At 28.5% G+C, this 62333-nt stretch overlaps 7 protein-coding genes across 9 annotated transcripts; 3 read left to right on the plus strand and 4 right to left on the minus strand.

The window, feature by feature from the left end:
- Positions 1-12430: 12430 nt before the first annotated feature.
- LOC111037687 (S phase cyclin A-associated protein in the endoplasmic reticulum) lies at positions 12431-19136 on the minus strand. The gene is made up of 15 exons (XM_022320390.1): positions 18530-19136; positions 18358-18461; positions 18113-18259; positions 16594-18051; positions 15860-16504; positions 15239-15504; positions 14977-15163; positions 14316-14431; positions 14063-14186; positions 13827-13984; positions 13620-13760; positions 13352-13562; positions 13096-13248; positions 12845-13015; positions 12431-12731 (listed from the first exon to the last, which is right to left on the minus strand). Exons 1-15 carry the CDS (start codon positions 18639-18641, stop codon positions 12666-12668), a joined length of 4059 nt encoding a protein of 1352 aa, XP_022176082.1. The 5' UTR covers positions 18642-19136; the 3' UTR covers positions 12431-12665.
- Positions 19137-20578: 1442 nt separating this feature from the next.
- On the minus strand, positions 20579-25636 carry LOC111037688 (tRNA selenocysteine 1-associated protein 1-like). The gene is made up of 6 exons (XM_022320391.1): positions 24640-25636; positions 24393-24581; positions 22668-22827; positions 22395-22560; positions 21186-21364; positions 20579-21086 (listed from the first exon to the last, which is right to left on the minus strand). Exons 1-6 carry the CDS (start codon positions 24859-24861, stop codon positions 20965-20967), a joined length of 1038 nt encoding a protein of 345 aa, XP_022176083.1. The 5' UTR covers positions 24862-25636; the 3' UTR covers positions 20579-20964.
- Positions 25637-26691: 1055 nt separating this feature from the next.
- LOC111037690 lies at positions 26692-29679 on the minus strand. 2 transcript variants are annotated; one of them, XM_022320393.1, is made up of 5 exons: positions 28895-29679; positions 27874-28002; positions 27713-27805; positions 27238-27550; positions 26692-27042 (listed from the first exon to the last, which is right to left on the minus strand). In XM_022320393.1, the coding sequence occupies exons 1-5, from the start codon at positions 29114-29116 to the stop codon at positions 26897-26899; spliced, it is 903 nt and encodes a 300-aa protein (XP_022176085.1). In that variant the 5' UTR covers positions 29117-29679; the 3' UTR covers positions 26692-26896. The 2 variants fall into 2 exon arrangements, with proteins under 2 accessions (XP_022176085.1, XP_022176084.1); XM_022320392.1 differs by having other exon boundaries at positions 26692-27060; positions 28895-29661.
- Positions 29680-38155: 8476 nt separating this feature from the next.
- Positions 38156-43312, plus strand: LOC111037735 (cytochrome P450 6k1-like). The gene is made up of 4 exons (XM_022320470.1): positions 38156-39175; positions 39267-39491; positions 40861-41112; positions 42986-43312. The coding sequence occupies exons 1-4, from the start codon at positions 38290-38292 to the stop codon at positions 43156-43158; spliced, it is 1536 nt and encodes a 511-aa protein (XP_022176162.1). The 5' UTR covers positions 38156-38289; the 3' UTR covers positions 43159-43312.
- Positions 43313-47119: 3807 nt separating this feature from the next.
- LOC111037737 (general transcription factor IIF subunit 2) lies at positions 47120-48441 on the plus strand. The gene is made up of 3 exons (XM_022320472.1): positions 47120-47459; positions 47545-47928; positions 47994-48441. The coding sequence occupies exons 2-3, from the start codon at positions 47545-47547 to the stop codon at positions 48378-48380; spliced, it is 771 nt and encodes a 256-aa protein (XP_022176164.1). The 5' UTR covers positions 47120-47459; the 3' UTR covers positions 48381-48441.
- Positions 48442-48936: 495 nt separating this feature from the next.
- LOC111037736 (UPF0160 protein MYG1, mitochondrial) lies at positions 48937-50138 on the minus strand. Its single transcript, XM_022320471.1, has one exon. It carries the CDS (start codon positions 49968-49970, stop codon positions 48972-48974), a length of 999 nt encoding a protein of 332 aa, XP_022176163.1. The 5' UTR covers positions 49971-50138; the 3' UTR covers positions 48937-48971.
- A 125-nt stretch (positions 50139-50263) lies between these two features.
- On the plus strand, positions 50264-57203 carry LOC111037734 (gastrula zinc finger protein XlCGF57.1-like). Of its 2 annotated transcripts, XM_022320468.1 has the most exons (11): positions 50265-50705; positions 51237-51350; positions 51413-51781; positions 51847-51967; positions 52061-52180; positions 53691-53837; positions 53997-54166; positions 55071-55258; positions 55340-55511; positions 56202-56320; positions 56431-57203. In XM_022320468.1, the coding sequence occupies exons 1-11, from the start codon at positions 50649-50651 to the stop codon at positions 56648-56650; spliced, it is 1797 nt and encodes a 598-aa protein (XP_022176160.1). In that variant the 5' UTR covers positions 50265-50648; the 3' UTR covers positions 56651-57203. The 2 variants fall into 2 exon arrangements, with proteins under 2 accessions (XP_022176161.1, XP_022176160.1); XM_022320469.1 differs by lacking the exons at positions 56202-56320; positions 56431-57203 and adding an exon at positions 55732-55909 and having other exon boundaries at positions 50264-50705.
- Positions 57204-62333: the final 5130 nt, after the last annotated feature.

A 62333-nucleotide genomic window follows, 5' to 3' on the forward strand; every position in this document is an offset into this window, starting at 1 on the left:
GGGGCAGATAAGAGTCATCTATATACTTGAGCGCACAAGTGTATAGTGTACACATTTTGGATCATGCACAAATGTATAGTATAATAATGACTGAGTGCGTACTACAATGAAAAACTACCATATCTGTTATCTAGTTGTATAAAAATAAGGACAATTTTTCATCACAGATATAGGTAATCCCTGTTATATTCTTTACTATAGATTAATATCAAAAAAACTCAACCGAAAAAGTAGACTTCTTTTCATTTTTCTTTGTACCTATTGTTTGAGATGATTAATTAACTTAAAACAGTTTCGCATGTAATACCTACCTTGATATAGTTTGAACTTACTTGAACTCACAATATACCTATTCTTTATAAAGGTTTATCAAGTTTCTGCGGTTGTTCCTTTTTAAAAAAAAACTATTTTGTTAACAATTACTGATTTTTTTTGCTGTTTTGTTAAAAGTTTTTTTCTGATTATTTAAAAAAATACTAGGAATATGACCCCCAAAGTACCGTCTAGGTTCACTTTGTTACCAGGAACCACCCTCAATTTTGCAAAGTTTAGATTCTAAGCCAATAATGATAAGTTTATTGGTTTTAAAATAAATAGATATTAAAAGTTTTGAAATTTTTTTCCTAAAATGTTGTTAAAAATATTTATAATTGGACAAAAAGCTTGAACACTTTTAATATAAGGTTCCTAATAAAATATTATAAGCTGTTTTCATTGAAATTTAAAAATATCAAAACTACATATGTATGTTTTTTTTATTGACATTTGAAGTTCTAATTTTAAGGAAGTTGGAAATTTAAACGATAAATTACGATTTTTTTCTCCGTAGCAATTTTAGATATTTTGTTGAATCTAATTCAGCAAAATATGAATTATAAAATTTTAAACTCCACACCGTAACGTATATTATTATTTTCCGTTCGTTATTTATTCTACATTTTTAAATATACTTAGACTAATTTAAAGCTACTTGTAACATGAATCTATTCACATCAATATGCTTGGTGACTGGTGAGTCAGTATTGATTTATAAGTTAGTTATATTCATATGATGTATTATAAATATTATAATATAATACCATGTTTTTGTCAACAATTCGTTTAAATTTCCTTATAACTTATAGAAAAATATATTACTTATAGCATTATGAATATATATTATAGAATACCCTTAGAAATAGAAGTGGACACCATCTCAGATTGAAATCGTTCGTATAGGCATAATGATTTATCATTGGATTCTAGTTTATTGCTCAAGTTACAATAACCTACTCAATACCGAGGTACACTCAACTAGAGAGAGTTTTCCAGTTTTTTTTTTTAACATTATTTTGTCAGAATGGCAGCTGTCATAGTCGTAAGTTTTATTATTTACTAATGTATTTGTTTTTGGGTTAAAAATTATAATATAAAATAAACTAAATATTATAAACAAGTAAAACTTGTATAATTATGTGTAAACTATAATAAGTATAGACTGTAGACTAATAATATTATATAGTTATATATTAATACGTCAATATAAAATAATATGAATGATAACACATTTGTTAAGTAATATTTACATTGTAAATACAGCAGATATAAATATAAGGTAGATACAGCCCGCAGGCAACATCTATTAATTATTATATTATTTAGAATTAATTACAATTTATATATAGGTACACCTTAAACACCAAATCCACTAACTAAATTATAATACAATGCAAACCAACACGTCATATAATACGTCGAACCCGCAAAACACTGTCGCCTGTCGGTTGAAAAACAATACTTGGAACTGGGAATTGGGATTCCCCTAAATGTCCACCGAATGAAATAATATCCTAGTGGTTGGAATACAACAATAATAAAAATGAAAAAAAAATATTTATTAATAATAATCGAAAGAACGGGACACGAACATAAGGGATGACAAGGCGGTTTCCGATGATTATTTCGACGATTGCATCGGTTTATTTGTGCAATAACTGCGGACAAACCCTCCTCCTACCCCTACAATGCTAATGAATATTTACCCGCGAAATCCACCCCACCAGAGTTTGTATTGCATATGTAATGTTATTTATATAATGTAATACCATATACGATATTCTTGAAAAATCCCTCCGAGAAGGTTATGCGTGCTTGCGCGTTTTTAATCATGATTGAAAACTGTACATATATGACTGCAAAACATTGCCGTCAATAGTGACCGTACGCTTACAGAGAAGTATAATAGTTTGTTCGTTTCTACTTCCCGCACTTCCATATAGGTAAACAGTATTTTCGTGTTTCAAGATTATTCGCGGATCGATAATATTTTATATAAATTTATTCTATACTTGGTGTGTGTCCATGCGCATCGAGTATTCCGTAATTTATATACTAATAGTGTCCACGATTCATAAACCATGTTTTGAAAACATATTTAATAATTTTGTATCAAAATAACCTGCTAGTAATATTTACTGTTTACAGTGCATAATTTATCAATTTACTTCGTATAGCTCCAGCCGTACATGTACCTATTAATTTAAAATTTATATTCTGGCATTTAATAGGATTAAGAGAAGGTTGTCCTTAAGACAACCGGTACTAATAATATCGAATCGTAGCTATACTTGATGGGGGAAAGACCGTTGCTACCAATATTTTTCACACAAACATTTTACCATTAAATTGTTATTTCTTCCTATTTTTTAAATGTATTTGTTTAATGCATACCATTTATATAGTTTCTTCATAAATAGGTAAATTTTTAAATTTTTAAAACCCATACCCTCACACACACACACACACACACACACACCTTGCAAATGTCGTACATAATCTTCTATCAACAATTTGATGAGAAAAAAATGTATCTATTAAAAGTTCTAATGTTGTTTGAATTTCCTTTTAACAATAACATGACTATTAGATTAATTCATTATTATTTATTTTGTTCGTTCAAACCAAACAAGAATTAATTAACACACAAGAATTACTTACACATCTACATTCAAACATTTTTTCGTGAACAATTTAAATATATCGAAATTAAAGAGCTTATATGTGACAGTGTTATTCGCCTTCCTAATACGAGCCGATTTCAATACTATATGTATACTGCAATAAAAAATACAAAATACAAAACAGTAGTCCCCCACGTGTCACTTGATGCTGATTATTATTTGCACGCTATCGTTTACGCCCTCTTACGTATAGTCTATGGATGAAGACAAATTAATAAAAGCGCACACTACAATAAACTTTATATAGTATATGTACTAGTTTTCAGTCCTCCCCGACACGGCGACACCCCTGTTTTATCAGTATTACACAAACGTTTACACAATGCTTAACTACTAACATACAATTTCTAATATTTCGAGTAAAATACAATGTACCTACAATTTATAATAGTTATTACCCGTTTATAATAGGTTATAGGTACGCTTTCATTCATTATAAAAGTCAAGAGTGTTCAGGCCTTAAATGTTGGGAAAATAAGGCAATTCAAAAAATAAAAGAGCTAGGTTAAGATTATGGCAAGTGTACTGTATAGTATTATTCCTAATAAAAATAATTTAAGTGATTCAAAACAACCATATTATTAAAATTAATTTAGACACAGGTAATTAATTTTAACTATGATAACCATTGTTTCAAAATAATATTTAATATAATATGAGGTGTTTAAAATAAAACTTAATACATATAGCTCCACAAATAAATGCATAGGTACGTAACAGAGAACAATATAATACTATTACCATTCAAAACATGTATTTGGAATGAAATGGAAACATAATTTATTCAATTATTCACTTAATCTATACAATTTCTTAATTGGTAGATTTGTTATTATTTAAAAGTATAAATCGAAACAAATATAGGGATAAAATATTATAATTTATATTACATAATTATATTTGTATCATTCCATTAAGGTTAATATTATAATATCACCTGTAATAAATTGTCTTTACTTAATTTGTTTGAATCAGTATGCAAGTGTCAATGTGTATTAATTCTATTCTCGTTAGTTTTTCCGATAAAGTGAAAAATTATTTAATTATTTCGAATTTTTACACCTGTAAAACCAGTAGAACAGAATCGGCGAAATACTAACTATTACAATAATAATATTCAATCATTTTTTGATTACAAACAGAGCAGTACTGTAAAATTAATATTTTTTCAATATTCATAGCTAACTTAGCGATATTATCTATATTTATAAGAATACAATAACTGAATAACATGAAAATAAATTGGTTAAAGACGAATAATTGTATCATAAATATATTTTTTAAAAAATAAAAAATGTTGGATCGTTTACCTCAAAATACAATTATTTACAATACACCAATTCACAATGATGGTTGGAAGAACGTTGTGAATAGTATTAACGGAAAGTATGAGATATGAAGAGCGAGTCAATCTCCCAGAGAGCCGCTAAGTATGGAAACATAAAATATTACAAAAGGCACTGAAAAATAGAGCAGGGACGACGGCAAACAAGAGAGGTGCGGCAAAGAGGGATAAAAAAGTGCAAAAATATACTGGGGACAAAAGATCCCCGCCGCAGTCCCCGTACTTTGGTACGCACACTTTGGCCTATTGTCACACTCGCGCGGCCGCGCCCGTCGTCTCTGCATTCTCTCCGGGATGTTGATTAAAGAAAATGAAGAACGTTTATGTTATTGTGCGACGGACGCAATTCCCTTTAATTTGCTCGACAATCGTTCCCCCATCAGTGTGATTGGTATGGACAAAAAAATTTATATTATGTCCCAGCGACAAAAATATTATTTTCTCTTTCACTCATTTTTAGTCGTTTTTTTTTATTTTTTATTATTTCACTGATGGGAGGTGAAGAAGTACAAATTAAAAGAGCAATACGGCAGTGCCATGTAATAATTTAGTAGAGAGTATTTAACAAAACTATGCACGATGTTATATGGGGTGTAATATACATATAAATAACAAAGGAGAACATTTTTATTATTTTTAAACTACTTCTAACGTGTTAAGAACGGCGAAAAGCAATAAAACACCAACAACTAAAAATAGTAGAATGGAATACAAAGATGATCGAATATTAAAATACCAGCAACACACTTATCTCGATTAAGAGTAGGTGAATATACCTATATTATTTATAAAAATAATATATATTTTTAATCACTTAAATTCAAAATTTAAACTCACTGTAAACTAAAATATATAATATTGTTGTACTACGCCATAGTAGACATAATTAGAAAAACTTTTATTATTTAGTATATGAATTAGTATTTATGACATTTTTGAGGTTTAAACTTCAAAACATAAAATAATTTAAAGTGAATTAGCAGATTACTATAAAATATTTAAATTAATAAACACAGTAATGTACTATTATACATTGCAGAGTTATTCACCAAGTGGCAAGTATTGCTCAGCCCTTCATGCTTTCTTTTCATAATTTATTTACTCACCTTTAGAACAGGGTCAATGTCCAAATGTTTCAATTAATAACATACCTATCCCGCCTCTGAATGCTGTTAAATATTTAGGATTAATCCTAGAATAAAAATTAACTTGGAACAAACATAATATAAAAACTAAAAGATTTATCCTTAACGCTCGATCAAGATCACTAAAAACACTAATATCAAAAATAAATTTACCAGCTTAAAAACCAAACTACTTGTATACAAAACTCTCCTTAAGCTAATGTGGACACACGGATTACAACCCTGAGGATTGGCTAAAAAATCGAATTTAAACAAAATTCAAGTCTTTCAGAATATTACTCTTGGAAAAATCACTAACGCTCCCTTCTTTGTCACTAATTTAACTCTCCACCAAGATCTAGGTATTCTACCTGTTGTAACTGAAATGAAACTTTTTTACAAACGTTTTTTTTTTTACAGACTTGAAAATCACCCTAACCCACTAATAAAAGAGCTACATACCTTCTCACTCCCTGGAAATCCACAACGTAAGGCACAAAAGGAAATGGTGTAATGACCGTTTAAATTAAATGTCCCTCCATAATTACTCTAAACATCACGTCAAGTAAGTGCCACTAATGGGTGGCTTCTTATTCAAGCTATCCATGTTTTAACTCTTATCCAATATGCGTATTGTACAAAATGTATAAACTGTGTATGTGCACTTGTAAAATAAAAAAAATATATTTATTTATTCAAAATTTGTTTTTTGGAATTTTTAAGTACCTTTATACTTTTCAAATACTTAAATTGTTTTATGCAATTTAAGGATTGTTCTATTACTCTTTTACCATTAAAAAAACTGTATTATTACTTAACGGTTATTATTTTCAAAATAGGTACCTAACTTATAAAGAAAAGTTTATTGTTAAAATATACCTATGTGCCTTAAATAAATTTTTTTTTTCAACACTCAAAATTCGAAAGACTAGCTTCGAAGTCAAAAAATAATAGTATAATTGTCATATTTAAAGTTACTCCCCTCGTAAGTCATAGACGTTATTTAATCACTATTTTCACCATAAATGGGAAATGGCTATATATAAACAGTCATATTTATTATATTATGTATATAAATATACATATAATGCAAACACAAAAATTTTAAATTCTGTGCAAATTTCCCTTATACCCTCCCCACTCCAACTACGAGGGCACTGTACTGCGCTGACAGTCCATCACAATAAATTTATAGTCCAATTCTATACTTACGACACATAACAGACATAAAAGAGATAAAATATAAATATAAGTAATATAAGCTTTGTTTGTGTATTAATCACAAAGTCCGGAAGTAATGCTAATGCCAGTTATTGCGTAGTAAAAGGCAGATTTATTTATAATAACAGGCCTCGGGCGAAACCTGACGCACATAGGGTGTTTTAAAGCGCTTTATTCGAACGTCACACGAACCCCAAAACAAAACTTACACCCCCTAGGGCAAAAAAAAATAGAGAGAAAAACGATAATGAAATAATCATTATACATACACTGTATAATATGTTGTATACACGAGCACTGCATAATGTGTCGGATTCGATTAATGCCGCAAAACATCGTATTGTGTTATTCGACGATAATCCCTGAATCGAATCAAATATTGTTTATTTTCCACGGTTTACAAAGGAAACACACGGATATGAAACCGGAACCCGTGTATAGAATCCCCGTTCATTTTAACACTATACCTATATAATACCTATATACATACAAATTGTATTTTTTACGTTTTAAAATTCCCCTTGACCACCTGTACATAGAGTATACCGCGTATTAAATATTATTCTGCAACCGCATATTATATAATTATAGTCGCCGTTAACAATTATTACTAAACTGAAATAGTAAAATATGTATTAAACTTATTTAGAAAAACTTATACTAATGTATAGGTTTGGCGATTATTGATATTGCAGGCACACCAGTTCCGATGAGGTATGAGAATTATATTTTTTTAACCGTGATTATCACTATTTTCTCAATTGTCATAAATAAAATAGTAATCATCTATGGTTAGGTATGGTTTAAATAAATAATGAACATTAAAAAAAAATATCTTAAAAGCAAATTATTACAAACAAGTAACAACTAATAAATTAATTCTAAGAAAATTGTAAGAAGTTATATAATAAAAAGCAAACACAATTTTACTTTATTAATATATTGTAAAAAATAAATTATTTCCTTGGCATATTTATTTATTTATTTATTTATTTATTTATTTATTTATTAAAATACGGGACGTGCCCAATTACAAGAATCAAAAATACATAACATAAAATAGGAAATTTACATAAATTACAAGAATACAAATACAATTAGGATAAAGAGCAAATAGACATAATAACATAATAACTATGAACGTTGCATAAATTACAAAATACAATTAAAATATTAAAAAAAAAAAATAGAACAACAGATACCAACAGATATTATAAGTAAAGTAATATTAGCTCACAAATTGTACAAATAGGATATGCTATATGCGATGTTTTTATTAGATCTATATTATATTCTTTATAAGTGAATAAAAAAAAAATTAATTGTAAGTAATGTGCTAGTTCATTTTTATTTTTGTTGTTCTTTAAATTAGGTATAAGGTAATTCCCACACTTCTAGTAGGTACCTAGAGTATACAAGAGGGGTGCCGGGATGGAGATCGTAAAGTACATAAATAGTGAAATTTTATCATATCGAGTTAATACCATACCTATGTATGATAAACGTTACTATTAGTGGCTCATACTATGTAAATCAATTAATTTCATATTAGTAATTGGGTACATTTTACATACAGGCATATGACAAAAAACAAATTGCATGTAGGTATATTAATACGTGCGGTTGTTCTCCATCTGCATAACTAATCAAACAACACACTTTAATTATTTTAAAACGTGTATAGTAATTTATTCTAAAGACTATAATAATTTCTCAATAATAATAAACTAAAACACGACCTGACCTCGCTAAAATAACAAATTAAAATAACTCTTGACCTGCACCTGTAACGTTTAAAAATCACACGCTCGAAAAACTGTCGTACCGGATACGACCCCAAACAAATAACACAACCGAATCAGGTGTGTATATATTATACATATTACGTGTGTATAATATAATAATATGTACCTACCTACCTACCCATATACCAGCTATATGGGTACGCACACATGAGTTGGAAAAGAGGAAATGTTTCGGGTACAAATTGTGCATGTTGCTCGATTAATAACAATGCGCACTACGACCGTCGAACATATTAATACACGTTACATGTATGGCATTTAACAGCCCCGAGGCCATAATAATAATAATATGATTGTCAATATAATATTATATACGGACGCTAATGATGTGTGAAACGTATTATGTACACCGTCTAGAGACACCTGTGCCGTTACCGCTGCTACCCTGTGGGAACTTGGCCGCCGGCGATTTACATTTTCCGTACTAGAGTATGCACTTTATTACATACTCCTGCACCTATCCGTACACACATATCGTTTCCGCTTTATTACCTTTACGCAGTCCGAATTCGTAATTTCGATGTTTCGCCTGATTTCAGATAGCCCCCATAGTATTTTAATTAGATTATCATGTGAACGTGGTGCGTGTAGGGGAAAACGGTATGCGATGTACCTACCCATGTACCTGTACTATAGATATTGTGCCTATACAATCCGCGTGATTGTGTGCAATGCACAGACATTTGATCGCAAAATATGTTCTTGAACTTTATGTAGATAGGTAAGTACCTACCTGCCTACGTAATTCGACCTTAACGGTTATAACTTATATTTTGAGAGGGCCTACCTGTACTCAAATTGTTGTAAATATTTCGACATTAAACCTATTATTAGATAGCTTCTTTGCGACCTTGTCACGTCCAACAATTCTTAAAGAACAATATTAATTGAAAATCACATTTAATAATACATTTTTAAATTTCGATAAAATTAAATAATTAAATGGAAAAAGGATAAATAATTATTGGTTCCAAAAAAATGAAAACTTATCTTAAGGGAGTTCAATATACAAATGTATAATAAAAACAGTAGGTACAACTTTTCGTTTTCATTTGCAATGAACATTTTTTTGTTTTACACCATTGTTATAGCACTCATTAGCATATATTTTTTTTTTTATCGAGGAAACAAAAACCAATCCTTTAAAAGTATTTTAACTAGATGTACTTATGTTTTCGAATACTAAAAGACAGAAACGAAAATAGTAGCAATATCTAGATACCCGTAATTGTAGACATTGTATGTGTCAACAGTCTATATTATTATTGCACTTCCTCATAATTTATATTTTGTACATGTTAAGCTGAATTATATTATGTTTATTCTATTCTAACTAAATTTATCACATCCATTACAATGACTGTAAAAAAGAAGTGCCGCCTGAGGAGATCACCCCCTTCCGCACCATTATAAACATATATTACTGTATTAGTTATTATTTATTACTTATTTCAAACACCTTTGGATCAGTATAACAGTAGTCAGTACCTACCAGATAGGTAGATACTTTAAAACGATATTACAACATTGTACGCAAAATATTTATATAAATATAGATTAACTTAATCAATTCATCTATTTTACATTTCAATAAAGTCTAAAATCTAAATAACAATAATGCTATATTGAATAATATAATATATAAGTAGACTGTTACAGTTTTATTTTTTTTGAAACTAGAATAAATTCAATCTTAAACTCTTCACTAAAGTTAGATACAAACTACAAAGTCACCCCTTAAATAGACCATATTTTTCAATTATGATCACGTGCGGAGTTTTTACGGATAAGAGAACTGGGAAGTGTGTAGAGTTTTGCTAAAATTTCGTTCGTATTTAATTATTTATGTGAGATAAGCGATTACAAGTTACAACACCTGAGTCCACTTAACACAATTGAATTTCACCTACTGAAAAAAATAGCCGAGTAGGTAGTTTGTGAAACAATGACTTTGTTGTTCAGAATAAAACTTTTATCTTGCCGTGTCGTTAATTTTCTTTTCATTTTTTTTTTCATTCAATTATAATAAATTAAACTAGTATAAAAAAAAATAATAATGTGGACATATTGTGCAGTAAATACTTACCTACTTACTATACCTACCTGTATAAATATTTTGTATATTATAATTTATAATAAACTTTCTTTAAATAAATTAATAATCAATTTACAAACATCATACTTTTTATATACCTATATGGCTATAGACTATACATCGCGTACCTATATAGATGAATATAATTGAAGAAAAAATACAATTACAACAAATTGTATTATTGAATTTTGTAAAACGCAATAATGAATAGCTTGTTTTGGCATTTACAGTGGACATTTTATTTTTCACATTTCACTTAAAATATGAAAAAATAAAAATAATCTGAGAATAGCAACTGCGTAGAACGGTTTTTTCTACACGATACCATTAGATTATAATTTATAATAATAAAAAAGTATTCAACTCAAACCATTTTACCCGCACACCATCCAAATAAAAACGGTTTTCTATAGCACATATTTTTTACCCAACCTTAACCTATCAAGAGAACCGCGGAATGACGTGGTCATTCAAAAGTTTTCTCATACCTATGTCCTAAGCTCTTTTTCAAATGAGAACGCACCGGGCAGTGGATGGACTTGGCTGGTTCCAGTTTCGGCATCTGCCCCGCTCGCTCCACAGACCATAACCGTTGATCTGAACAATAGTATAGATACTGGACAGGCTATATAGTACGAATTCGAATAAATTGCAAAACTTGTGATCTTTGGGCGAATACGCAGAGGAATGCGAAAGCGGCAGATATTTAACCAACATTTCACCAAATTGTATGATATTATATTATAATTTATAAGTTTATAACACTCACGAGGCGGTACTAAACGTTTCTAAATAATCGATTTTACAATAAATATTGTAAAAATATTTAATTTACAGTAGAACCTCATGAATTCGGACTAATTGGGGCTCTAGGTTGTCCGAAATAATGAAAGTCCGGATTAAAAAAAATAATCAAAAATCGTAAATTATAAATTCAAAAAAAAATGTATTGGATAAAATGCATCATCAAGGGATTGATCTAGTGGCAACCGCATTCTTTTTGCAACACTTGTTTCTTTTTCTACATTAAATTTCAAAACAAATTTTCTTACATCATCTTTTTATACTTCGTTTTCGTGTTTATTTTAATCTACGGCATAAACTAGCGTAATAATTTACGTATTATAAACGGCTGTCCGGATTAAACGATGTCCGGACTAATGAGGTTCGGATCAATGAGGTTTTACTGTACTATTAGATTAACTTCAGATTACTTAGGTACCTAGATGCGACATTATTAAATTAATTATCTTTTAGGTAGAATGTTATTTTAGTTTAAAGGTAGCTCAAAAGGTAAATTTTAGTTTTGGTAAAGTTATTTTTGTATTTGTATTGTAGGACAATAATATTTTTATATTTGGATGCTTTTTACTTTTAACCGAGATCGCGTCTTTTGAGTGCTAAACACTCCAACTAACATCCACGGTTTAATAAGTTTATGTTTAGAACTGAACTAAGCTGATGCCAAGGCGTCTTTGTTTCTACTTTCCACACTATCAAATTCAAAAAAAATATGTATGGACAAGTTTCTTTTAAACAATATAATTATTTCATCATACTTACTTCTTTTAGATTTTTGTAAAATACTTAGAAATTTAATAATAGATAATAATTTGCTATTTTTATTTTTAATTACATTTACTAAAATTATGATTGGTACATACTATTAAATAAATAAATTAAACTGTTTTAACCATGTAAGTAACCACTTTATTTTTCTAAAACACATTTAATATTTCTACAAATTGATAACATAATATATATTTCAATTAATTGCAATAATCCACTAAAATTTAAAAAAAAAATTAAAATTAATTTAGGAAAAAAAACATAATTCTATACTTTAATAGCCAATATTTATTAACTTATATTAGTATTATTTATAGCTTCACAATGAAATACTGAAGAAATACCAACAGAATAATAATTTGTTTATCACAAGGTTAACAGACTAGTATGTTAATTTCACTTGTTGGTGGACCCTTAAAAGTACTTTAACTTATAAACATGGTTTATTTAAGTATTAGATGAACATAACTAATTAGTTTTGAAAAAGATTTTAATGGTATAGACAAATTACTTAATCAATCTAATAATTTGAATGCTTTGATTTTGAATGGATTTTTGAAACTCTTCAAGTAGCTGTTAAAAAAATACAAAATCATAATCATGTCATTTGAATATTTAAGTGTACCAAGTTAATTATAACTGAGTAATATTTTAAAGTTAAATTCATAAATATTATAAACACATACATCAAAGCATATTTCTGATTCCACTAGTACTCTGTTGTGTGTATTATTTGAACAACATGCCAAAAGAGTAGGGTACAGTATTGAAGTCAAAGTGGGATTGCTGAAATACTGAAATGGTAACGTACAAAGTAATTGGAGTACTGTTGGGGACTGTCCAGATTGTAACATTGACTGAAAAATAGGAAAAACGTAAAGATTCAACTTTTAACTTATTTACCCCTGTATTGGAAGTATTTTATAAATATAATTACTTGATGCTGAGAACTGTTTAAAGTGAAATATCCAACGGCAATAATAACCTCATTTAAAATATCTTTGGTTTCTGGTTTTTCTGAACAAAACCATAGCAAATATCTAGCTATATGCCGAAATTGAACTGATAAACTTTCAGCTCTAAGCACTTCCTAAAATATAAAATTAGGTGTTACACATTGTGGACACTAAATGCATTATATTCTTCTAACACAATCAGTTATGTTACTATTCATTTTAGCAGTTTCATCTTACTTGGAATGTTTCTGGATCCATTTTAGCAATTGATGTCAGCATGCTAAACACAGCTTTGGTAACTTTTAATGCGGCAGCAGATATATCTGTTGGTCCGAGACCATTAGCACTGCAGTCATCACGTAACAACACACTGTATAAGACTGGCATTACACCTAATAACTCAGTGTTTTTAAGAATTTCCGTGAACTTTTTAACAGGCATGCCGATGCTAAAATGATAGAACTCAAATAAAATGAAGAAAATATTTCAATTATAATTTTTTTACTTGACTTCTGAAAGGCCGCCAATAAAGGATAAACAATGAACAACAAAATCAGTCACATGTCCATTGGTTTCAGGGTAACTATCTCTTACTAAAGTGAAAAATTGTACAATCTTGTCTATTATACCAATATAACATATATAACTGAAAAAAATAATAAAAAATATTTGATTAAAATAAATAATAATATAATATCTATTAGATCATTACCTGATAAGGTCATGAACATGTTCATTATCTTCTTCATCAATAATTTTAAATGATAAGAAAACAGTGGATAATAATTCCAATAGCTGTCCACTAATTTCACAAACAGTTTGAGCCTTCATCTTAAAATTATTTTCAACGCCAGTATCGGGTAAAATTTTCTACAGAAATAAAAATATTTAATGTACCTAAGTATATAATGTTATAATTAATTTATGAATTATTATAATAATAATTACATTTAATTCAGCTGTAAGTAAATCCAAAATAGTAAAGATATTTTCTGAAAATATTACATTCTTTGAGTTTGCATCACTACGATTGCATACTTTCAAAAATAGTTTAATTGCCTTTGTTACATGTCTGTGAACAAAGTTTTAAATGTTCTATTACAACAAACAATTAATTATTTAAATTAAATTATCAAGACAATTGTATAATGTATTTGAGGTATTTTAATATAACTATAAACAATTTTAGTTTCTGACATACTTCATCATAAAATCCGAAGTATTTGTGCTTTTATCTTCATTCAACCCAATCAATAGTATTTTATTTAAGATTGTCAAGCCGTCACTTCGTGAAACTAATGATTGAAAATCTTTTGCCTAGAATAAACAAAATAGCATAATAATTATTAGTCTGAACGTTTTATATTTATTTATCATTATTAATCTTTAGATTAGTTTGTTACAGATCTTCATGCCTCCCTACTCTAATTTAATTGATTCACATCCTTCTATTTTACTTTACTCGTATCCTTCAACAAGTTTCTTAATTGTTGTCTAATATACTTGCATGCCTTAAATGTGTCCTTAATTAATGTCACTATATTAGTCCGAAATTATATGCACTAAAAAAGTAACGATCACAAGTTTTGGTGTTGCTAAAAAAAATGTATGAAAATATACACCAGGATCCTGGTTATAAGTCTAAATTTCTTGTTTAAGTTTAATTTAAATAATACAGCAGCACGAGAAAAACATTAAATTAATCATTCATTATTAAATAATAAAGATATACAAATATTATTTATATACTGTAAGCATTTTAGTGTACAGTAATATCTATATAATAGTTTTAATATTATATTAAAAAGACAAATTGTTAAATCGGTAAAAACAATTTTAATATAAACAAATTTGAAACATACTGGAATTTCGTTTGATCGTTTTTCTAAGAATAGTAACTTTGTTTCCAAGTTTTTTAAAGCATTTTTGGACCACTGTTCATTTTTGAGTTCATTCAGATGTTTAATAATAGAATTTACACAAATTTCTATTGTTGTTTTGTCCACTGATGAATCTTGTTTTGGCGAATTATCTTCCACTTTTTTACTTCTATGGGATTATAAATTAGCTTTGTAAATAATCATACAAAATATAAAAATCATAAAAAAATAATATTAATACTACCTAGTCAAAATTCTGTGTCGTAATTTCATACATCGTTTTCTATTGTTCTTCATTTTCAATTTGTTATCATTATTTTCATCAGTTACATTTGTATCTAATGAAATGGTATCAAAAGATTTAACTCTTTTCAATTTCTTCTTCTTCACATCTTGACTGAACTTATCTATTACAGAATGTTCAACCTTTGTTTGTTTTCTAATTTTCTTTATCCGTTCTTTATGGGTTTTTGTCCGTAGGTGATGATGTAAAGCAATCACTGATTCAAACTACAAATTTTAAATGTTGAATAAATAAATAATAATACTGTCTTTTATTAAAACTTTGTTAAATTGTTGTATACATAATTTATTTCATTTTAAACTTTTTACTATTAGGATTTATTACAAAAATAAGTTTTATTAATTGGTACCTCCTTAAAACTGTAGTGTAATTAAGTAATTAATATTGAATTACAAAATTGTTTATTGTACAAAATATTCATACAATTTAAATTTGTTAATACAATACTGTAAATCTATGACCTTTTTTATGTACCTACAATCCCATTAACAAATCCTAAGTATTAAAATATTGATTAATTTTAATAATAAGGCATGAATAAATATTTTAAACTATACATACCAAGATTTCACAAGATGGGCAATATCTGTCCATGTCAATATCATTTTTCTGGACGCCTAACTCAAGAGCCCGTTGCCTAATATGCTCAATATTTTGTTCATGTCGCTTGGCTGATTCCTTTTGTTTTTGTTGGATTTTTTTTTGCAATTCTTCAGCACTAGCTGATTGTGCTGCATACAAAGCTGTTAATTTATTTTCTCTTTCCTTGGCTTTTTCTCTAGCTAGTTCAAGTCTTTCCTTTTCTTTTTCTTGTTGTTCTCGACCAATACGTTCTTCTTTTATTCGCCTTCTTTCTAATATTTGTTCTATACGTCCCTGGCGTTCAGCTTCTAATGCTTTCAAGCGTTCTTCAACTGCTGCTTCTTTAGCAGCTTTTCGCACTTGGTTACGTTTACGTTCTTCTAATATTGTTTGCAATCTATCTTCTTGTTCTTGCCAGAGTGTAAGAATATCATGTCGCCGATTTTGTGCCTCCAACTCATTAATAAAAGCTATTTCACGGAGTTTTTCTTCTTCATCGTGTGCTTTTTTTTGAATTTGTTGTAAGTGTAACTTACGATTTTCCTCAGCACGTTTAAGCTTTTTATCTATATTAATTCGTTTTTCATCAATAATTAGGGTCTGCAACATTTTTCTCTCCCCAACCTACAATAAGAAAAAAGTTCTTTAGGTAAATCACTATATTGTTTTTTTTTAATACAGTTATCTAACAAATTAAAAAATGTAAATATTACCTTCTTAAGCAGTTCACGAACTTTAGTTGATTTGTCTTGTAATAGTTGTTGACGTTTTTGATGTGCTTTAGCTTGTCTTGCACTATATGTTTGTTTAATGGATTCTGTAGATCTGCTTATATCCCATGATGGCATTGCAATAGAATCAATAGCACTCTCATTACCATATTGTATCAATGCTTTTATTTCATTTATCGTGTACATTCGTTCTGTTAATATCATGTTGTCTAAAAGATCTGAATAACGATCAGATTGTGTCATATCATCACTACAGCTACTTTCAGCATTTTCTAATTCCCGTATTTCTCTGGCCAACATCATCTCTTCGTCAAAAAATTGTCTATTACGCATCAATTCTTCATCGCACTTTCTACGTTCTTCAATTTCGTCTTTCAACATTTCTTTTCTCATCTGATCAATTATTTTATTTTTAGGAACAGGCGGCTTATCAAGCTTACGTTTCTTTTTTGGGAAAACTACTGCATTAGAAATAATAGGACGGTCATTTTTATCAGGCAAAATGCTAATAGTTTCTGGTTTATCTGGACTACATACTAAATCTAAAGCTAAGGTAGGCATGGAACTAGCAGAAGATGGTACTTGAAAACGTTTCTTTATATCAAATGGGGATTTGAGTTTTATACTACTTGAACTTTGCGTTAATGGATTACTACGGCGTGATCTAATAACAGTTTCCCATCCATCATTTCCTTTTACAATACCACGTTTTGATACTTTTGGAACTTTTATATCAATTGAAGTTTTAGAACGAGTTAATTTTTCTGTTTTCTCAACTGTGTTCACTGCAATTATAGATTCAACTGATTTCTTTTTAGATTTAACCAAATTGGATTTTTGATCAAATGTATTGTCTCTAGTGTTTGAATAATCAACAAAATCATTTTTAGTAGTATTTAATGTTTGCATGTTTGTTTTATCTTCTTTAATATTGACCACAATTTTATTCTCATTACATTTTTGCTTGTTTTCTTTAGAGATTATAGTCTTTGAATTATATTTAACATTTTCAATAGTCTTTGTGTTTGTAGGTTTTGTTAAGCGAGGAGTTGACGTAGAAGACACTTTTAGTAGATCTATTTTAGTCTTATCTTTTTCATCTACTTTTGATTTCAATACTTTTAAGGGTTTAGGAACAAGAACTGGAATTTGCTTCCTCTGACTGGAATCTGAAACCAAAGACTTAACAACTGGTTTTGTTATAGGTTTAAATACTTCTTTAGAAGTATCTAAGTCTGTATCTTTGACAATAGAATCAAAGTCAGTTTGACAACACTGATTAGTATATAATTTTTCAATTGAAATATTTTCTATAATAATATCTTCATTTTTTAATTGAGTAGAATTAATTGCACTTTTATCACTAGATATTGATTCAGACAATAGTTCCAATTTCCTTCGAGTTAATCCAGTTGAAATAATAGGAGGCTTTTGAATCATCTGAAAATGTAGTCAGTTAATAAAATATAGAATTAAAATAACACAGTAGTTATAAATTGACCTTTCTAGGAGAAGCGCCTCGGATTTCCCAAGCAAGGAAATTTGGTCTTTGAGGTGGATCAGTATGCTCGTATTCCCACTTCAATCGAAACCATTCAACCAAACTATGAAAATCATGTATATAATTTTGTAAGACCATAATTGCTTCCTAGAAAAAATGTAAATATGAATATACCTTTAAATATATGAGAGTCGAAAGAATGCCTATGGTAATATAAAATAAATATAATTATAAAGATTACTCACTTTACATTCATAAACATTTTCGTCAGACTCGCATATTTGGTATATTTCATCAATGTTACGACGTAAGTTGTCAAATAAAAATGCCCATGATCGATTTCGCAATTCTATTAATTTCCAGAAGTAAATAGGTTAAGAAATGAGATATAAAACATGACATTAAAATATAAACCACCTGAACGTTTATCTCTGCCTGCTGAAGCCGATCGTATGCGTAAACCAATCCTTTGGCGGTTTGGCCACATCCGCATTCGGTTTCCCATAGTACTGTGCATGCTGACATCCATTGTTTAGGTACTATTTAATTGCAAATCATAATAGGTTGGAATCTCTGGAACTAAACGTTTGACTTCCACTAAACTGGTAAAAACACTAAAAATTCTAACCTTGTACGAAATCTTAAATTTATAATATGCTCACATTAATGGAGATTTTCATCAAAAAAAAAGGAATGGATTTAAACTTCATTTACAGTGTCACACATAATGTGTATTGACGTTAATTAATGAAATTAAAAACGATTCATAACACGTAGGTTAGTAGTTAGTAGTAACTACAATAGTAAGTACGTACCGTTAAAAAAAATCAAAACCCCAACACCAACTGCTATAATACTGCAGTAGTGCATTCGGAATTGTGTAATAAATAATAAAGATTACTATAATTGTTGTTCGTTGTGTTTGTGTAATGATTTTTATCGTCACAGCTCACATTCGACTTTTCACTGCGTACTGATAAGGTTAACGATCAGGCGCGGACAAAGTGGTTTGCGCCGTTTGGCACACGTCACATGCTACAAACACACACGCACTGGCTAGGTATACTTCTCGTTCATTCCCACCACTACACCGACACCGATACCGCGAGTGGGATAGGCGAAGTAATAGTGGGAGGAATTTGAGCACGAAATCGCGGCGCTTAGTATTTAGTTCCGAAAAGGAGTAGCGTTCTTTCACTGTCCTCTGACCCCGCGGTATTGTGGGTGGTGGGCACGGCTAATTGAAATATTATAATCTAATACCCACAGTTAGATTAATGGAATTGGAATATAATATATTTATTGATATATAATATTAATATCTATTATCTATTAATCTTGGGTAGTGGGTACAGACAACAGACTACAGATAATTACTTAGTCATATTATGATTCTACAGTGTACTAGATTTACAACTTTGTTTGGAAAAAAATGGAGATGAAAAACATATGCCAGGTCAGTGGCATATATCATAAAAGAAATAGGTGTTGCTCAAATAATTTTAGGTGACCTACCCCTCATTAGACCTATAAAATGTCCTATTTTTCTTCTATTAATAACCACCCACCCATATTTAAGGTGTTGCCTGAGGCCCTGAGCAACACTTGGACCCTATGTTACATGCCACTGTGCCAGGTTGTACAAAAAAACTGATTAATTTAATGGTCCAATTAATGTAATGCACCAATCATGGGCCACTAAATCATGTTTAAGGAAACCTTAGCTTAGTAAGGATTCATTAAATGTTTAGTGATTTATTGTGCAATCTAACAAATTTGTAATTAAGAGGATGGTACACAGGCATTTGTTGTTTCCGTTTTACATGTGTGTAACATAGCAAATGTATGCTCACAGATCACATTTAGCTTCAATAATTTAAAAATTAGAGTGAATCGACCTATTATTAAATTTGTAGGTAAGAGCATTATCTGTTTGTTGATGGGTTTTTTTACGATAGTTCAATGTTTTCAGCAAGTCTTGTATATTTTATAATATAAAGTAAACTAAAAATGCTCATAAATCACTTAAAAACTGAATTTTCACAAAAAAATCACATACAAACTCAAACAATGTTCTTACTGTGAAGATTTCATAATACGTAAATTCCCTATAATTTTTAAACTAATGAAGCTAAATGTGATTTGCTGAGCATACATTTGGGATATTACTTGAAAGACAGAGATAACAAATGCCTGAATAGTTTCTTCTTAATTACTGTTACCTTTAATTAAAAAGTAAAAAATACAATAGTACAGACATAATATTGTTTAATATTTTAACATACATAAATTAAAATATTAAAGCCATTCAAGAGACCATTTAAATGAAATGACCTTTACTCATTTAAATATCAAAGACATAATAAAACAATAAGAAATTATTTTAGAAAATAATGGTTAGCTCATTGACTTTATACTAAGGTATAAGGAATAAGGTTAATTAAATAAAAATATAAAGGGAGAAAATTTTCTTAAAATTGTTTAATTGGTTAGCAGTGTTCGCACTAAATAAGGAACACTGACGAAATAAAAATGATTTGCAGTTAATTAATCTAAATATGAATTAACAGTATAGATATACATCACAATCCCGTATTAATAGAAAAACAACATAATATACAACAAATTGGTACTTAATAAACTTAATTGCCAATATACTTTAAGTTATAACATTTCAAATAAGTTATAATTATATCTATCTTTTTTATTTTTTAAGTTATATTTCTTAAGTTTATTTCTCTTAGTTATACAAAATTTATATATATAATTATTACGTAATGTACATACAAGAAATGTGGACTAGAAGAAAACCTTAACAGAATGTATTTGAATATTTGAATTATTATTAATATTTAAATAACTTCTATAGTGTAAAGTGGTAGCCATTTAGAACTTTCAAGCGCATCCCATAAATTGTAATCTTGTGAGACCAGGTCTTTGTTTAATGCATCTATGTCAATCGACTTTTTGTAATCTGAAAAAAATAATTCCATTTTAAACAAAATTATTTTTAAGCATAAAGGTTAGGTATAAAAACTAATCAGTTATATTTTTTTTAGACTTGATAACTTACCAACAAGAGTTAAATTGCCATTAGCTTTAACAACTGGAGTTTGAATAGTTGGTTCTGGCTTAAGCACACATTTCTGACTTTGAGGTTGATTCCACATTGAATATCGATGCCAATAGTTAGTTTCAAAATATTGTCCATAATCTTGACTAGCCTTGTACCCTTGAGAGTCATTTGAAGCACTAAAATAATAGATCAATTACTGTCCTGAATTATAATTACATTATTTAAAAAAAACCAATAATCACAAAATCAAAGCTAAAATTTTAATAAAATGATATCTAATAAATATATATTTTTTCAATAACAACCTAACCAATGAAATAAAATACTAAATTATTTTATACCATAAAAATAATAAATAATATTATATAATATTTAATGCAATTAATATTAAATTATTAAAGGGAATTAGATAAATAAAATACTTAAAACTCATTTAAGCTTTTATTTTTATTTAACATAGTTTTTTTTTTCATTTTTTATTCAACAGATGATTATTTTTCATTTTAAAAAATATAATTAAATCACAATTACTTAAGTACCAGTAGAATAAATAATTTTTTTAGAAGCAAAGGATATCATATATTTTCATTTAATCAAAATTATTTTTATCGTACCTAATGTACTTATTGCATAATATGTAAATATTCATTTTTTAATAAAATTTTAAAATTTGTTTAATTCATAGTTACACAAACTCATTTTGTCTAACTTATAAGCTATCTGGCATCTACAATCTGCCTATCTGAGATAAAGTGATTATTATAATTTAGTATGTCACCTATTAAAGTATTAAATTGAGGCATGTGTAAATTATTTAACATTATTAATTAACTTCCCTTGATTGTCTTTGTGTAAGTTGAGGGTTTGGAAAAAGATGGATGTTTTGTTTAGTTGGAGGGTTTTGATTTTATATAGTTACTGTTCGTCTAAAATTAGGTTCACTTTATGTTTTATAGTTTATACATCATATCAAAATACCAAATTAATTGTATTAGATTACATGAAGGTCCTAACTTAATAGATTAGTAAAACACATAAACTTAACAGTTTGCAAGTAATTAATCTATACATGCCTTTAAGGTGTTTATAGTTTCACAATAACAAATTGATATTGTTATTTGTAATATAAGTATTGAATACCTTATTTTTATACATTTAGAAGATGTATTGTGAAGTTATTTAAAAAATAGCAGAATATTATCTTACACTACAATATGACGTTCTGATTTTGGTATGACACTGCTAACCTTTATAGGTTTAGAACCAAGGCCTGGAAAACCATTCATATTGTTAAGACAGTGTTTTTGCTCTTCTTCACTGCCAAAACGAATAAAACCATATCCTTTACTGTAACCAGCACTGTCTAAGACCACTGAAAAGTTATAGCTACATATTAAACTACTATTATAGTAAAAATAGGATTTATCAAAACCATTTTTAATGATTGTGATGAAACTTATTTCAAATTATCATTATTACCTTTAGCTGTTCGTATAGATTGATAGCGACAAGCAAATGTTTTATATAACTGATAGTCATCTACATCTGAGCTAAGTTCACCTAACCACACAGAAAAATCTCTATCACTTGTAGTAATTTTTCCAGGATTTCCAGCATGATTGAGCTTAAACCTAACAGGCTGTAATCAAGTATCCAAAATTATTTAAGTAATTCTAAAACCTATAAACTCTATTTCAAAAAAAAATACCTAAGGACCTTATTTTAAAAAAATGATTGTAGGTACTATTTAATATTTAAATAATAAAAATTACTCATATTTAATATTATAGGTACATGATACAAAATGTAAAGTATAATGTTTAATCATACCAGTTAATTGTAGTGATATATAATTTATATTTAAGTGTCTATACTCATTATGTTGAAAAGTTTTGACTATTTTGAAATTTTTTTTATGCATAATTTCAAAACATTTCTGAAAAAAAATTTTTTTCTTATTTTTTTAAAAGTTTTTTACTTTTAAATAATAGTTATGCATTTCTAATTTCATACTCCAAAGCAGGAAATTTTTTGAAGTATTTCCATTTGATTTAAATCAAATTTCAAACAAGTACTTTATTGATTTAAAACTCTTAAGTATTTCAAGTTTGGATAAGCAGAGTAGTGGTGTTTAACTAATGAACACTTGTTTTAAATATGATTTTCAATTTTTTAGATTGAAATACTCCGAATAATATTCTACTTTGGAAAACAAAATGAAAAATGTAAAGAGTCATTTAAAAAAGTAAAAACTTAGAAAAAATAATTAAAGAATAATTATTTTTGGAATTTTGTTTTGAAACGACATCAAATTACAAAAATAAATATTTTCAAAAAAATTTGAAACTTTTTGAAATAATGAGTAAAGACACTAAATGTACGAGTTGCGGTACCTATAATATATTTTATATTAGATATTTATTAGTATTATTTCAAAAAATATACAATTTAAATTGACAATTCAGGTTTGTTTCAAAAGCTTTAGCTAATACTATACTATTTTAAAGTCATATTTAATATATTCACTAAAATACATAGCATGTATAGCAACAAACATGAATTATTTATTACTTATTAGGCAATACTATAATGTTTAGAGTGCAGGGCAGATAAAATAGCAGCAATTGTAACACATTGTTTTCTGTCAGAAGAATTAAAATATGCCATTTGAATAGCATAACATAACAAAACAGGAGGCTCAATATGGCACGAGGCAATTTTGTAATCTACAAGATAAAATAGTAAAGTAGGTTTAGTAGTGGAGCTGGAACTCAATCAAGGCCCTCCCATCGACTATTTAAATACTATATTATTTTATTACCTATTTAGGCTATAACCGTGATTAAAATATCACCAATACAAAATTTTAAGGAGAAGGCAACTACTTATTGTCCCCTACCAGCAGCTAGGCCTGTGTAGGTCTGCCCAACAAAACTAAAAGAGTAAAGCATAATATGCCAACAAACCACTTCCCACATTTACATGCTGTAACAAGTTTAAGCACCGAATTCCTTTTTTTTAAAGAATTGTGGGTGCATTAGGTACATTTCTAAAATATCTATCATTTATGTATGATTGGTTTGTAACCCATATACTCTTATAAATAAAACCCATATTTATGCTAGTTTTTGAATAATAAAATCATATTCAACAAGGTTCACCAAACACCAAACATGAAAACTAAAAATCAAAATGATAACTTACTGGATTAGTACCCGGTATATATTTTCCATTGAGTTTATGCATAACAGATACTGGATCATAGAAGTCAACAAATGCATAGCCAGCGGTTTCACCAGTATTTTTATTGCGCATCAACTTAACATTCTTTGGATATTCTCCCATCTTTTGAAATGCACCTGTGATGAAACTCTCAGTCATATAAGGCTCCAGCTAAAATAATACTTCATAATTAATTATTTAAAATAACAAATTATTTCACAAAACATACGCTTCCCATCCAGATACTTGACACATTTTGTCCAGAAGTAGACGCTTGTGGCTGTTGAACAGGTACGTTTGGGCTTATAAATGTTGCAGCTGTTTGCGTTGGCGGTGGAGTGTTATAAGCCGGTTGTTGGTTATAATTGTACATTTGATAGTAATTAGATGGATATTGCTGATATTGTTGATTATATTGGGAATACTGAGGAGTGTACTGATTTGTATACATGTTGATCAAAATTATACCAATAAAAGAACAGTAAGATGAATCTACTATTTGCAAGAACAAACCTCGACTATACGACTATACAAGTACTACCTATGATAAATAATTAATAAGATGAACAATTATTTAGTTTTCTGAGATTTTATATCCGACCGGCAATCAATAACCATCATAATATTCATAATATAATTTTGATCATTATGAGATTATTCACCATCACATGGAAATATGAATTATTGAGTGATAACCACTAAGGTGAGATAAACTTCGATTTGACCAATTTAACAGTTAACCGGCGAGTGTTTTGTTTTCACTGAGAACACTCGTGTCCACGTTTTCTGCACCACCGACTTTGTGAGTGCAATATGACGTGCATTTTCTAAAATAATATTATTCTGTGATAATATGAACCGTTTTTCAATTATGACGGGACACGTTATTAGCTAATTTGAACTTTCCGGTTTATCATATTTCTTATCATTATAATTATTTTATTATTTATATTTGATAATGATGTTTTTTTCTTATTAGAATTATTATTGAAAACAATGAAAACCATGAACCATGAACTAAGATATACCTTATCTTAGTTCATGTTGAAAACTAATGTTTTCAAATAATTAATCGTGTAGTCATAGATAAAAGATAGCGTGTAGTGTTAAATGCTATAGTGGAATTTCAGTGCACACTGCACGCTATTTTGTTAAACGTAGAGGCTATTTTCACGTCCGACGTGAAACTATGTATTTTCACGTCCTGTCACCTGATTGGACGTAATATTAATACTGATAGTATATCTGATATCAATTACCGTAATTGATAAGTGTTACACAAATCTATAATATAATGAATATATTATAGAATGAATATAATAATATTATAATTATTGTAAAATATTTAAATTTATGCGGGAAATATTCTTATATTATCATATTATATCTTTATCAGTTATCAGGGTTTAGTGACACTTATCAATTACGGTAATTGATATCAGATATACTATCAGTATTAATATTACGTCCAATCAGGTGACAGGACGTGAAAATACATAGTTTCTAGTGATGGGAATAATCGAATGATTTCGATAATCGAGTAATTAGTAATCGAGATATTACTATAATCGAGATATTCACTCGATTAAAATAATCGAAATATTATTTCGTCATGGTCGAGATATTCATTCGATTAAAATAATCAAAACATTAAACATTATTGATTAAAAATCAACCAATATTCAACTTATTAATACAAAATTAAAAACATGGTTAATACGAATTCATTATTACACTTATTTTTTTTTTTTTTTTATTGATCAAGAAAAAAAACTCGGCAGTTACATGGCCATTAGTTACAGTTATGGTATGGTTACAGGATTTAAGATTTTAACAGCATTTTTTCTTTTTTAAGATATTACAATATTAGAGATATTAATATGGTTTCTAAGCATTAACTGATGAGTAGAATAAAATAATACTCGAATTACTAGTATTTTATTAGTAACTAGTAACTACTAATAAATAGTAATTACTAATTAGTAATTACTGTTATCATTCGATTATTTTTCCTAATAATCGAGTTACTCGATAAATACCAATAATCGAGTTACTCGATTATTTTCTCTCGATTATTCCCATCACTAATAGTTTCACGTCGGACGTGAAAATAGCCACTACGTTTGTTAAATCGAAAAATCTCGTGATTTTATTTTTTTTTAATAGTACTATGTTAAAATAGATTCGAAGATTTGTGTTTGGGAATATGAACGATAACCTTTAATCAGTAACATAGGTACAAATTAATTTCATTCCGAGATTCAATAACCAAAATATAATATCACTGTAAACAATTATTAATTATTACTTATTAATTTTTTTAAATATGTAAACAGGTTACATTAAATGATGTATTAACAAGTTTTTTTTTATCATTAGGTATTTAAAACTTTTGTGTATTGACTATTGACACAATATCCTCACCATAAAATAATAAGATCCAAAAATAACTATTTCAATGTTACATGGTATATTATATGGAATCTTCATTTTGAAGTTTTCAACAATAATTTTTTCTCGTACCTTCTAAACATCACAAATAAATAGTTGCATTTCAGGCATCTTTTTTTTTTATTTGATGAGACTAATGCAGTGCACTTCTTATGACGCCACAATCCATAATTAAGTTCAGCTGTTGAAATATATACTCCTAGGTAAACCAAATTTAAGCCAAACCCAAAGAGTAAGAATTAAAATTAAATAAATATGTAATTATACAACATATTTAATGTTCTAATAAAATAAATAACATACAAGCATTGATTATAAATAGTACTATAATACTATTTATAATCAATGATACAAAGCAATACAATACATAAATTACCTGGAAACTCCGAAGCCATAGGTCCACCTTGACAAACTTGTTTGTAATTAAATGAATGAATTACTTCAGATAAATTTTTAAGATTCAAAGGGTTAGATAGCTGAATCAATCCTACACTTGCAGGCTCTATTATTTCATTATTTACATAACAATGTATACTTTTTTCATCAGTCACAACTATTTGTTTTTCAATGACAAGTTTATTATTTTTATATACTAAGTTATGAAAGACTACAGTTTTATCATTGTTATAAGTGGACCATCCATGTGGTAAAATTAATGAGTCAAGTGGTTCATTGACAAATACTTGTTTCTGTAAATTAAATTGCAATAAATCAGTAAATTAGTTACTTATTTAAAAAAATACTTATGTCCAATTTAAAATAAAAAACATATAATATGCAAATTAATTTTCACAGTAGGTAAATCAATCTGTAGTATTTATGTATTATTTATTTATTAATATAATTATTACTTGTACATCCACTAAACTAATTTGTTTGCCAGGTATATCTCTTACTGTAGCACTAACCGAATCAATGCTTTGTTTTAAGGTTATGGTGGAAGTCTTGAAGTATAAAAATATAATTGAATGTTTAATATATTGTAAAAATAAAAATAAAATATTAATATTACTTCTGCTGGAAAAAATTCTTTTTTTATTGTTTCAGCTGTTGGTAAAGGCCGGGAGATATTTCTTATATCAAAGATAGATGGTATAGCTCCTTTTTTCAATCTATATTTTGCTCTTGAATTATTAAACCCCTTAAAAAAAAGAAACTTAGACTTAATGTACGAACATTATAATTGGTATTTGAAATTTTAATATTGTATAAGTATCTCAATCAGTAGATATAGCCATTGATTATAAATAGTAGTATTTATAATTAATGATATAACTAATTTAGCTGTTAATTATTTTTTTATTTTAATATTTATCAAGTTTCAACAGTCAAGTCAACTAGAAAACGTAAAATTAATTTCATATAAGTTGTAACAAATTAACGAAGCCTACATAATTAAAGAAATTATACATGATATAATGTGCCTATAAATCATTAAATCATTGAGTAAAAACGTTGTGTTGGCTAAAAAAACTTAGCTATAAAAATTGAATATTTTATACATAATACTACAAATTTATAGTAGTTTTGTTAAAATTTTCACTTTAAATACTGATAAAAAGTAATTGTTCCTATGTACCGTTAATATTTTTAAATTGTTAAAATAAAAATTTATGAGGAACCTAGTTTAAAGTTTTTCGACAGAATGAATAATTTTTTATCAATGTGTTAAGCAAAAAAAACTAAAATTAATCAAAAACAATCTAAGCGAAGATGGTATAACCGAGTTAACCAAACAATTTTTTCATAACAGTAATACCTTTTTATTAGATTTTTAATTTTTTTAGCTATTTTATTAAGTAAGTATTGAGAATTTTCAATTTTAACCTTCCAAAAAAAAGAGAACTTTTTCTTTTAGAAGAGTTGAAGTCGTACAAACTCTTTCAAATAACTCACCACCTTAGCATCTTAAATTATTAGACTGGACCAAATAAAAAATCAATCAAATAAAATTGTAAATATTATTATTGTTTGGTTAACATAGGTACCTAACTAACAACTGTATGTTTATTATAATTTATATTTAAACTTACCTCAGGCATAACAACATCAGATGGTATTGATGAATATTGAGTTATAAGGTCCTCGGGTAAAAAGTGTTTAGAACAAATATACCTTAAAATCCGCTTGTTTGGAGAAGGTACTGCTGATTCCCAAGCTACTTTATTATTATCATACACTTTGAATAGTGTAACATTTTTATGATTTTCACAACTTTCACATCCGTCAATTGAACATTTACGAATATGTGGCATTTTGCAAGTATTGAAATATCACATAAGATTTAATAACCAAGGGAATTGAGATAAATTGTTGAAATTGGTAAATTATAAGAAAAATACATATTGCATTTGAATGTATGGAAATATCACATCTTTAAATTTAAATGCACATAAATATAACGCAGATTATGTTATCACGATTCACAGTCTTAATTCTGCTACATAATTTTGATTCTTGAATCTCTTAATTTCTATTTCCTATTCTCAATTTGCGTATAACCGTTTCGAGATGCAGGTGATGAATATCTTTATCTTATCAGCTATAATTTTTATCAAGGGAAGAACCACAGGGACAGGAGAAGGAGCAGTTTTCCGAAAAATGATAAGGAAGTTGATATCATGACTTATACCAGCCACGATCGGCGCAGTCCATGATCACGGATTAATTACATATCCCTATGTAGTATGTATATAAATAATGCAAAATATAAAGTTTTGTTTTCTTCTTCGACCATATAAGCTACTCTGACTACAAGTTCATATTTTATTTCCAAGGAGGCCCCCAATGGACACCCATGACCACCAGACCACCTAGGTTATGCAGAAAATTCGTAGTCTAGAATAACTTCCAGCAATTATAAGTCTTTAATCGAATATTAGTATTCGATTCAAAGTAGAGGTGTATTATAGACATAAATTATCCTATTAGAAAGATAGCAACTTTTGAGAAAACAAAATATTAGTATGAAACAACTGCATTATTTTGCAATAATAATTCCATTTATTTCTAATCCTTTTTCCAATAATTCACCATTTTCTCGAATACTGATAAAATTGAATATCCATAAAAATAATTTCTTATTATTTTCGTTATAAATTATTATTTAATAAAATCTAGTACTAGATTAATGTGTTTTCGGAAAAAAGCAAAATTGCAAGAATCTTACAGTGTTGTTTTGATCTTGGACTTGCAAACCTATAATATTGGTCTTGGTATTGTCAATGCCAATGCCATCTTGGTCGGGTCTTCGTCTTGTGGCAAGAGTCTTGCGAGACCACAAGACGAAGACCAATTTTGATCATCACTAATTTGGGTAAAATAATAATGATTTGGAAATATCAAGAGTTGCAAAAATGACACAGACCCGTGAAGGTTTTGCCCCCACACCACCAACATTATAAAAACAATAATAAATGTTTTAATATATACTTAATAGTGTATATTATTATATTATATTCACAATTGATATATTATAAAATAATACTACTGGACCAGGGTAGTAAAAAGTTTGAAAGCATGGTTCAAAATTGATTTGGGTTGAAAAATATATTTTTGGAATTGGTCTGATCCGGTTTAACAAATTGTCTTAAAGCAGCCGCTGTACTCTAATAGACAGCTTCTATAGTTGTACTGTACGTGTACCTACTAGTAGTGACACCTCAAAAAGTCACCCGACAGATAACCATCCGACACAAAACCACAGAATAACGACAAAAAGTTATTCGACAAAACACCATCATCATAATCCGACAAAATGCCACCCGCCAAAATACCATCGTACTACACTACCAACCGTATATCTGTGCACAATAATGTTAGGTACCTTCCATAATTAAATCGACAAAAAGTCAACTAAATTAATTAACAACTATCAAAGTGAATTAAGTTTCTGGCGGTAAATTTAAAATATCTATATGGGAAACTGAATCGTCCATAATATAATTTTGAATACGAAAATATGCACACGCATTAAACACACTGTTCTCAAGTAGTTTTTAATGCAATAATTAGTAGCCATTAATTGCAATGTTAACAAACAGTGTTAAGAGGACGCTATACCCTACGATTTAAGATAGTGTAAGATACTATCTTAAATCGTGCTATACCCGCATGTGTTGTCTCCGTCTTACAAGTGCGTAACATATCAAATTTTACGTTCAGCAGTTACTCTTTAAAATTAAAATATAATTAAAAACCCATGAGAAGCCCTCCGTAGTAATCTTACCTTTAATTTTAATAAGAGGTTAATTCACTCCAATTTTTAAGCTAAGCGTGATCTGCTGAACGTAAAATTTGATATGTTGCGCGCTTGTGAGACGGAGACAACACATGCGGATATAGCGTCCTCTTAAAGTTTAGTTATTAACATTTAATTTTGCTTCTAATATTAAAATTAAGACCCTGGATAATTCATATAATTCGAATCCAAAATAATAAAATAGTATAATATATCAAAACAAATTCCTTATTTTTTTAAGTACACCAACCCATAAGAGAAACTGGATATTTGTCTGGGAGGGCTAAAATATTGCATCAGCAGCACGGGCCAAAAAACTAAAATATGATTAAAAAAACTGGGAGGCCAAGCTCCATTTATCTATTTACCAATAAACAAATAACAAACTATAAACAATATATTAAGTACCTAGCTACATAGTATTGTTTTATGAGTTGCTAACTGAAGTACCTGCAGGAAATTATGCAATATAGTTAAATAGCGATATTTACGAAGTTTACAATGTTTCAAGTGGTTTTCTACTATTTGTGTTAACTGAATTTTCTATTGATCATCTTTAAAATATAAATACATACCTAACTAATATAATCAATTGACATTTTAAACCAAAAAAAAAAGGCCAATGTACCTATAGCCAAAATAATAAGAAACCTACAATATTTAATTTATTTAAATTCTACAGGTACCTATATACTTTTAATGAATGAATATTAGAAAGCTTCTTAAAGGTTTTTGTTCAACTGACCATGATCAATATGAACAAAATTAATAAATTTGTAAAAAAAATGTAAAATATGCCATATTTCTACTATAATTAAAATAGAAAATAGTGACATAGGTAGGTACCGTATATGTTACCAATGGCAACCATTTGAACAAACTAAAAAAAAAAAATCTTTTTTTGTGAGCTACCCTTTAGCTACTTAAAAAGGTAGCAGTCCATTTGTGCAAAATACAGAGGTTCTAAGGGTGCTTAACAACTCGAAACTCGTGATTATCTTAAACAATAATTGAAATTTAAAAATCTTGGATAATGGACACGTATCATCCACCACTATCATTGGTCGAGAATCTAGATAGATAGTCTATCAGCCTTATTATATAATTATCTACATAGAAAAAGACATGGTTAGGCATTAGCACGATTTAAGATAGTATGGTTGCCCGACGAATCATGTAAAGTGTCTACCGAAATCACTATTAAAAACAGCTGGAAAATTCACCACTAGCGCTTGAATGTAATAGTGGCAACAGCCTATAAGCTCAAATACCGGCATACCGCGCTGACGGTGGCGCGTAGACACTAGACATGTAGTATAATTATTATTTATTATACATTTATACTATATACGTCTATACTACTTTAATATAGTATTTTATATAATATGTATATATAATACCTATTAGTATTTTACTTCGTGATTTAAAAATACGCTATTTTATTTATTTTCTGTATTTTACATACGTGTAATACGTTAAAATTTGGATTATAACGAATTAAGTTTAAACAAATGACTTATGAAATAAATAAGTAATTAATAGGTAATAATTTTAATAAACTCAAATTAAAATACTTTAATTTCTTCTCTATGATTTAGTCTTTTGCAAATAATAAATCAAATAACTATTTAGAATTTATTTAACGAAAAAAAATTGATACAAATGTTATATAGGTACTTATATTATATGAAACAGAAATAAAAATAAAAAACTTAAAAATTCCATCTATCATGTACTAACCAATTTCGAAAGTTTTTTTTAAACTTTATTTTGTTTTGTATTGTTTTGGTTTAGTTGATAGCTGTACTGGCGCATTCTCATGATCAGATAGTATGTGCAGATATCTGTTATAATATCTGTTTGATGTTCAATGCATGGAAAATTAGTTTATGTTGTTATATTATTATTTAACTATTCATAATGAGTAAAGTTAAATTTTTTCAAAAAAATCGTTTATGGTGTTAAGTTATTTAACTATAAATTCTTACTAAAATTGTTGACTCATTATTGTTAAGAATATATAAATTCGCCGGTATAGCTCCATCTCTAAGTCTAGGTTTTTTTTGGACACACCTACAAATATATTTATATGTTATGTTTTACCTATAGTTGAATAGTTCATAAATACATTATATATCTATAAGTAAGGGTACTAACCGTGTATTTATTTATTCCATTTCCAGATACCCATGTGTCTATTACATCATGTGTCTTAAAATGGTTACGACAAACACGAGAATTATTAGTTAAGGAAATACCTAAGACATTTTCCCATTCAGACCGTAAGGCAATATTGATTGGAACTTTGAAAGAACTAATCTTTACATATTTGTCATGTGAAGGACAATTAGGTATACAACACGGCTTTTTAATTTTTAGCACAATTACACAATTTCAATACAATTCAGCATACAATTTTAAAACTATGAACAATTATTGTTTTATCTTCTGAGGATGTAAATTTGTATATATCATAGATGATAGAGCTATGGACTACGATAATAGGTAGATATTATAGTTGTATAGTGAAGTATTTATCAGGATTCAAATCGTGGTTTTTAATGTTTTTATAGAAATCTAAAATGTCATCTATTCTGTGGTAATATCACATTTTAATTGTGGGTAATATTCACGGTTTAAGATGGTATCTATCTTAAATCGTGGTAATATTAGGAAAATATTTGATACTAGTAAAGCGCGGGAAAAAAATAATAAGCTCGTAAATTCTGCTTCTATATCGGTACACATCATGTCGCAAGCGCTAGTGGTCAATGTTTCAGCTGTTCTAGTTATTTAATTTGGTTGCCAGTTTAAAACGATCTTATCATAGGTCGTCGGGCAACCATACTATCTTAAATCTTGGGCATTAGGTAAGTAAGTCGCTATATAGTCATGAACCATGATATTATATCATATCATGTATTAATACAAATATTGATGAGTACAAAACTAAAATTACTACCACGCAGTACGCACGATTAAAGACTTATAATTGCTGGAAGTTATTCCAGACTACGAATTTTCTGCATAACCTAGGTGGTCATGGGTGTCCATTTGGGGCCTCCTGGGAAATAAAATATGAACTTATAGTTCAATAAATATTACTATGATATTACCTAATTGCCAAAACAAATATGAATTGAGGATAAAATACACAATTTTTTTTTCCATACTTATTAAAATGTTTTTAAATTAACTTTATATATAACAATGCGTACATCACATGTATATTTACATTTTTGTGTGAAAATAACATTAAATCTGTATTATTTTACATTTGATAATTTTTATTTTGACCCTCGTTAAAATTTTACCTATGAGCGTCCATTCCTATAAGTATATGGCTATTAAGTGTGTCACAAAATTCTTGTATTGCCCTTGCTATATCCATAGCAAATTATGCAGTTTTTTTTACAGTATAATTTGTAAGTCAATTCTAATTGAGCATATACTACTGTACATAGCGAATAATTCACAGACACAACTAATCGTTAAAAACCCGTAGGATACTGGGATCTAACTTTGTAGAGTGCAGAAAAATATAATTACGATTATATAGATATTGTATAACATCAGACGATAAATAGTATTTGTGGATATCATAGACATTAGTATTTATTGCGTATAGATAGCATACGACACCGCTACCTCAATACCTATATGTAAATTAGGCAGTAAATTTATTTCAGCCCATGGGCGGCAAAAACCTTAATCCGGCCCTGGTACTGTAGATAAGTCAAATTGTTTTATGACTTCATTGGTATTAAATAGTAATATCTAACGATCTTTCACGTTCTATTTGTAAAACTCCTAGATGATTTAATTTAGGTTGAGCCACTTCTTAAGTAGTTTTTTAAACCTCGAAGATAAGAAAAGCTTCTTTCACATGATGCTGAACTTGATGGAATAGTTTGAAAGTTTATAAAATGTTGTCAATGTTGGAAACCCAACTGCATTGTCATCACCTGACCTCATATAATTGATTTTAGATTGTATATTATTTCCAGTATTCAAGCTTTTATACATCCTATTGAATATTTTTGTTGACTTGAGTTCACTTTCTTAAAAACCATACATTGCTCTAACATCTTGGAATGAAATGAACTTTATAACTTAATTTACTATTAATTCTTACATATAGTTTAAAATATGTTTATAATTTTCTTTAATCCTTTCTTTCATAGAATATATTATAGTATCAAAAACTTGAAAGCATGTGTTTATTTTATAATGGTCTATCACATTAAAATGTTAATTTCGTTTTAAGCCTCCACCAAGTATAACAGGAACTTTTTTTTCTAGCTAGTATCGGGGAACATATTTCGTTATTTTTGCTCAAAATAAAATCAAACATCAGTATCGAAAATGCATCAATAATGTAGTGAACGTTCAACATAGCATACAAATTACAAACCAAACGTACAGAAACCACAGAATAGATTAAACTACAGCATATCAAATACTAATATGTGATAACTTATCACTGATGATTGATAACAACATAATGACATAGAAGTTTTAATCTAAAAATAGATTCATTTTTATTTATTTATTGTTGTGAATATTGTAATCAGTTATATTTTCACTGATGAAGTATTGATAAAATATAATTTAAATTTTCTTATTCTCTAACTTAGCCTATTTTAATTTTTTACTTACAAAAAACCATAAATAATATGGAAATTTCAGGGGTTTTTCAAATTTTTACTTATGCGACCCCTTACCCCTGCATTAATTTGTGATCGCAAGTGCGACCCCCCCAAAGACGCCATTATCCATGCATTTGCATATTTTATATGATTAATTTTGTCATGTTTGAATGTGAGTAACACATTACAATTCACAACATTTGAGATCAAATACCTACTCAACATTTTAGTGCATATTTTGACAATTTTAGTTTTAACGATCGTAATACATTTTATCGTTGTGTGATTTAATTGTTAATATATTTTTCATTCAGTTAGGTGTTAAAAATGCTTATATTGTTCTAATCTGATACTTTTAATATTAGAGTAATTCTTCTTCAAGCGAAGAGAGAAAAACATTTTTTTGACTTAATGTTAAGATGGTATACCCTAGATCATCGACACTTAAGATTTAACCCCGTCAAGAAGCCTTATAGTGTATACCCACGAATATTTTCAGCAATACTTCACTGGAAATAACCTGCAAGTTGAAACCTAGTATATCAAGAATTGACTACAGCTCAACTGTTAAACCGTATCGGTTACCAGTTGTAACCATTTATTTATTTATTTTTATTTTATTTATTTATTTAATATTTTATTTATTTATTTAATATTTTTAATTTTATTCGATAGTTACCACGCCAACGACACTACACACATCGTAGCTGTGAATCCGAATTTATTGGTATACTCATTTGCAACTTAAATCCTTAACTTGCTAAAGATTCTAATTACATTTATCTAATCAAAGATAATTTCCAGGGGCTTAAGTATCCTGGGATTTTTTTCCGAATACCGAGGTCCATAGACTGATCAGTGATCACTGGACATTAATGTTTATAATAATTGCTTATCAACATTTAACGTTTGGCGTTTACTGGGATTTATCACAGACCATGATAGGCGTGTGCATCCCGTGACGGAATAGTGGATCAGTTATCAATAGAGTAAGCATTAGGGGCTAGGGCCACTCTATGGACCACGATCACGGTTATATCTACGGTTAGGTTATTCTCTTAATATGACCGTGGCCACAATGTAGATAAATCATGCGATTTGTGTTTTGCTAAGGTAGAACATAGCTATAAATAATTATACATAAAGTTTAAACCCTAATTTTAATTGTATAATCAATGCCGTTATTATTCTTACGAAGTCAACAACTTAATTTGTTCTAACTTCGTGGAGTTCACTTAATTTAAATTATTATTTTTTTAAACTGTTTTCAAAATCTACTCTAGAAAATTACTACCTAGTAAATGTAAATTTAATTAGTTCAATTGCATAAACATTTTGAATTTGAATTTCTATTCAATTTAAATGTCCATACTTAATACTGTAAAAAAAAAAATACATTTTTAATACATTGATTTCCCACTGTGATACTGCAGTGAGAGGTATTGGTCATTTGGTCCTATGGAATATACTGTGTAATATGCTCAATATAGTTCTGACTAATATGTCGCTTATGAGTAATGAATTATGAGTAACTTATACTTATACTTTTCAACTTATAACTTATTACTTGAACCACCTAGCTATTTGAGAAACGACGTAGGAAACTAGGAAAGTCACAAAATATTCCAAATTGAGATATTAAGTGGAATGTGTTATCAAATGATAGACGAATCATGTGTGAACATTTGCAAAAAAAAATATTTAGTTTTTCCACTGTAAATATGAAAGAGAAATAACCATATATCACTGCATGGTAGGGTAAAAACAGTTTTTTTCTTGTTTTCTCCGAATTACCTTTTAATTTTTATTGACTTACGTCGTATCTCAAATATAGGCGAGTCACTCATAAGTACGTTATTATTGTAAATTATAATTAATAATATACAATAATACCAATGAGTAATAACTAATAAGTGTTTTTTATTAAAATATGTCTTTTATATTTTTTTGAAAAATGTTATTCGTCCAAGCAAAATCCTAGATCCACCACTGATTAAAAGGTAAACAATTGAATTTGTAATTTAAAGATTTGGGTCTTGGATGTGCATTGTTTCCGATAAGTTTTTATTTTTTACTGAAAAAACAAAGGTTAAGTTAATGTAAACATCAAAACCTAAGATAAATACTAGACGTCGTTGGTAATTAAAAATATGTTTTATTGACGTATGTACAATATAAAATAGGTCGAAATGAAATAGGTATATATATATAGTTTACCGTCGGTGCTTATCTAATACGATAATTTTTAATAAGCAACTTTAAAGTAAACAAATTATAATGATACTTATATATACAATACTGCAATACATACATATATATATATATATATATATATATACATACTATATAATATTCACTTTAGTACACTGTATTGATAATCGTAAAATATGAGTTATTTAAGTGTTTGGTAAGTAAATATAAAATATGTAAGAGGAAGACTTTAATAAATGACAGTCATTATTTAAAATGTATGCAAGAATACACTGGTGATCTATTTAGTATTTTCTTTTATACCAGTAATAAAAAGAAAATCTGAACGATGTTAATCTTTGCCAACTTTTGGATGGACTTTATTTTACTTGTCACAATATTATTCTCAGTTATTTATTACTATTGTACTTTGACATTCAATACATGGAAAAAACTCAATGTGCCTTACGTTCGTCCAATTCCTCTGTTTGGCAACTACCTGAAGGTAGCACTGGGCATAGAGAATCCAATGCAAGCGTACAAGAAAGTTTATCATGAACTAGCTGGATTCAAGTACGGAGGTATGTTTCAGATGCGGACACCGTACTTAATGATCCGCGATCCTGAAATCATCAACACCATACTGATAAAGGACTTTTCGTATTTTACCGATCGTGGTATTTACATGGATCCTTCAGCTGAACCTCTATCAGAAGTACTGTTTCTTATGGAAAACCCTCGATGGAAAAAACTTAGAACTAAATTGAGCCCAGCATTCACATCGGGAAAACTTAAACAGATGTATAGTCAAATTGAAGAGTGTGGCCAAGAGATGATGGTTAATATTTTTGCTGAGTTAAAGAAAAATCCCAAAGAAATCGATGTACGAGATATTTTGGGACAATATGCAACTGATGTTATCGCCACTTGTGCTTTTGGACTGAAGTTAAATGTAGGAAGAGATGATACTTCTTTATTTCGTAGTTATGGAAAAACCGCATTCAAACCATCTATATTTTTTTTGATAAGAGAGATATGTCTAATGATTTCACCGGCTATTCTGAAAATTGCAAAACTTACTTTTTTCCCAAATAGCACAACTGCGTTTTTCGGATCAATATTTAAAGAAACAACGACGTACAGAGAAAAAAATAGTATAATAAGGAATGATATTGTTCAGGCTTTAATGCAAGCACATCAAGATCTGGTCGTCAATAACAGTTCATCTGAAGATGGTAAAAATGTTGTTTGAAATTTAAAATAATAAAACTTTATAACAATTAACCATACCTGACTACTTCCTGACATAATATTTATTTTTTTTAGAAAGATTAACGGAATCTCAAATTTTATCAAATGCATTTGGTTTTTTTGCTGCTGGGTTCGAAACTACATCCACTTCTATTTCTTATTGTTTGTATGAACTTGCACTGAAAAAAAACATTCAAGACCGAGTACGCGAAGAGATAAGATTGACAAAATCTAAATACAATGGAGTAATTAATAGTGATTTTTTGAATGATCTCGGATATTTAGATATGGTTATAGCAGGTAATTTATATTTTTTCACATATTTGAAAATTGAAATGCATTCTTATTATATTACGACATTATGCAAAAAAACCATAATTTAAAATATTTTTAATTTTTCTTAGTAGCTTTTATATTTTTTTTTTTTTTTTTTATTGATCTTAAGCTTCGGCAACTGAGGCCATTAGCTGTAGTAGAATTTGTATTGTAGGTTTGTATTGTATATTTTTTGGGACGGTAGGGGGGAACACGTGTGTGTTTGTTTTTGGCAGAATTTCGAATGGGGCACCCGTAGGTTTCTGCCATGCCCCGGGGGTGGGGGATGGCAGCACTTGTTCTCCGGTCACCGCGACTTGTCCGGAGAAAAATGCCGCCCGGTAGCCGAGGATCGAACCGCGACCGGCTGCGTCGCAGCGGACGCGTCAGACCACTCGGTCACCTCATCCCCAGCTTTTATATTGTATAGGCATTTAATTTTTCCATTTTATAACAGCCAACAGATAAGATGATTAATGAGACTATATAGCATGTTAATTTAAGGAACAACACGATTTAAAAGAGTTTGGGTATTGTGTGTATCATCATTCCACGGTTCTACCTACTAGACAATTTTATATCATAATTCATAAGGCATACATCATAAACATTTTAATAAGAATATAAATCATAGCATATTTTGAATATAGGTATGACGTTATTAAAAAAATATATAAATAATAAAATATATGAATGTAAATGTAAGAATACCAGTGAAACCTAGAATACACAAAATATCTTTATTTTATGATATTATTAATATTGCATGGGTAGAGTTATTTATATTACCATTAAATAGGGTAATATAGTATTGTTTATTTAATTTTTGCTAAAAACATTGCATTTAAAAAATATGTCACTGTAGGTGTATATGAAATTTAATAATATGGTTTCAGAGTTTTAAGTAGGTACCAACGAATAATATTTTTAAATCACAACAAAATAATTAAAATCGTTATTTTTGTTACAATATTTAAATATTTTATTAAAATTTCCCCGGAGGGAAAATTTCACTTTTTGGTAAAATTGAGATTATTTGGCATGCTAACATAATTTGTTGTTGTATTTTTCATTAGTTTGTATAAGGGCCACTGTATCTGAGTATTCTGAACTTATGTGTCCATCAACAGATACAACATTGGCCAATTAAATTGAGTAATACCAACTACCTAGTAATTTATATTATTTTTAAAAAATATCAATACATACTTTTTGATATTGGTTCATTATCTTTGCACCAGCCACAGATCCACAATGTCCACATATATTATTTAGTTCCTTTTGAAGTTTAAAATTAAGTGAAGATTGATCTTAAATTACTATAAAAATACTTAAAATTACTGAATGCTTTCAGAAACACTCAGAAAATATCCTTTACTATTTGCTCTGTTCAGAGTGGCTACGAAAACCTATCATGTGCCAAACGATTCATTAATAATTCAGAAGGGGCAGAAAATAATGATTCCAATTTTTTCACTTCATTTTGATCCTAGATATTTTAGTGATCCCGAAACATTTAATCCTGAAAGATTTTCTGCGGAAGAAAAGGCAATGCGACCTAACGGCGTGTACCTTCCATTCGGCGATGGACCCAGGATTTGTATTGGTATGTATATAGTTTAAACTGTGGTTTATCGTGGGGTAGAGGGGGCGATATACAGGTATACGGCTAATTATATGCCCATATGGGTAATACGGGGCGCAATAAGTGAGTTGATTCCCGAGACCTTTCTCGTGTATTAGTTGATTCCCGGGTCATTAAGAGTTACGTACGAGTTGATTCCCGGGTCATTAAGAAGTACGTACGAGTTGATTCCCGGGTCATTATATATTTTATTCAATATTTAGTAAAATATTCAGCCTATTAACATAACCCAAGAAACACCACGAGGAGGTTGGCTGACAAGTTTCTCAAAAATGTTGTTTTTTTTAGTTTTTTCATATTTTAAAAATCATTCAATTTTTATTTATTAATTATTTATTGAATTATTTTATTATTAAAAACATTTAGTAGTAACTACGTACAAAAATATAAAAAAATTTAGTAATTTGGTAAAAATTTGTAACACATTGTTTTTATAAATTGGTATCTGGTAATGAGATTACCAGTATACCGTGACATCTCTTCTCTTAAATTTTTTTTTTTTGGTATCGGTGGATATAAGAGCGAGTTGTGTGTGACGGTCAAACTCTTTACTCTTGCAATCTATTGATAATTTATATACAACAATAGGGAATCAACTCGTACGTACCCTCTAATGACCCGGGAATCAACTCAACGGTGTCGGTGCAGGTAAACAGGTACCCGGGAATCAACTCGTACGCAGCCATACGGAGATATACAGGCATACAGCTTACTGCTTACATACTTTCTTCACTAGTTTTTTCTGGAGTATTATATTATAGTATTAAAGTTAGTACTATATTAGATTATTAGTATTATAGTATTATATAGTATTATAGTTTCTAAATGAACGATATGACGCCGTGTATATAACAACCGTATGGCCTACACCTATTAAAATTTTCAGTGACAAACACAAAATATTGTATAATTATTTGTAATTTTCAATTTTCATATGGTATTTTGTATAGATACCAGGTGATTATCAACAAATATTTTGAGAGCCAAATACTTTTTATTTATCTTATACCCTTTAGAAGGATGAGGTACAACATATTAAATATGTTCATTAGAAGACATAAGAAATAAAACGAGATCAAAAAAAAAATTATCGTATTGTACAAAAGTGCCAAATTCCAGATACTTATGATGTATTTCAATACTGAGATTATATTTAGAACTAGGAATATCGTTATAAATTCCAAACGTTTATGTACAACTTATTACAACGAATTACATTATTTTGTCAGTATACCTACATTGTTAGCAATCCTGTGAGCTATACCGTATAGTAAACAGTTAATTTTACAAAAATAGTTACATATAATGGAGTTTATAATCTCATAGATTATTATAGATCAAGGACTATTCTTAATATTTTGAAATATGGGTAAAAACAGGGTATAAACTGTAGTTTATTATACTTAATATAATATTAATATTGGTACAAATGATATTTCTTTTTTTACAACTTTCGCGCTTATATGTATTAGGTAGGTACTAATTTGGCACAAATGACATGATTTTTTTATATCTTTGGTGCTTATAAAGTTATATCATATAGTCGAAATTTATGTCATTTTTCTGAATTGAAGTTTCCAAGAATAAAAAGTTTCATCATTGTGTGGTTTTCTTTCTTTCGTGTTTTTCATTGAATTTTCATAATTTTTCTTTGGAAAAGTACCAACCATACAGTACCTACCTACAAATTACAATTATAAATATTCACAAAAGACTATCTTAAAGTACCTACGACCTACCAACTTGTATCTAATAGTCATATATTAAGAGCTTTATTGTCATGTAACTAATTAAAGATACATACGTTTATTAAAATTTAATTTTTTTGATATAGGAAAACGTTTTGCCGAGATGGAAATGAAGTTAGCGTTGGTTGAAATTTTATCCAAATTCGAAGTGGAACCATGTGAAAAAACCCAGATCCCAATACAGTTTAGTAAATTATCTGTGGTAGTAATTCCGGAAGATGAAAAACTTTGGTTGAAACTAAATCCACTCTCTGAATAAACATTTAACCATTAGATACATCAGAAATGAATTAAAGTAATTTAAATATTAAATTATTAACAAGTGCATTGTAAACAAGTCTAATAGCACATAGATTAAATGTAATTGAATTGCAACTCAATAAATTGACTACCTACAAAAAACAAAATACAAATATTAGTCTTGTATAATATTATCATCAGCACCTTTATAATATAAAACTATACTTCCACAAACCAAAGGTAAACATGTGATACAGTAGGCACATTCACTGAAGATTGCAGTCTACAAACTCCAAATTTTCAAACCAAAAACAATACTCTCGATAATAAAATAAAATAAATTACAAATAACTAACGAGAGGCATGTTCCGCCTGTATAGCTATAGTCAAAGTTTAAACAATATTTTATACAAAATTAAAATTTTATAATCAATAGGTTGTAAAAATTATGTATACTTATCAAAAACAACTTACAATTTCAAGTAAAATTAAATAATTAGGTAAAAAAATAAAATATATGGTAAACGGTTACTTTTTACGATCCATTGTTTAAAATGCATAACGCGGACACTTTGTACTATTATATACATAAGCCGTCATAAGGTATATATTGTAAATATAAGTGGTTTACTTAAGGTAAATAATACTATATATCATATATGAAAAATTGTATTAAAACTGTTGTAAATATTATTTGGTAATTCTGGGGGATCATGGATACTGGGTACATATACATCGATAATAGTTTATCATTATGTATATTTCATAATCGAAATATCTACGTTAAATACTTTTCATTTGCGTTTATCGTTGAAATGCATTTCACTAAGACACTGCCACAACCGACATCGTCAAGATGCATGGCAACAACAAGTTCAACTAAATTAATATCAAAACTCGTTAAAGATAGAAGTTGAAAATGCTCAGTCACCACGTGTGTAGGAAAAATTTCTACAAATCTTATAGAACCAGTATAAGTACTTGAAAGTTAATATATTAATATTTTATTTTTATTTCTTAACCGTGTATATTTTAATTATAGTAGGTATATATTGACATATTGTTATACAAACATATTTATTTTCTTTATAGGGATAAAGTTTGTTCTTATGTACTACTTAGGTATATAACTTATATATTTTATAATATATACTTTATATATATAATAGTACAAAGTGTACCTACGCGTTCTGCAATGCACCATTTTACCAGACCGTACAAAGTGACCTAGAGGCTAGAGCCATAATGTATACTTATAAAATTCATTATTTTTATATTATAATTCATAGCTTGGGACGTGGGTACTGTATAGTAAATAATAACATATAACTGATGACGAATAAGGACAAAAGGACGACGGTTGACTGACTGACGAAATAAATGCCTGGTCTGATGGCAAGATACGTGGATAGTAAATTATACATCGAAAACAATATTTAATTGTATATTATGATGATACAGATTACAACTCGGGAATATACAATAGATGTACATTTATGTAGATTCCTATACGGAGGTAGTCGAGATAACCCAGACGGCCAGACAATTCCAACAGGTAGTCTTGACTCTTGGAAATATTTTGGTAATCGAGGTAACACGGAAGTACATATAATATATTTCTTTTTAAATTGAAAAAGGGAACATGAGTGCCTGCAGGCAATTATTTTTTAAGAAGCAAAAAAATAATAATACTGGGTCAACAAAGCTGAAAACTAAAAACTTAAGTCAATTTTGAATTACAAACCAAATTGTATATTGTAGGTATACATTTAAATAAATGAAAATAATATAAGTAATCAGGGGTCAATATATATCTTCGTAAATCGTAGCGTCAATGTATTGGAAAATGTAATAACTATAACTCATTGAAATTTATTAAGGATTCAAAAAAATAAATGTGTAGAGTCCCATAGGCAATAACTACTAACTGCATTTTATGAAGCAAAAAAACTTAAAAATAAAATTTAATTCAAAATAATATTGCAATATTTTCAGGCGAAAACTGATTTCAATTTTATGAATTACAAATCAAAAAAAAATAATTACAAATAAAAGCAATAAGCAATAACAAAAATGATCAGAGACACGCGCGCAAATTGGAGGGGGGCTAGACAGGGCACTTGCCCCCCCCCCCTGAAAAAAAATATTATGAACTTGTAGCTCAATAAATATTACCACAATATTACCTTATTACCGAAATTTTTTATTTTGACCCCTCCCCCTAAAATGTTACCTATGGGTGCCCATGATCAGAGATTATTGGTTTGAGATAGCAAGTAGCAGTTAAAACTATGAAAACAGATACTTATATAATGAACTTAAAAATGATACTAATAAAAATAATAATGTCATGTACCCATGTTTTAATTAATTTTAAAAAGGAAAAGAAGTTTCAAATAAATTGTACTGAAATCTGGAAAATGTCGTCCATTTTGAAAAACAAACCAAAAAGATTTTATAAAAAAAACTTATGATTTTGTACATTTTCTATTTACGATGACGGATGACTTATATAATCGTATAAACATTGAACACCTTATAAAAACCTTACACACTGTTAACCCTAATTATTTTATATACTACCTGAATATCTCGGCTTCATCCGTGTTCAGTTTCTTTTTTTGGCAAGTTCTATATTGTATATAGTGCTACATACGCTATATATGTGTATCTCGGTTTAAGCGAATTTCAGTTTAGTGCAGGGATTGGAATCTTAGTGAAAAGAACCGGTTCTGAAAGCAACTGTTATATTATATACAGCTTAACAACTAATCTGTCTATTGATTCGAAATTTGTTCATTGAAATTATTACAATTGTTAATCGTCTCCGATGAATGGCGATAATTGGCAATTTCCATAGATGTCAGATATTACAATAATATGACAAATCTATGGATCTTATACTCAGATGTCAGATGTAATCATATGTTTTTTTTTATAGCTCCATTGTATTTATAAAATAGTGAATAATAATAAATAAGAAGTAAATAATATAATAATATAGTAAATAATAATATACACAAGCTACTATCGCCTTGCCCCTAGACTTGACTCTGTCATTACAACATTTAAAGTACTGCATTCCAGGTATTACAAATACTGTTACACTGACTTTGGTGAGTGCTTTATTTTGTACATTGTAAGTCAAGATGTGCGACACATGCTACATACAATATGACTATTTCAACAACTTTTTTTGTTTATGTACGATATTTAATTTTTGTTTGCTGCTAAAATATTTAAATTTTTTTATATTACCTTAATAAAGTTCTGTTCGAGGCGCTTAATAAAATGGCAGCGGCAAACTCAATTAAAATGTCCTCTCTAATCCATAGGTACATATTATAACCACAGAACAATAATATAACATATGATATTTCATAGTTAACTTTAGTTAATAGGTCTATGCCTAGATATTATAATTTAGCAATCGAATTGATGAACGTTGTTGTTCCCGATCACAGGCCATAGCCTTTAGAAGATAAGGTCCAGACACTTCTCCATATTTTAACCATAGACCTTATACAGTTATACTAACCAGTAACCACCTTAGTATAAGCTGGTCTATGCCCCATTGCCCCTACGCAACAATATTAGATAGTCGTCTTCGAATCATTGAAGTCGGCCGCCATTTACAAAGCAGGCAATGTTTACAAAACAATATTATCAGTATTCAGTTATCACACTATCATAGTATATTAATCAAATAAATATCATACAGCCAATTCAAAATATTATTTAATATTATAATATTGTATTTTATTACGTATATAACCTATGTAATATTACCTTATTGATTTATAGCAGCTTGAAGAATAAATATGGATATTATTGCTGGAATTAATTAGGTACTTATTTGTTTTCACCACCGTCCACCGGAAACAAATTTATTGTTTTATATATATTCTACTATGGTCTTTTATAGGTCTATGGTCGCACCAATTCCGTCGAAATATCGAATGACGAAAAATGATAAGTTATCACTGATAACAAATATCGACTTAACTTAGAACTACGGATTAATCCGTGCTTAGAACTTATTAGTTATTCTTATTACTATAATAATTAATATTTAATATCGTTCTGTGAGTGCTGAGTTGTGACATTTTAGTACATTACCATTTAGTCTTAAGTACTTTTGGGATTTGGCACTAAATAGTTATGTGTTTTCTACAATTTTAATTTTTTCTATGATCTCGGTTTGTAAAGTTGTAGTCTATAGTTAAACAAATTACAATTTTCAAAAACTAATTTATATTTTTTGCAAAATATATTTTGTAATTTTTAACTTAAAACATTTTAGCAGTATTATAACTTAAGGTAATACACAGCATGCAATATGAAATACCCGATGAATTGCTCTATATATAACCAATATAATTTTTGTTTTATTATTATTGTTTAGATGAGTGGTGGATCTTTGGATGTTTCAAAAGCAGGAAACGCTTTGTGGCTTGTTAAAGTACCCAAATATGTTGCAGATAAATGGGACAATGCCCCTGGTAGCTTAGATGTAGGTAAAATTAAGGTTGCAAATACACCAGGAAAACGACCAGATATTTCTCTTCATCTGTCCGAAGCTGTTTTATGCTTAGAAGGTGAAAAAAACAACGAGCCAATACCTAAATCATTTAAATTAGATGTGTCACACTTTACTAGCCAAACAATGGTTGCATTATCTGAACATAGAATGTCTTATAATCCTGATGCGGTTGTTCAAGAAGCAGATAGGTTAGCTATTCTTGGAAAAATAAGTCAGAAACTAGAATGTCGGCCAATTGGAGATCAGGTAATTGGTGTTATAACTTTAATTTCATGTTTTTGTGATTATGATACCTTGATGATTTTATTCAGGTTTATATGGATTTAAAAAAACAAGCTATTCGGAAAGCACATATTCCAACTAGACAAGTTCAAAAGTTAGACAAAGTTGTGCAAAATTTCAAGCCAATTTCAGATCATAAACACAATATTGAATATAATGAAAAGAAGAAGTCTGAAGGCAAAAAGGCACGTGATGATAAAGATGCCGTCATGGCTATGTTGTTTAAGGCATTTGAGAAACATCAGTACTATAACATTAAAGATTTGGTTACATTAACTAAGCAGCCAGTAGTATATTTAAAAGAAATCCTAAAAGAAGTTTGTAATTATAATCTAAAACATCCTCATAAAAATATGTGGGAGTTAAAACCTGAGTATAGACATTACAAAGAACAAGAAGATAATGAAGCAAATTAGTAATGATTATAATTTATATTAAACTTAACTATGAATAATAAACCACATATTTTGAACCTTTTGTGAGTTTAATGAATTTTGATAGATTCAAAATTTTTTATTATTGGTTATGTTGTAGCTTTAAAAATCAATTACCTTTTACTTAAATATTAATAAAAATATAAAGTAAATGTGCTATATGTATCTGATTAGCTATTAGTACAATGTAAATTGGTAATAATTTATTCGATATAATCCTAAAAGACAAGATAAAACAGTCTTAACATTGAAGAAAGATGCATAGTGTAACAAGTGTTAGATATTTAAACAATGATTAATTCATTAAATTAATCAATAACAAATATTGTTATATATTATGCATTTTTTTTCTATATTTAAATATGAGATTATAAGTATTAAATTATTTTATTATATGACTTTATACTGCATTTGTTTGAATTAGCATCAGCTTACAACAATTCTTTGTTTCTCCGATTACATACATGAGGATACGAAAAACATAATTTATCTCATGAAATTAGCTACACATTTAAATGAAAAAAAAAAACAGTACAAATAAATATATTTATTGTTTATTATAAAGAAAAAAGATCATTCCATGGCTTTTTCACACATTTCTAGTACTCCTTTTTTAGTCTTGTTACCACCAATGAATCCATTGGCATGACAAAAAACACAATCTTCTACTCCAGTAATCTTACTTAATTCATCATCTCTAATACCACGCCAACTTTTTGGCAATGGTCTTCGAAGTGTAAACGAATGTGGAGTTATGGGTATACATTGTATTCTCCATGTTTCATTGGAGCTATCTTCAAAAATAACGTAGTCAATTTTTGGTAAAAGGTCATCACCCAGTTCTTCTTCTAATACAAAATAATGTTCTTTCCAAGGACATGGTTTACTGAACTCTATGACACACCCAGACTTGTGTGTTTGGTATCGTTTGTCGAGTGCATCCATTACCAATGACCTGGCAGGTAACCATGTTTGATATGCATACAGTACAGTTTCTTCAAATTCACATTTAATCAATTGCATTGCCTGTTTGAAAGCTTCCATATCGTCAAATTTTCCAACATGGTTCCATTTTTTGTTAAAGTTACCTACTCGACTACTCAAATCTGAGTGTATAGTATAATTTGGCATACCTTCACATATTGGGACACCATTATCGATAGCATCTACTTCTTGTACAAAGCTTTCATATACTTTAGAATAAATAGTATTCAATTTATCTTCTGGTACATCGGATGCTAAAATTGTTTTCAAAACATCATGGCCGTAATGTAAGTATACCAAACCTGCACTACTCAATTTTGTTGTCCATTTGGCATTGGGAACTAGTGTGCTCATTGAATGATCAAAACTTCTTTGATGATGGTCATAACGGCGTTTACTGTGATCATACACACCACCGACGTCGATCACAATGTCGCACTCAGCTAACAGTTTTTCATCTCGTGTACGAATTATTTCTAAGTTGGGAAATAATAATTGTAGCATATATGAACCGAAAGCTTCATCGCAGTGGAATATGCCGCTGTGTGTACCCAATTTTTTTGGAGAAAATTTAGTGGTTAAATTCATTTTTAAGGTAATTAATAATTACGAATCACAATTAACTTTTAAGTTATAACGGAAAACCGAAAAACTAAAAATTTTAATAGTAATGATATATAAACACAATGCTTCAATATTTAATCTATATTCTACGCCGATGCCTGACAATGTTAACAAGTTTGAAGTTGCTGCTACAAAATAACTAATAAGCACCGGTTCAGCGTTGCCAACATGTTTTGATAGTCATGTAATCAATTTTAATTCAAATAAACGAGCTGATAAAATAAAAAAAATATTTTGTTCTGGGAGAAAATCATGATTACAGATTATCACGAATATCTTTAAACGTGCAGATAATCTAAAAAATAATATTTACAAATTAGTAATTACCACAGAGTATAGAGTACAGGCACAGACACGGATAAAAAATATGTATCTGTCATCTGTGCAATTACCAAATAACAGATGAAATAATGGATCAGCATAGATTTGTTCATCAATTCTATCTATCTGACTTAACAGTTTGGAAACTTGTTTATAATATTTGGCTATATGCTAATAAAAGACGTTCAAATTGCAACTATCGAATATCAAACAGTTAATAATTACCTAATAAATATTGTTTATTTATAACAATAATATTATACTGTTATAATTTTACTGTACATTAATTATTGGCGGAGGATCGATCATATTAATATCATAATGTATGTGGAAATGATTTCAGATCTACTTGATTTGTTCAATAAACTATTAAACTTCGTAAGTGTAGTTAACTTAAATTATTTTTTTTTGAATTGTATCACTTTTATATAGTTAAAAGTAGTTAAAGAAACTTTTAAGTATCTTCATATTTTGTACTGTATAATATTTTATTTTGGTTTCTGGTATAGTAAAAAACTTAAACTTATACATATTTTACGTTTACATACTTAATATATTCATATAGTGGTTTTTTCTCATTTAAGAGTATATTAACCATGTGATTATAATTTTGTGGGTCACTTTAGATTATGTAGCTACAAATTGTATTACTTTTTAATTTTGTGCTTGTTTTATTATTAGTATTAATAGTAAACAATTTTTTATTTGTCCTAATATTGGTTCATAAGTAGGTCTTTAACAATTTTAATAGTTTATTAGGCCATTTATTAGTGCATAAATACATGCATAATATTTATTCTATTTAAGTACATAACTATATGAGTCTTAGTTATTATAGAATTTATAATATAGATCATGGCTGAAACCATTTTTATGTATGATTTAAAATTATTTTTTTTATTATTATAGATGACTGAAGTTGGAGTTTTAGATTCTTTTACATTTGTGCATTCTGCTATAAATCTCAACTCACAGCATGAACAGTTCCTTAAAAGAATCCAATCATCAATTGATGAATTGAAGGTATTATTTTATATATTTGGTTTTTCAAAATAAAATATTGGTTTTATATGCTTATTTTATAGAAATGGTTACAAAATGTATGTACCGAATGGAAAGCAGAAGATTTAGCATCTCTTGGCAATGTAATAGAGCCACCAATGACACCTAATAATATAGATCTCAACATGAATGGCACTGATTATATCACTCCACTTATTAAAGAAAAAATAGATTCTGTACTAGGTTTTAGAAACCCAGTTAGTCCAATCTTATGGAGTGTTGGATTAAGACCCATACAAGATAGTAATTCTAAAGACGGATTTGAAATAGATGATGATCAAAGGCTGCAAACAGATTTTGTTGCTCCATCTTTTGGAGATTACGGAAGCCCCTCATCAGAACCTTGGAATGTTTTTCAAGAATCTAATTATGATCTGGATCACACAAACATGGTGACACATAATATTTTGTATACAATTAATGCGTTTGAAATTGACAGCTAAATACATTTTTTAAGGATGAAAAAGGTCCTCAAACACCAAATATAAAATTATATAGAAAGGAAGAGGAACCAGATATTGATATTATACAAGATATGAGTTCAAATTCATCATGTTTTCCCAATGAGATTGAGCAAAGTAAGGTATATTATGTCATGTATACTTTATTATAATTATTCCATGATTTTTTAAAAAATATTAATTTATGTGAATGTATAAAATGATTTCTAGTTGAAAATGTATTTCCATGCCAAAAATGTAAACACCAACTTGGGTCCTTTGAAGAGTTAGAAGAACATTTAAAAACACATCAATTCAAATCGAAATTCACAAACATGCATTTAACCTGTGGTAATTATATATTTTACTTTTTAATGAGTTAATTATCTTTATAAATTTATTAATATTAGGGATCACATGAGTGTTGGACATTAAATGTATCGTCTATTCTAGCGTGTACGGACGTAGGTGATATCAAACGGACTTTAAGTGTGTGACTGTTGGCATTAGTAATTGTTTTATAGTAGACAAAATGCAACTTAGGAGGTGGTTTGAAGTAACCAAATGGTTCTTGTTGGTACTGTAATTCAAAAATGAAAATTCTCAGTATTATTCAAAATTATCCTAAAAATTCAGTTATTGATTAAACCAATTTTACTTTTTGTCTAGGAAATTCATAAATAGAAGCCCATAGAGCCTTTAAGCATTTACTATAGCCATAAAATCATTTTGAAAATATTCTGGCTCTTATCTTATGCTATTTATAGATATTCAATTTTTTTAGTTTTTTTTGATTCTAAATAACATTTTTGGTTTTGGACAAAAAAAACTTGAAAATATAGTATACATTTTTTCACAAATTGTTTTTATCACATTTAAAAAATATTGTAAGAACATTGTCATAATTTTTATTGGTAAGTGCTTAAACTTCAAATTTGTACGTAATTCAACAAAATCCTTAACGCTGAGAAATTAAAATTTGATATAAGATTCCATACAAGTTTATAGGAAATTTAAAAATGTATAACATAATTTTTTTATTTTATTTAGTTCATATTATTTAGTTATTACTCAGAAAATATTGTTTGTAGATGTTTGAAACCTTCTATTACTAAAATTATCGATTTCTATGTTCAATGAGATAAAAATTAGACAAATTATATGCTAATTATAGGCAGAATTTAGTTTTATTTATTTTTGTTTTTTTTTTATTGTTGATAAAATGGTATGGACTCAGTAAAAAAAGATGTAACATAGTTGTTGTGACTTGTGATATAACATACTGTATTATATACTATTGTTTTTTAAATACTAAACTTAATAGTCCATTGTTGTTGCCGTAATTTCAATGGTTCAAAATGTAAAAAAAATAAAAATGTAGATTTTTTAAAATGAATCAATAAATAGTTTTTATCAGCAAAAATTATGGTGTGTGTACAATAGCGTGTGTATTGCGTGACAAGAAGTTGCTCTGGTCTCTGTGGCTATGATACATCTGGTTAGGCTGCACTACGGATTCCCTTATATGTGGTGTAGGCTCCTTTAACTTAGCGACTCGTGCGCTTTGCAGGTGTGGTCTTGTTTTTGGTTGTTTTTGCTAATTCATAGAAGAACAACTAGCTTACACAATTTCTAAGTTGTGCACCTGGCTGTTATGCCTGAGGAAAAATTATATAATAAATTAACACCAAGTATCTGGTATGATAATTTTCATGATCAGTAATGTTCTTATTTTAAATATTTTATTCATTGTTTATATGGTACTTTGTTCTGCATTTGTAACAATATGTATAAATTATATTTAATTAGTGATAGACTTTTCTTTTGTAAATGTAATCCAAACATTGTTTTATTTTTTTAGCATACTGTAATAAAACATTCTATCAAAAAAGTAATTTACGTCTACATATGTTGATCCATGAAAACATCAAACCTTATTCATGTTCGTACTGTGATCGACAATTTACCCAGAAAGCGACAAGAGATATACACTTAACTAAACATACTGGTTGTTTTTCATATAATTTATGCAGCTTTTATTATTTACAATTTTTACTTATTGCAATAATAATTTAAAATTCTTTTACATTTTTATTGGTAAAAAATGCATCTCTTTTAAGACTGTGATTTTGTATTGTATGATTACTAATTTATTTATAATTTCCAGGGGACTATTTATATTTGTGTTATGTTTGCAATAAGAAATATGCTACTAAAGGAAAATTAGACTTCCATATGAAAACTCATCAAGAAGCACAATATGAATGTACACTGTGCAGTAAAAGATTTTCTACTCAGCAATATTTAAATTATCATATGAAAGTACATCCTGATCAGGTATCTGTACTAACTGGATGCAGTACAATATTGCTGTACATAACCGTATTGATATCTGAAAGTATTAAGTACATTTGGTTACATAAATATAGTGACTTATACCACAAAATAGATTAAATGCTTATACCATGTTTAACATATACTCTATTCGGAATGAGATTGTACATCGGCGGCGACCAGTTTTTGTCCGCAACGGTCAAACGCTTCCCTCACTTAGAAAGCTTGTGAGACTAGCACTGCAAAACGAAGCCACGCCCATGCGCAGAAGTCGGCCACCGGGGTACTATCACATTCCAAATAGAGTATAGAATAAAACATTTCTATTTTAAATCTAATGGGAAACTTGTAAACTTTATAAAAATTAATTTAGACTAGAAAAGTATCTAAAATGTAATAGTAACACAGTAAAATGCAGGATAAATTTTATTTAAGTTAAAGCTTGGTTTTGTTGTATTTAATGTATTAAATAGCCAATAGTTATAACACAGAAAAAGTTTATAAACTCAAATTGTTATCAAATGATTTCAGTGTGCTTAATTGTTTCAATATAGTAAATTATTTTGGTCTTTTCATCTTATAGCTGCTGCAACCTCATTAAGTCAAAGATCTCACAAATTATTATAATAATTAGAAAGAGTAGTCAATTATTATATCACTTTTTATTAGAAAAACAATCATTAGGTTTGATACTGACAAATAGGTCTCCCGAGACATTAACAATATTGTATAAGCCTGTCACCATTTTACCTACTTGTAAATAATCAATGTTTTATTAAAATTAAAAAAAATGTATTAAATAATATATGTTAATAATATGTTGTATCAACCAGATGTAAAATCTATTACAATTTAAAACTGTACAAAATATTTGATAAAACTAATACATTTTAATTCATATGTTTAGAATACAAGTGGATTCAGTTGTGATGTATGTCAAACAGAGTTTAAGAAACAAAGATCTTTACTTGCACATAGAAAACAAGAGCATCCATTTTGTATGTTTAAATGTCCAACTTTTGAATGTGATAAGGAATTTTCTACTATCCAATTGTTAAATAGGCATATTAAACGATTACATGAAGCTAAAGAAAGGTAAATCACAATTTAAATCTTATCTTTAATTTGATGTAGTCTATGTTATTACAAAACTAAAATACTTAATTTATATGGTAGAAGTGTGATTTGTTCAGAATGTGGAAAATCATTTGATTTTCCTAATTACTTGCAAAAACACATTGTTCGAGTTCATGGGCCTAAACGTTTACCAAAATTTAAATGCCGACAGTGTCCATTGCGTTTTGATAATGATGTAATGTTACATGCACACATGCAATCACATCCAAAGGTATGAAATATTTCTCTATAAGTAAAATTATTTAAGCATTTTTTAGAAGAACAATTTTTTTTTATTTTGACATATTAGATGTTATAAATAATTTAATAATTTAAAAATTAGTAACATTATAAACTTAAATCTATTTATATTTTTTTAATTGAATATTTATCAAAATTATATATTTATATGTAGCTGTGAGAGGTTTTTTTTAACTCTTATTATTTTATAGCTTTTAAAGAAAAAACAATCAAAATATCTGGTAAGCGTATATATATTGAAAACATTTGAAAAAACAATTTTTTTAATGCATTAGTTCTTGAACCCTGAAACTTTTTCTGAAAGTGATGATATCTCTAAAATGTAAAATGATAATACAACACTGTTGAGTGCAAAGTAAGAAAAATGTGGTGAGTAATTAAAACCTCGAGGCTCTGTATAAAATGCTTAACTGTTGTAAGTTGTTATTTGTATTACTATACATAATTTAATTATTAACAAAAACTTTGATAAATATTATTATATTATACTCATAATATACGTTTATAAAAGTATAATTTAATTTTTCTGAAACCATTATATTGTTACATAGTTAATACCTATGTTGAACCAAATTTGTATTTTAAAATAATAGGGTTTATGCTCTATAATTGTACATATGGTTTTTTTAAACTTAAATATTTAAATTTCTTTTTTTTGCAGAATAATAAAAAAAAAGAAATCAAACGTGTGAGTTGTCCTCGAGATTCTTGTAATTTATCATTTTACAACCGCGTTAGTCTCCGATATCACATTGCAGAAAAACATGATAATATTTATCGGTAAGTTTATTCATCTAATTAAAACTATACAATTAATTAAATGTTTGTGAAGTGTGGTTGTAAAGTATTTTTTTTAAACATGTTAATTTTCAATATTTTTTTATTTTAAGGTATGAATGTGAAATATGTCAAAAAAAATTTGTTCGTAAGAATCATTATGAATTACATAAGGCTATTCACTTGAAACCAAATTTTACTTGCAATATGTGTTTTAAACGATTTCGTAAGAAAAATCGCTTAGCTGCTCATTGGAAAAGGACCCATCAACAAGAGACATTTGATTTTGGAATGCTTTTTAGTGTAGATACAGTTCACAGATTAAATCTATAATATTATGATTTGTTAAATAAATTATTGGTCAGCTATAGTTAAAAGTTGACTAATTTTATAATAAAATGCAGTGTAAACTGATCAGAAAATTTCTGAGGGAAAAAATGTAGAATCTTTCCCATTTAAAGTTTCTAGTATTTATCCGTACTCGAACCTAGTAATAAGAACATGTTATGGTGCTTTTATAGTTAGCTATTAATATGTATAAATCTTATCTGATTGTTTGTTATTTAATGTTTTCATAAATATCACATTAAAAAAAATTATAAATGTACAAAAATGTATTTGATTTATTATGATTTATGACTTAAGTATTAAATGTAGGATAATTATGTAATTATGTTGTGTTGCTACATAGGGAGGTACGTACCTATAAATATGATCATTTTTATAACCTAGCGTTGCCTAAGTGATAAGGACGCAAAAACTATTTACGTAAGTATTTAAGTATGTAAATAGAGTACTTAGATGGGTAAATACTTGTATCAGTTATTATTTTATAATTAGTATATGTTAGCGCATTATAAAATATATAAAGTGGTTGACACAGTTAGTTTGTGGTTGTAAATAGATTTAATTTTTATAGTGATAGATACAGTCCATCTTGGCACCATATTAATATGAAAGTATTGATATAAATATTGTTTTTTTGCTAAGACTAACTCAAAAATGAATAACTCTTTACTGCAGATATATGTACTTGACATTGTCACAAAATGTTTGAATTTATTATTATTATTTATGCTTAGGTATGTTAAAATGTTCAAAATGTTTTGAAGCTTTTTGAGTTATTATTTCGAGACATATGACATTTTCGATATTTTTTTATGTTTGCTTTAAATTTTGATAAAACATTTTTTATTCAATCAAAAATGTATAAAACTTAAAACTTATAACAAGGTTCCTCATAAATTGTTTATTTATAATTTAAAAAACTTTATTTTTAACATTGGATATTCAATTCCGTTATTAATTATCATGGCTCCTCAATGTTTTTTGGATATTTTGTTGTTAGGTACTCAAAAATGAAAAATCGTAGATACTTGAAATTCTTACCAAATGTTAAATTTATCAATTTCTGGATAATATACATTTTTCAAAATATTTTGACTCTTAAGCTATTTATAACATATTTGAAATTTCCAATTTTTTAGTTGCATTTTAAAAACATTGATAACATTTTTTTATTCATAAAAACTTGAAAATCTTCTGTATGGTTCCTCGTAAGTTGTTATTAAAGCAACTCAAAATTGTTGAGTACACAGGTACGATTTTATAAGAATTAGTTAACATTTTGATAAAATTTGTTAGAATTACGAACTTTTGCAAATTATTTTGTAGTAAAGAATTTGTAAAATCCTCTATTTTTATAGCTATGGCAGATAAAAAAGGCTTGAAAATTTAATACTAGTTTACTCGTAAATATTGGAACCATAAAATTTAAAAAATTTAAAAGCAAAAATTAATTCAACCTACTGTGTTACTAATAGTAAAATAAATTAAAGAGCAATAACATCGTAAAATATACTTCGTAATAGGTTGACAGTCTTTCATTCAGAATCGTTTTTTGTATTCTATGATTTATCATTGAATTATAATTTAACTCATTCATTCCAGTGAGCCATATAAAAATGGAAAAATCGAATTTATTACAATACAAAGATTTGTATATAAACGTAGATAGTACCTATATAGATACGTCTTACTTAACTATCACTTATCGAAAAATTAATTATTATTATGGTTGTTTATTTCTGTTATTCGAACATCGATTATATTTACATTTTATACCTCATTTAGTTTTAGCACAATAGTACTTACAGTCTTACAACAAAATAGGTATGTATTTATACGAGTATCGACGAGTTTATACAGAGGTCCCTAGGCCCTATAATGGAGTATAAAAAATGTATTACAAATGCGCATTAATACTGAACAGCCGCCATGGCGCCACCCAGTATTATAAAAATTTACTTTTATACTATAATTTTTTTTTTTGTTTTAGTTTTTGTAATTGGGGCCTCTGAGTACAATATTTATTGAGACCTAAAGGGAAAATCCCGATTTCCCGATGGGCTTATCCACCCATGCAGCAGAGCGGTAGGTACCTACCTAGCTACCTAACTTGCACTTCCTACCTTTTACGTGTTAAATTAAAGCATACATTTGTATGCCTTTGCCTTATATAACTAACGAGGACAAAATATAGGTACTAACACAAAAACGACCCAAAATAAACAAATCCAATATAATTTACAACAAGTATACCTACAATACCCATCATATTCGCTCGGATGCTGTAGTCATAAAATAAAAATAATGCGTTCGTTTTAAATCTTGAAAAATCCGATTTTTCAAAAACGTATACTTTTAGTAGTAGTATCAGGAGTGTATTTATAGGAAAATTTAATCATAAATTATTTTAATGTATTCATGTGAATTATAAACATTAAATAAAACTTACTTTTTAAATATTTATTTAAAAATAAAATCTAATTTCCATTGATAGAAAACTTATTTAATTTATTACTTCATTGATAGTGTAGGTAATATGTTGTCGGTAGTCCAAAATCCCGATGAATGTCGAACCAATATATTTTTGAAACATACGGATTTGTATCGGTGAGAATAGTGAGATACACATTAATAATACATACACTGCCTATACACTACCTACCTAAGTATTCAACAATATCTATCTCGATGAAGTAATTATATAGGTAGGTATTTATATTTTGACAATTTTGATCATTCATTTGTGATTTATAATAACAAAATATGCATTTTACAATTGTCATATGACATATACAGTCAGTATCATAATTTAGTATTTGGTTAAGTTTACTATTTCTAGTGGAGACTGGAGAGTTTATCAGGGTTAACCTAGCTGCCAACTGGTCGATTGCCTCCACTACACATACGTTGCCATGCATTATGCGTGGTCCAACAAATATATTGTACAGGCGTACAACAGCCATCATTTGTGCCATTTAATACTCATATGCGTAATATATACTCGTGCGCGGTGTACCTACGTATACAAGGGTTGTAATATTATATAAGTATTATATTAGTTATTTACTTATCGAACTCCCTCTCACTGAATATAGCCCTTTCTACATAATATATTGTATACATATACCTAATATATAATATAATATCGACAACGACTGTGGTAAATCATCGGAGTATATTTTATAGTAGGTCTACCTGCCTATAGGTAACCCATTCAGCCGTTTCGATACAGGACATATATACATCTACGTTGTGGGTCTTCGTAAACCTATACAACATAACTAACATTATAGTCGAATACGCCATGCAGCTGTTCGGTCATCTTTTTGAGTTTAATATAGGTATGTCTGAAAATAATGTATGCAAGGTGTTGTACTTGCTCGCTCACTGGGTACTGTAAGTAGACCAAGTAGGTACTAAAGGTACTTGCATACTTATGAAGTTATGAATATAAATATACCTATACCCATCTCCGACAAAAATATTAAAAAACTTATTACCGAGGTGGCCAGGAAGACCTAGGTAATTTTTCAAATTACAGAAACACTCATTACCTCCCCTGATAGGATACAGCACGGTTCTCCATAAATATAGCAGAACAGAAAATTAAGATGTACCTACCATAGAAAAATGTATTAAAGCTTGACGTTATAACAAATTACTGTTAAATATATAAGAATAAAGGTAAGAAGAATGTTATGATAAAATAATAACAATGTACCATAATAGTTAGTTTTAGTTTTTAATAAAAATTTAATAAACACTTTGGAGAGCAGGCGTTTTTATTCAAAATAGTTTTAAAAAAAGTGTTCACCCAGGAAGGTCGAATAATAGTTCACACACTAAACGAATCAAAAAGTGATGATTAGTTGAAAATTAATGAGGGAATATTATATTGTTATTAGGTTGGTACGTTTAATATCTAGGGCTGGGGATTTTGTGTAAATACTAAATACATATACATACACACTTATTTTTACAAGAGCATGATAAATTAATTACTACAAATGATAAATTCGTTTCACTCGATTTGTAATAAAATGACTAATGAATTATATTTGCTTGAAAATTCAATACAAGATCTCACTTGCATTTTTTTATAGTACCTAATACATACAATACCAAAAATATATAGGCACGTTTTTTTTAAAATTTAAGTGTTTGAAGTTAAACTGTTGGTAAAATTTGTCGCTAATCCATGCAGGAGTTTATCCTTAGTTCATCTACATAACGAAGCCGAAGCTTCAATGTTTCATATGATTTTTGTCTGTCTTCAATATTGTACAAATAAATCCGTTAACCAGGCCTAAACTAACGTCAATGTTTCTTCGCATCATCACACATGCTCCAAGATTTACTAACCTGTTTCCGGTTCAGACTGATTGTCATAGACGACTATACAAGTGGTTATCATATTTCGGAAAAAAACCCACTTGTTCGTTTTTGATAATAATGAAGAAATTCAATCTCGTTATTAGAGAGAATGTTTAGCTTGTCCCGGATAATTGTTTTTGTAGTTTCTTTATGGAGTTGTTCAAACATATGCTTTGTAGGAAGTTAAGTGAATATGCTAAATATATTGTTCTACATACCAAGGAAAAAATGTGTTTTGTGATTTCTTCTAATCGGCTCAAATAAGACTTGGACCAAAAATCGGCAGCACGTGTTGACCATGAATCATCTTTCTGTCGTTACTCATCTTAGGTGGATAAATTCTTCAGTAAGATTGGGACTTTGAAGGAATCTACGAGTTTTAAAGTTTCATCTGTTTCTTAAGTTTCGTAAACAGAATCCTGACTCAGATGAAGTTGCTAAAAGAAATAGTAAAACACAAAATTATAAATTGTTTCAAACCAATCATTCTCATTTCTCTTGATAACCGGTATCAAATATTTGCATGAGACGTAGGTTTGTAAAGACGAGTGTTAGGTACACTATACTCCGGCCCACGAGAGATCAGTACCGTCACACGCATGCAGAATCACCAGCAGCGACGGCGCGGAACCCGATTTCCCAAACTATGTGCCGCAATCGTCACGAGCTACGTGGGAGATGCGCGAAATCGGACACGTTTTGGTCGAATAGATCTCTATACCAATAGAGGTATAGAGGTATATAATACCTCTATACTGATCTCTCGTGGGCCGGAGTATAGATATTATCTATAATTTTTCTATAATCAGGGTGACTACATCACCTAAATTGGCACTCAACACTTGAAGAAGCTTGTCAGAGTGTCATATGGACATATGGTCTAAAGGCAGTTGAACGCGGAAATTTTAGCTGAACCTGACATTTAACTAATTTGTTTAAGTTTATTGATTTCAAGACGCACTTATAATGAATTCGGGCAATGTTAATTATCCTGGGTAATGGTGAAATTGATCAAACTTTCCTTCAAAAAACAGTTAGAGATTTGCAGTCAAGTTGTTTCGACTGTCCAATAATATTACTTTTACTTTTAACATTGGATACCGTAGACTGATAGCATTTATCAGAGCGTTTAGATGTTTCTTGTGTAAAGGATAAATTGTATACGGCTCAGACGCACGTATCTTGTTCTTCTTTTTTGGAAATTTGTTTTAATAATGTCCCCAAACCCACAGGGAGCTAACTATGCTTTTGTTAATAGTAAGTAATTATATTATCTAAAGCTTCATGCTGAAAA

This window comes from Myzus persicae, unplaced genomic scaffold (assembly GCF_001856785.1).
Source record: "Myzus persicae strain clone G006 unplaced genomic scaffold, MPER_G0061.0, whole genome shotgun sequence".
NCBI classification, from domain to species: Eukaryota; Metazoa; Arthropoda; class Insecta; order Hemiptera; family Aphididae; genus Myzus; species Myzus persicae.

Coding starts and splice junctions, on each gene's coding strand:
- LOC111037687 (XM_022320390.1), bottom strand. CDS start 18,641: ATGGATGTCAGCATGCACAGTACTATGGGAAACCGAATGCGGATGTGG. Junction 15,505..15,859: donor GCCCATCTTGTGAAATCTTG/GTATGTATAGTT, acceptor TAAAATTTGTAG/TTTGAATCAGTGATTGCTTT. Junction 13,563..13,619: donor GGCGGCCTTTCAGAAGTCAA/GTAAAAAAATTA, acceptor CTATCATTTTAG/CATCGGCATGCCTGTTAAAA.
- LOC111037688 (XM_022320391.1), bottom strand. CDS start 24,861: ATGTATACAAATCAGTACACTCCTCAGTATTCCCAATATAATCAACAA. Junction 24,582..24,639: donor CAAGTATCTGGATGGGAAGC/GTATGTTTTGTG, acceptor GTATTATTTTAG/CTGGAGCCTTATATGACTGA. Junction 22,828..24,392: donor ATATACCGGGTACTAATCCA/GTAAGTTATCAT, acceptor ACTTGATTACAG/CCTGTTAGGTTTAAGCTCAA.
- LOC111037690 (XM_022320392.1), bottom strand. CDS start 29,116: ATGCCACATATTCGTAAATGTTCAATTGACGGATGTGAAAGTTGTGAA. Junction 27,806..27,873: donor AAGAATTTTTTCCAGCAGAA/GTAATATTAATA, acceptor TTATACTTCAAG/ACTTCCACCATAACCTTAAA. Junction 27,061..27,237: donor TATGGCTTCGGAGTTTCCAG/GTAATTTATGTA, acceptor TGGTTTACCTAG/GAGTATATATTTCAACAGCT.
- LOC111037735 (XM_022320470.1), top strand. CDS start 38,290: ATGTTAATCTTTGCCAACTTTTGGATGGACTTTATTTTACTTGTCACA. Junction 39,492..40,860: donor TTTAGATATGGTTATAGCAG/GTAATTTATATT, acceptor GAATGCTTTCAG/AAACACTCAGAAAATATCCT. Junction 41,113..42,985: donor TGGACCCAGGATTTGTATTG/GTATGTATATAG, acceptor TTTTTGATATAG/GAAAACGTTTTGCCGAGATG.
- LOC111037737 (XM_022320472.1), top strand. CDS start 47,545: ATGAGTGGTGGATCTTTGGATGTTTCAAAAGCAGGAAACGCTTTGTGG. Junction 47,929..47,993: donor GTCGGCCAATTGGAGATCAG/GTAATTGGTGTT, acceptor GATTTTATTCAG/GTTTATATGGATTTAAAAAA.
- LOC111037736 (XM_022320471.1), bottom strand. CDS start 49,970: ATGAATTTAACCACTAAATTTTCTCCAAAAAAATTGGGTACACACAGC.
- LOC111037734 (XM_022320468.1), top strand. CDS start 50,649: ATGTATGTGGAAATGATTTCAGATCTACTTGATTTGTTCAATAAACTA. Junction 51,351..51,412: donor CATCAATTGATGAATTGAAG/GTATTATTTTAT, acceptor CTTATTTTATAG/AAATGGTTACAAAATGTATG. Junction 52,181..53,690: donor AAACATGCATTTAACCTGTG/GTAATTATATAT, acceptor TTATTTTTTTAG/CATACTGTAATAAAACATTC.